This window comes from Rutidosis leptorrhynchoides, chromosome 8 (assembly GCF_046630445.1).
Source record: "Rutidosis leptorrhynchoides isolate AG116_Rl617_1_P2 chromosome 8, CSIRO_AGI_Rlap_v1, whole genome shotgun sequence".
In the NCBI taxonomy this organism is placed as follows: domain Eukaryota; kingdom Viridiplantae; phylum Streptophyta; class Magnoliopsida; order Asterales; family Asteraceae; genus Rutidosis; species Rutidosis leptorrhynchoides.
The window spans coordinates 32,303,107-32,375,195 of NC_092340.1; the positions used below are offsets into that span (position 1 = coordinate 32,303,107).

At 34.9% G+C, this 72,089-nt stretch overlaps 3 protein-coding genes across 3 annotated transcripts; 1 reads left to right on the forward strand and 2 right to left on the reverse strand.

The window, feature by feature from the left end:
* The first annotated feature begins 22,240 nt into the window (after positions 1–22,240).
* LOC139862883 (CASP-like protein 5B1) lies at positions 22,241–23,981 on the forward strand. Its single transcript, XM_071851516.1, has 3 exons — positions 22,241–22,554; positions 23,234–23,366; positions 23,528–23,981. The coding sequence occupies exons 1-3, from the start codon at positions 22,424–22,426 to the stop codon at positions 23,726–23,728; spliced, it is 465 nt and encodes a 154-aa protein (XP_071707617.1). The 5' UTR covers positions 22,241–22,423; the 3' UTR covers positions 23,729–23,981.
* A 911-nt stretch (positions 23,982–24,892) lies between these two features.
* Positions 24,893–28,990, reverse strand: LOC139861441 (mannose-1-phosphate guanylyltransferase 1). Its single transcript, XM_071849832.1, has 5 exons — positions 28,722–28,990; positions 26,835–26,960; positions 26,615–26,677; positions 26,283–26,522; positions 24,893–25,772 (listed from the first exon to the last, which is right to left on the reverse strand). Exons 2-5 carry the CDS (start codon positions 26,943–26,945, stop codon positions 25,101–25,103), a joined length of 1,086 nt encoding a protein of 361 aa, XP_071705933.1. The 5' UTR covers positions 26,946–26,960; positions 28,722–28,990; the 3' UTR covers positions 24,893–25,100.
* A 20,225-nt stretch (positions 28,991–49,215) lies between these two features.
* Positions 49,216–50,370, reverse strand: LOC139863284 (leucine-rich repeat extensin-like protein 6). Its single transcript, XM_071851919.1, has one exon. The coding sequence runs from the start codon at positions 50,368–50,370 to the stop codon at positions 49,216–49,218; it is 1,155 nt and encodes a 384-aa protein (XP_071708020.1).
* Positions 50,371–72,089: the final 21,719 nt, after the last annotated feature.

Consider the following 72,089-nt stretch of genomic DNA (forward strand, 5'->3'; position numbering starts at 1 on the left):
GGACACCCTTCGGATATGATATAAATTTCGAAGTACTAAAGCATCCGGTACTTTGGATGGGGTTTGTTAGGCCCAATAGATCTATCTTTAGGATTCGCGTCAATTAGGGTGTTTGTTCCCTAATTCTTAGATTACCAGACTTAATAAAAAGGGGCATATTCGATTTCGATAATTCAACCATAGAATGTAGTTTCACGTACTTGTGTCTATTTTGTAAATCATTTATAAAACCTGCATGTATTCTCATCCTAAAAATATTAGATTTTAAAAGTGGGACTATAACTCACATTCACAGATTTTTACTTCGTCGGGAAGTAAGACTTGGCCACTGTTGATTCACGAACCTATAATAATATATACATATATATTAAAGTATGTTCAAAATATATTTACAACACTTTTAATATATTTTGATGTTTTAAGTTTATTAAGTCAGCTGTCCTCGTTAGTAACCTACAACTAGTTGTCCACAGTTAGATGTACATAAATAAATTGATAAATATTATCTTGAATCAATCCACGACCCAGTGTATACGTATCTCAGTATTGATCACAACTCAAACTATATATATTTTGGAATCAACCTCAACCCTGTATAGCTAACTCCAACATTCACATATAGAGTGTCTATGGTTGTTCCGAAATATATATAGATGTGTCGACATGATAGGTCGAAATATTGTATACGTGTCTATGGTATCTCAAGATTACATAATATACAATACAAGTTGATTAAGTTATGGTTGGAATAGATTTGTTACCAATTTTCACGTAGTTAAAATGAGAAAAATTATCCAATCTTGTTTTACCCATAACTTCTTCATTTTAAATCCGTTTTGAGTGAATCAAATTGCTATGGTTTCATATTGAACTCTATTTTATGAATCTAAACATAAAAAGTATAGGTTTATAGTCGGAAAAATAAGTTACAAGTCATTTTTGTAAAGGTAGTCATTTCAGTCGAAAGAACGACGTCTAGATGACCATTTTAGAAAACATACTTCCACTTTGAGTTTAACCATAATTTTTGGATATAGTTTCATGTTCATAATAAAAATCATTTTCTCAGAATAACAACTTTTAAATCAAAATTTATCATAGTTTTTAATTAACTAACCCAAAACAGCCCGCGGTGTTACTATGACGGCGTAAATCCGGTTTTACGGTGTTTTTCGTGTTTTCAGGTTTTAAATCATTAAGTTAGCATATCATATAGATATAGAACATGTGTTTAGTTGATTTTAAAAGTCAAGTTAGAAGGATTAACTTTTGTTTGCGAACAAGTTTAGAATTAACTAAACTATGTTCTAGTGATTACAAGTTTAAACCTTCGAATAAGATAGCTTTATATGTATGAATCGAATGATGTTATGAACATCATTACTACCTTAAGTTCCTTGGATAAACCTACTGGAAAAGAAAAAAATGGATCTAGCTTCAACGGATCCTTGGATGGCTCGAAGTTCTTGAAGCAGAATCATGACACGAAAACAAGTTCAAGTAAGATCATCACTTGAAATAAGATTGTTAAAGTTATAGAAATTGAACCAAAGTTTGAATATGATTATTACCTTGTATTAGAATGATAACCTACTGTAAGAAACAAAGATTTCTTGAGGTTGGATGATCACCTTACAAGATTGGAAGTGAGCTAGCAAACTTGAAAGTATTCTTGATTTTATGTAACTAGAACTTGTAGAATATATGAAGAACACTTAGAACTTGAAGATAGAACTTGAGAGAGATCAATTAGATGAAGAAAATTGAAGAATAAAAGTGTTTGTAGGTGTTTTTGGTCGTTGGTGTATGGATTAGATATAAAGGATATGTAATTTTGTTTTTATGTAAATAAGTCATGAATGATTACTCATATTTTTGTAATTTTATGAGATATTTCATGCTAGTTGCAAAATGATGGTTCCCACATGTGTTAGGTGACTCACATGGGCTGCTAAGAGCTGATCATTGGAGTGTATATACCAATAGTACATACATCTAAAAGCTATGTATTGTACGAGTACGAATACGGGTGCATACGAGTAGAATTGTTGATGAAACTGAACGAGGATGTAATTGTAAGCATTTTTGTTAAGTAGAAGTATTTTGATAAGTGTATTGAAGTCTTTCAAAAGTGTATAAATACATATTAAAACACTACATGTATATACATTTTAACTGAGTCGTTAAGTCATCGTTAGTCGTTACATGTAAGTGTTGTTTTGAAACCTTCAGGTTAACGATCTTGTTAAATGTTGTTAACCCAATGTTTATAATATCAAATGAGATTTTAAATTATTATATTATCATGATATTATCATGTATGAATATCTCTTAATATGATATGTATACATTAAATGTCTTTACAACGATAATCGTTACATATATGTCTCGTTTAAAAATCATTAAGTTAGTAGTCTTGTTTTTACATATGTAGTTCATTGTTAATATACTTAATGATATGTTTACTTATCATAGTATCATGTTAACTATATATATATCCATATATATGTCATCATATAGTTTTTACAAGTTTTAACGTTCGTGAATCACCGGTCAACTTGGGTGGTCAATTGTCTATATGAAACATATTTCAATTAATCAAGTCTTAACAAGTTTGATTGCTTAACATGTTGGAAACATTTAATCATGTAAATATCAATCTCAATTAATATATATAAACATGGAAAAGTTCGGGTCACTACATTTTGGGCATATGTGGGCCCCGCAATGTAAAACTCGTTTTATCATTGATTCATGCTTATTTTACTTATACTATTATGTTGTGAAGAGCATTTCGTCTAAAAATGATGGGAAGTGTTAGATCTTTTTACGAAAACGGAACAATTTGGACAGCGGGCTGCCAGGCCCTGTGCGCACCGCGCACAGGTAGGGGTGCGCGCCGAGCACCCAGCCTGGGCAGGTCTGCTTCGAATTTTTTTTATTTCACAGTTTTGGTTGGTTAACGGGTTGGGTCGTTACAAGTGGTATCAGAGCATGGTCTAAGGGATTTAGGTGACTTGAGATAGGCGCCTAGACTTAGACTTTTGTGTTGTTGAATTATACGCGGGACTTGTAGGACTACGGGTCGGTGCTGGTTTTGATTAGTTCTTTGGTGCATAGGTGGACTAACTATGCTTATGTTATGACATACTAATCATGTGTTATTGTTTTGAACATCGAGCTAGATGGTTGTGATACGTTTGAGCATGGCACGGCATGTGAGCGTAATAGTGAGTCGCGACCATTATTACGGTTGCAAGTCAAGTCAAGCAAGGATGTGCGACAAGTATCGAGCTAGATGTGGTGTGTGTACGGTCATATGCATAGGTATATATGTGTATTAAATTGTTGGTGATGTCTAATCCATTTTTTAATCTTTAGAATGAAGACGAGAAACGGAATGGATACAAATGGCAATGGTGGTCCCTCTCATGTGGAGGAAGATGAGATGACTACCAAGATTTAGACCGCTTTAGAAAACTATGTTTCGATTTTCTCACGAAGGGTTAAACAAATATTCGAAGAGTCGGTTTCGGAACAAATTGTCGATATGATTCAAGAACGAATGGCCAATGCCGCCAAAGAAGAAGTTGAAAGGAGGTTTCCTAGACCTCAAAATGGGGGCGAGTTGGAGTTTAGCTATAAGAACTTCTTGGCGACTAAGCCTCCTCACTTTCACGGGGATCCCGACCCCATGAAAAGTGCGGCTTGGATCTCCGATGTTGAAGGTTGTTTTCGCACGACCGAGTGCCCACCCGAGAAAAAGACTAGGCTTGCTACTAGTTTGTTGAGGGGCCATGCTAAAGATTGGCTCGATGGTAAAATTGATATGGTGGGTGACGCGGCATTTGTGGGGTTGTCTTAGGCGGAGTTCAAGAAGGAGTTTTTCCTCGAATATCGTACGCAAGCGGATCTTTCCAAATTGCGCAACGAGTTAAGGAACATGTGTCAAGGGTCTTGGGAACTAAACACTCTCAAAACCAACTTTCTCGCCAAAGCGCGTTTTTGCCCCGAGTATGTGGGTAACGATCAATTGTTAATGGAAGACTTTCATGCGACCCTTAGAGATGATTTGAAGGGTAAAATTAGTATTGGTCATGTTGAGACTTTTGCAAAGCTTTTGGCGGTGGCGAAGGGGTTTGAAGCGCAAGCTTCGAGTCCGGTTAGTTATGCGCCAAGTAAAAGAAAGTTTGAAGCTTCTAGTTTTTCGAACAAAAAGAGTAAGGGAGCAACCAAAAGTGTCGGTAGCGTGAAGAGGGGTGCTTCTAGTGGTCACATGGTCACATGTTTCAATTGTGGGCAAAAGGGTCACTACTCTCGTGATTGTCCAAAACCGTCTACTAATACAATCACGTGCTTTAATTGTCAAAAAGAAGGGCACCGGAAGTCGGAGTGCCCCGATATCCTAAATGATCAAGTTAAGAGAATAGAGAAGGCGGCAGGGTCGGCAAGGGGGCGTAATTATTTGATGACCAATGATGAAGCTAAGCGATCCAATGAAGTCGTCTCAGGTACTTTCATGATTAACTCTAATCCGGCGAGGATTCTATTTGATAGAGGTACAAATTTGTCGTTTGTGTCTCCAAAATTTGTGCCTAAACTTAATAAACCATTAGCTAAGTTAAGCCGTCCGGTAGAAGTCGAAATAGCGGATGGCAAGACAGTGCTAGTGGTTGATGTGTGTAAAAATTGTAATGTCGTGTTTGGTGCCGAAAACTTTAAAATTGATCTCATCCCGATGACCTTGGGTGATTTTGATATCATGGTTGGTATGGATTGTCTCGATTATAATAGAGCCGATATTGCATGCCATGAGAAGTCTATTCGTGTGAAGACCCCAAGTGGGGGAGAGTTAATTATTCATGGCGATAAGCGTAGAAGACTTGCGGCGATATGCACTTTTGCACGGGCACGTCGTTTCCTTTTTAGTGGTGGCATGGCTTTTCTTGCCCATGTTGTTGATACTCGTGATGAGCCACCACCCATTCGCGAGATTCCGGTGGTTAATGAATTCGAAGACGTTTTTCCGGATGAGTTACCGGGTGTTCCGGCGAAAAGACAAGTTGAATTTCGCATTGAGTTGGTTCCGGGAGCTACTCCCATTGCTAAAACTCCTTATCGTTTAGCGCCGACAGAAATGCAAGAATTGTTAAATCAAACCCAAGATCTACTTGAGAAGGGTTTTATTCGACCGAGTGCTTCGCCATGGGGTGCTCCAGTTTTATTTGTAAAGAAGAAAGATGGTAGTATGCGTATGTGCATTGATTATCGGGAGTTGAATAAAGTGACTATCAAGAATCGTTATCCATTGCCTAGGATTGACGATTTGTTTGATCAACTCCAAGGTGCGACATATTTCTCTAAAATTGACCTACGGTCCGGCTATCATCAAATGCGGGTCCGTGAGGAAGATATTGAGAAAACAGCCTTTCGAACGAGTTACGGGCATTTTGAGTTTGTGGTGATGCCTTTTGGTCTTACGAATACGCCGGCGGCATTCATGGATCTTATGAACCGAGTGTGCCAACCTATGTTGGACAAGTCGGTAATTGTGTTCATCGACGACATACTTGTCTATTCGAGGAGTATGAAGGAACATGAACATCATTTGCGTAGTGTGTTGAAGACGTTGCGGAAGGAGAAGTTGTTTGCTAAGTTCTCAAAATGTGAATTTTGGCTAAGGGAGGTTCAATTCCTTGGCCATATTGTGAACGAGAATGGTATTCAAGTAGATCCGGGGAAGATATAGACGGTGAAGAGTTGGGGACAACCGACTACGCCTACAGAAATTCGAAGTTTTCTCGGATTGGCCGGTTATTATCGTCGGTTTATCCAAGACTTTTCAAAGATTGCTTCTCCATTAACTAAGTTGACAAGGAAGAATACGAGATTCAATTGGTAGAACTAACAAGAAATCACTTTTCAATTGTTGAAAGAGAAATTGTGTCAAGCTCCGGTCTTAGTGTTGCCGGAAGGTGTAGATGATATGACGGTTTATTGTGATGCTTCTTTGAATGGGCTCGGGTGTGTTCTAATGCAACGAGGTAAAGTCATCGCTTACGCCTCTCGTCAATTAAAGGAACATGAAAAGAGATACCCGACTCATGATCTTGAATTAGCGGCGGTAGTCCATGCTTTGAAAATTTGGCGCCATTACTTGTATGGTGTCAAGTGTACGATTTATTCGGATCACAAGAGTTTGAAACATCTTTTTGATCAACGGGATTTGAATTATCGTCAACGTAGATGGATGGATGTGGTGAAGGATTATGATTGTGAGATACTTTATCATCCGGGCAAGGGGAATGTGGTCGCGGATGCGTTAAGCCGAAAGAATCACCACCCGGCATTACGATTGGGATTGTTACGTATGATTATTACTAACGATTTTCTTGAAAAGCTTGGTGCGATTCAAATAGAGGCTTACGTTCACAACAAGCATGCGGAACGAATTGTGGGGCAATCGGAATTCATTACTATGGGTTCGCGTGGTTTGTTGTCTTTCCAAGGAAGAGTGTGGGTGCCTAAGATGGGTGATTACCGGCGGGTGCTACTTGATAAAGCACATAAGTCAAAGTATTCCATTCATCCGGGCGCGACAAAAATGTATCTTGATTTGAAGAAAGATTATTGGTGGCCGGGCATGAAACGCGACGTTGTTAAGTATGTTGAGCAATGTGTCACGTGTTTGTAAGTTAAAGCTGAACAACAAAAGCTGTATGGTAAGTTGCAACCGCTAGAAATCCCGATGTGGAAGTGGAAACATATCACCATGGATTTTATTACCAAGTTGCCAAAAACGGCAAGAACCCAATTTGATACTATTTGGGTGATTGTTGATAGATTGACGAAAAGTGCATTGTTTCTTCCTATTAAAGAAGCAATTACGTCGGAGGCACTTGCGAAAATGTTCATTAAAGAAGTGATATCGAGACAAGACGTTCCCGCGTCTATTGTTTCGGATCGGGACACGAGTTTTACTTCTCGATTCTGGAAGAAGTTTCATGAGGACATGGGAACGAGGGTGAATATGAGCACGGCGTACCATCCTCAAACGGACGGTCAAACCGAACGTACGAATAAAATATTGGAGGATATGTTACGAGCGTGTATTATTGATTTCGGTGGAAGTTGGGATGAACATTTGCCTTTGGTGGAATTCTTGTACAATAATAGTTTTCACTCTAGTATTGGAATACCACCATATGAGATGTTGTATGGTAGAAGGTGTCGAATCCCGATTTGTTGGGGCGAAGTGGGTCAAAAGGAAGTCGGGAGCACCGACTTGGTATTGGAGACGAATAATAAAATCGAAATGATTCGGGCTCGTTTGAAAGCAGCGCAAGATAGACAAAAATCTTATGTCGATAAACGTAGGTGACCGATCGAGTTTCAAGAAGGTGACATGGTGATGCTCAAGGTTTTGCCGTGGAAGGGTATTATTCGATTTCGAAAACGGGGAAAGTTAGCTCCTCGGTTTATTGGACCATTTAAGATCTTAGCTCGTGTTGATGAAGTTGCGTATCATTTGGAATTGCCCGAAGAGCTTACGGGGATCCATTATACATTCCATGTTTCCCATCTCCGTAAGTGTCTTGCGGATGATTCGTCATGGATGCCATTAGATGAGATTGAGCTAAACAACAAGCTAGAGTATGTTGAAGAGCCGATTGCTATACTTGATGAAAAGGTGAAAATGTTGCGTAATAAAGAGGTGAGGACCTTTAAGGTCCAATGGCATCGTAGTAAAGGTTCCGAGTTTACATGGGAACCCGAAGAATTTGTGTTGGTGTACCTTCCTGCTTGTCATGCGGCTTGGATCGCGAGGACGCGCTCCGATTCAAGTGGGGGAGAGTTGTAACACCCTAATATCTATTGTATATAAGTGTAAATATAGTACATAAAGCGTGGGAATAATTCTGGAATAAAACAAAAGTCAGATATTGATCAGGCCTAAGTGCGCTCAGCGCACACTTAGGGGTGCGCGCGGCGCACTCCTACTGTAGCCGGGTTCTGCCTTTTAAATTAGATATTTTGGAAGGGCATTGTGGTAATTTCACTTGGGGACGAGTTAAGATCACAGATCAGTGGGTTGGGAGTCATAACTCCACTTTCAACCACCATTTTCTTTCTACTTTAATTCTAGTGAGAGAAACCCAAATTTGAGTGAGAGAAAGCTCAAGTAAAGGAAGAAGGAGCTAGTTTCGGGTCTTAGCTCGAGTTATAAAGTTTTTCATCTCCTCAATAGCTACGTTTTGGTTGTGGTGGTAAGTTCTAATTTTGATTTCCTTAATTTAATTTGTGTAAGGGTTAGAACTTGGGTTAGTGTTGAACATAAAACCTATTGTTGGTGATTTTGGGGGTTTTGGGTAAGATTGAGTCAAGAGGACTCAATAATGACTAACCTAGGGTTTCAAAGTAATAATTGGTGTTATTGAGTCTAAAATGGTTAGTTATTCACTAGCTCACTTGTGTTGTTAGTAAAAATGGGTTCTAGGGTTTATGGTTGGCTTGAAATGGGTCAAATGGGTGGGTTTGACCTAGCGGGTTAAATTGGGTATGAAAACACCCTAGTTATGTGTTGATGGAAGTCTTAGAACCTTAATCACTAGCTTTTAGTGATTAGTTAGGAGACTTGACCTTTAATGTGTGAATCTAGTGAAAATGGGTCATAAAATGCACTAGTGAGGTTAGTTGGTAGGTAGTCCAACTTATTATGTGAATTAATTGAGAATTAATTATGTTAGGTGACTCGCTTTGAAGGTTACAAGTTATTGTTGGAAATCTCGCCAAGTCGACAATTTGAGTGGAATGATTATACATGTGTGTATATAATGTATTTACTTGTACGAGATTCGATGTGGGTTTTAAGTTCGGGCGATCGATACCACATCGGGTTAATATATGATATGGGTTTTAAGTTCGGGCGATCGATACCATATCATTAAGTGTGGGCGTAAAGTGTGGGTTTTAAGTTCGGGCGATCGATACCACATTTTACGTGACGGGTGGGTTTAAAGTTCGGGCGATCGATACCACTCCGGGGTTAGTGTTATAATTCGTTGTACGCTAACGGTTGTTGGGAACACCGATGAGAAATTCGAAGTACCATTCCTTTGTACTATTGGTTAACCATGGTTATGTGTTTGTAGTATGGCACTTTATATTATTCGAGTTATATATGCTATTGTTTGTGCTAGCTTGTGGTCTTGGAGATTTAGCGTTATACCATTGGTATGTCATTTAAGTTGCTAGCATGTATGAGGTAATTGTGTATGTGATTGCAAGTAAGTAGGTTATATATGTATGTGTATAATTATTGCATTCACTAAGCGTTAGCTTACCCTCTCGTTGTTTACCTTTTTAGGATCCGGCTTGGACAAGGGCAAAGGTATTCGCTTGGATTAGTGGCTCTCAGGGGTTTTAGCTTTTTGGAAGTTCGACCAATATTTGGGTAGTTTAACCCCAAACACCATGCTCTAGTGACGTTTGGCAATTAAACTTTTTGTGGTCGAAACTCGTATTTCGTACTTAATGGTATTTTGGGCATATGTGGGCCCCGTAAGGTAAAACTCGTTTTATCATTGATTCATGATTATTTTACTTATACTATTATGTTGTGAAAAGCATTTCATCTAAAAATGATGGGAAGTGTTAGATCTTTTTACGAAAACGGAACAATTTGGACAGCGGGCTGCCAGGCCCTGTGCGCGCCGCGCATAGATAGGGGTGCGCGCCGCGCACCCAGCCTGGGCTGGCCTGCTTCGAAATTTTTTTTTATTTCGCAGTTTTGGTTGGTTAACGGGTTGGGTCGTTACAACAGCAGCATCTGATTGTTCTTAAATTCTGTACCATTATCAGTACGAATCTTTCTAACCTTCAACTTATACAAACTTTCGAGCTTCAGAATCAAAACTTTAATATGATCGAAAGTATATGACTTGTGTTTCAACATCACAACCCACGAAAACCGTGAATACTCATCTGTAACTACCAAGCAATACGATTCTCCAGTGAGAGTTTTACAATTAACTGGACCAAAGAGATCCATGTGTAACAGTTCCAAAGGAATATTAACAGAATGATGCTTTTTGGTAGTATGTGACTTTCTAGTCTGCTTCCCCTGTTTACACGGAATACATACTTCAGGAATATGAAAAATCTTAACATTCACACCATCAACTAATCCATTGTGGACTAGATTATTCATCTTCCTTAGACTCAGATGACTCATACGCTTGTGCCAAATAATCGACTCCTGTTCAGTAGCTTTAGAAACGAAGGCCTGATGGCCTGTGGCTACCTTAACATAAGCCTTACGCATATCAAGGATATAGAGATCCTTGCACCTCGGAGCAGTCATCAGAATCATGTCTTTTCGAATTACAAACTCCTTTTTCAAAATATAACAAAACTTATCTTCAATAGCAACAGTATACTTCTTGTCAGCAACTTGCGAAACTGAAAGCAGATTGTTTGACATCTGCTCTACATAATTAACTTTATCAAAGCTGACGTTCTCATTAGTAATAACACCCTGAGCACTAATAAATCCTCCTTCACTACCTGCAAAAGAAACTGGTCCTCCATCCACTGTTTTCACATTAGACAGCAAAGACAAGTTCCCTGTCATGTGCCTGGACGCCCCACTATCAACAATCCAAGTACTGCAGCATGGATTGTAGGCGACCTGCACATTAAAGTAAGAGGATTAGTTAGAAAGGGTCACCCATGCCCTAATGGCAGTGGGTTTCCCATCAACACCAACAACTGGCAACTCCACCCATTGTCCTTTAGATCCAGAAGGACCTTCAGGATTTTGAACACTCTTAACTTCTGATTTAGGTTTCCAAACTGTGTTATTCGGTAATGGTTTTCTATAATAATCATTAGTTTGAAAAACCTTTTTATCATTTGTTTGCACAGAAAAAGAATTAAACACTGGTGAAGGTGATCTCCTATTAAAGGAACGATTTGGACTAAGATCAACCTTCCTTCTTGGTGTCTGTCGAATGGGTCTACAATTCATAGCCCTGTGTCCCAACCTCCCACAATTGAAGCAGTTAACATTATCAAAATCATGAGAATTAAACAATTTGCATCTAATTGGTGAAAACTGTCTCCTAGGTGGTTCAGTATGTTGTCTAGTCGTAGGGGATAACGAGACTTGTTGCTTAACAGTCTGTCGACGACCAGGCGGAACATACTTGGACACACTCCCAGATTTGGAACTTGCCCCTGTTGGTGATTGTTCTACCTTAGGACCTTATTCATCTATCCTTCCCTTACTGACAAACTTAGGTGACACTTCCTGGGTGTTCTTCTTCTTATTCTGTTTGAGAGTCACAGTTTTCTTAGACTGAGCCTTTTGACTCTCAGTCATCTTACCAGCATTAACAGGATTTTTTAGAATGGTAACTGGTTTAGTGACAAGCCCAAAAGGTTTGCTGTCTTTCTCAGTGTCGATATCAGTATCTGACTCTGTTTCATAGACAACATCTAAAGGCTTCTTCGACTCAACTATCTTAACAGAACTCTCAACAGGTGTTTCTTTAGGCTTACCATATTCTAGTTCTACAACAGGACCCTTACTTTTCTCAACTGGTTTGTTAATATACTCACCTAAAAGTGGTGGGGCAACCTGGTTGTAACCTAAACCCTGCTGTTTAGGAGGATTCAAAGTCTGTTTCACATAAGACATCCTCTACCAATTGTCGATCCTAGCTTTTTCAGACTCGTATTTCAATTTAAATGAATCCCTTTCTGCCTTAAGAGTCTCTATCTGTCCTAAATACATAGTAATCACTTTTCCATCATCTATAACCGTTGATTTTAAGTGACCCACCTGATTTTCTAAAGACTTAATCACATCAACATAGTCTTTTTGTTTATTAAGGTAGAAAAGCGCATCATCATAGTTCTTTTTATTAGTCTGATTCTCCAAACTTAAATTCTTAAGGTCAATTCTAAGCTTAGGACAAGTCTCACATGTAACAGATATCTCATTAAGCTTTGTGATAATACATTCAAGCCTCTCAATTTTCTGTTCATAACCAATGCATTTAGAACAATTAGAAACTGAGTCAATACATACCTTATCATTTCCGGGCGTGTTAGCCATGAATGCATAGTCATTTCTTCCAACCTGAGAATCTGCATCTGATTCTGACTCTGACACTGAGCTCGTACTATCCGAGTAATCAGCCTCATAACCGCCTTTACTCTCACCTTGATCTCCACAAACTGGACTCTGAACAGTAACAATCTTCTCATCATCACTCTTAAGATCACAGTTGAGCAAATGTTCCAGCTCCTTTCTGAACCAAGTACTTACATGACAACTCATCCATTCTTATTCATCAGACGAGTCAGTAGTAAACTCAAGATCTAATAAGTCCTGAGCTTTGCGAAACTTATCATACAACCTATCCTTAATCCTCTTCCTGAAGCAAAATTTCATCAGCTCTTCTGCTCTCTCCAACCTATCATCACATTTGCACACATAGCATGTGCAATTCGGATTATCCTTACCCGTACAACCTGCATTTTTCCTAACAATTCTTTCCTCTTCAATTTCTACTTCGCTTTTACCTACAAACACAACATTAGCCTTTTGCTTATCTACCGAGATGGACCAGTCACATACTTCATCCGCATAGTCAAAGCCTTGGATTGAACATAACCCGAAGATTCTTTCTCTACAATTACATGTTGTGGTGTAACTGAGATGGTTGTCTGGTGAAAAGGATCATGAAAACCAGGCTTGGGTGGTCTCGTGCAAGTCTTCTTAAAATGACCATATTCATCACAATTGTAGCACCTAACCTTTGACATATCAAAACCAAATTTCGAATCTCGATTCAAACTCAACGATCTTTGTCCTATTCTCTTCAAGTACTTTCTAGCACATCTCACAATGCTACCCATACAGTAGAGTATATCCATTCTCTCAAGCTCGTCCTCATCAATCTGATCATAGTCTTCATTTTCAAGATGACTATTAAGCACTTGTCCACCAATCATATCGTTGTATGAGTTAACAACAATAGCTGCCAATGCCATATCTTCCTGAATAGATTCGCGAGATCTCTTCTTGATATTCTCAATTTGAAACACAGGAGTTTGAGTCTGAGTCTGAGTCTGTTGAATCGGAAAATCCTCAATCATCTTAATTGTAGAATTTTGAGCTTGTAATTTAGCATTAAAGTAGCCCGACTGAGACGATGGTGCAGACATTTATGAAGCATTGGCTGATATGTATGCTGTCTGTAGTGGAGCATGAGTACCAGAAGACGTAGATAAAGATGATGCAACAGCTGCTACAGAACCAAGTCTCTTTCTCTTTGCTTCATCTTGAATGTCCTTCTCCATCAACTTCGACGTAAAAGCTGTTAGTGTCAACGGACGACCTGATGAGCTGTACCTGTTCTGAATCTTTTCAATCTCATGATCCCACTTTTCTGGAAGACCATCTTTCAACACCCTTACTGCCTTTTCATCAGGCACCTCAATCCCATAATCTGCCATCTCTGCAACCAATAATCGATATCTTTCCAAAGTCTGTCCTAGAGATTCTGATGGAAGAGCTGCAAACACCCTCCATTCATCCTTCAAAACCTTACCCTTAGTCGCACGATAAGTAGCTATACCCTCTGTTGCTGATTGAAGAGCCAACCAGATAGTATATGATGTTTTGTTTCGGTTCTTAAATTGCTGAAAAATCTCCTTAGACAACGCTTGGGTTAGCTGAGCATAACATCTACACTCAAAATTGTACTCTTCACGCTCTGTGGGACTAAACTGTGAAGTTTTTTTGGGTTCACCATCTGCTCCGCATGGCCATACATACGAATTCTCAATACATTTCCAAAGCCTAGAGTCGACACCGTTTAAGTAAATAACAAACCTAACTTTCCAGTCCAAGAAATTCTTAAGGTTGTCAAGTCTAGGTACTTTATTCGTTGATCCAGATTCACTTTCATTAAGTAGCAGTTTTTGTAGTCCAGATGCAATTACTAACGCGCTGTATTCATTTGTCACTTGTTCATTAGTATCTGACATTTTAACTGATTAAGATTGATTAGGCTTAAGTAAGTGTAATGATAAGATTCTGTCTCAAAAGAGGATCGGCCGATGGACGAGACGATCGGTCGGAGGACGGTGACAATCGATCGGAGGTCTAAGACTGACGGCCGATGGTGAAAACTCAGCACCTCAATCTTAGCGTAAGGACCTTCGGTCGATGGAAGAGTCAATCGGCCGATGATAACAGACGATCGGTCGATGGTTAAAAGACGAACGGCCGATGGTTAAGACAAACGGTTCTAAGTTATGAAAGACTGTCCTCCGGTTCACTGCTAGACGATCGGTCGATTGTGTCTGACGTACGGTCGAGGGTCGTGATGAACGGTCGATGGTCTAGGATGATCGGCCGAGGGTAGTTCTTACGAATTCTGGGCAGAAAAAGCTAGGGTTTTTCGACAAAAACTTCAATTTTGATCAAATCTGACGTTCTAGACTTAAACAAAACCGATAGAAACCTCAGAAAAACACCCTTGAACAAAAATAGACTCGAAAACACAAGATTTAAACGTAAAAATTTCAACTTTTGATTGAAAACCCGTTTTGACTAAAACCCTAAAACAAAAACTATAAAATCGACTCAAAAACGTTTGGATCAGCAACTAGAAGCTCTGATACCACTTTGTAGACGTACTATGGACCTTAGATCAAACGTATTAACCTAGATTAATGGCGGAAACGATAACTAGGGCGAGTTGAATACTTGATTAACTATCGGGATCAATCTAACCAACAAATAGTTGATATAATCGATGCCTAGAGCCTTGTATTCGGTTGGGGATTGGTCTGGGACGGTAAACACAGAGTAATACGACAGCAATAGAGTTTGTGGTGTATAACCCAACAATGAACCACAAAACCCGTATATATATATATTTCCAGTGACCATCGGCCGGTGGTCTGGGACCTACGGCCGATGGTGAGAGTCCCTCGACCGATGGTCCCTACCATCGGTCGATGGTCTGAGCAGCCAACCAACTGCTCTTAACCATTTCACGACATTATACCAAGCAATTCAAATACAAAGTATTAATGACGATGTTCATACATGACTGAAATACGAAATACAAAACTAATAGAACTTATTACATAATAGAACTCGGGATTATGCACCAACAAACTATCAAAGCTAATTGTACAACTAATAAAAACATATACTATCTCCATCTTAGCCGTGGTGCTGCAACATGCTTGAGAATCACAAAACAAAGGGCGAAAAATCAGGGCGGATCGAGGGCGACTAGCACGGCTGAGTGGTGCCATCGGAGTGCTGTAGGGCGGAGGGGAGGGGCGGCGAGGATAGCAAGATCATTAGGACCGCTCTTATTTGTATACAAAAACATAATTTGAGCTCAAGCAAAATAAGAAACTTGTTAAAAGAGAAATTAATAATTATCTCTTATATACTTGTATATCATTATTTTTTTATTATTTTTTTTTGTCTTTAAATGTTATTTTACATTTTCAAGTCGCACTTCTAACATCAGCCAAGTTTTCCTAAACACATCTATCTATACCTAAAAGTTAATATGCGATCTTAAATTATGTGGTCAAAATCAATAATTTTTGTAAATATGTTGGTTTTGACTTTTGATAATGAAAATCGATCGACATAAATTTATATTTTTGTAAGTTATGTATTTATAGTGACACCCACAGAAAACGACACGAGTTTGTGAAATAAGTCAAAATATACCGAAACCACAAACCAATCATCTTTCATTCCTTAATTATAAAAGTTGTGACATGATTCAACAAACCCAAAAATAAAAAAACTGTTATATTTCAGTAGGCTTATAACTACTTTTAGTGGCCTGGTTCAATATATTCAAATTGAAAGAACCAATAAAAGAGATACGTGTTGTAGAAGATATAGGAGAGAAAGAGGTTGAAGAGGTGTGATTTATTTAATGTATATGTGTGTTTTTGTAACTTACATTATGCACATATATATAGTACAAATTTTACTATCCATATTTGACTAATTACCATCCATATTTAACTACTAAATTTACAACACTCCCCCTTGGATGGTAATTTTTTTAAAGAGCAATTAATACTGCCTCGTTAAAAACCTTGCTAAAGAAAATCCAATGGGATAAAACTTTAGCTAAGGGGAAAAGAGTGCAGCATAGAGTTGACTCCCCCTCAAGTAGACAACGCTGAGTCGTCACATCTTTTGAACTTGCCTCATGCCAATATTGTGAACGTATGTTTTGAAAACAGCGATTGACAGTGCTTTGGTATAAAGATCAGCAGAGTTGTTGATTGAACGTATCTCATTTTAATCTGGTTGTCTTTTACGAGATCTTGAGTATATGAGAAGAATCTGAGGTTTTCATCTGAAACTGTATCATCTAAATCTTTTATGTACAAGTTTGACCCATGTGATTTGTCTACAGTCTCCTTCATGGTTTGCTCAAATTGTTGTTTCAATTCCTATTCCCTTTCAGTCTTTTTCTGAGCCTTACCAATATACCATTCTTTTCCATCGAACTTATGACCGTTAAGACCGTTTATAGCTTTAGCGCCTCGTCAGCATTTATGTTTTGTTCTGTCATTTTTGATACTCTTCTTTCATTTGTACTATGTAAGCTGTATTATCTTCATAGATAGTTGTTGGGCTTTTATAGCGTTCTAGTCCACAAGAATCAATAATGATTTGTATCATTGATCTTAACTAAAATCATTCCCGAGTAGCTTCATGTAACGCAATCACTTCGGCATGATTTGATGATGTTGCAACAAGTGTTTGTTTTGAGAACGTCATGATATTGCGGTGCCTCCATTTAGGAATACATATCCAGTTTGAGATTTAGCTTTATGTAGATCAGATAAATAATATGCATCTGTATAACCAAACAAATCTTGTTTCGAGTTGTTAGAATAAAATAATTATAAATCAGTAGTTCCCCGTAGGTATCAAACTATTTGTTTGATCCCATTCCAATATCTTTTGGTAGGGGCTGAGCTGAACCTTGTCAACAAATTAACTGCAAAAGAAATGTCAGATCTTGTATAATTTGTAAGATACATAAGAGCCCCAATTGCACTAAAATATGGAACTTCTGAACCAAGAAGATCTTCATGATCTTCTAGAGGATGAAATGGATTAGTATCAATATTAAAATCTAACAACCATATGAGTACTTAATGGTTTTTGTCTTGTCCATATTAAAATATTTTAAAATCTTTTCGGTATAAGTTGTTTGATGTATAAGTAAGTCATTAGTTATATGCTCAATATGTAAATCAACGTAATACTTAATTTTTTTTTTTATTTTAAAATCTTTCTTTAGAAGTTGAATGGCTTCATACATTTCTTTATTTAAGATAATTGATATAAACAGCTATGATCACATATTCGAACATTGTTTTTATAAAACACACGTGCAAATAAGTTTATATGTATACCCTTTTCTTATCAAGTAGTAATTTAATCGATTATACTACATACGTCCCGATTGTATAAACCCATTTAGAAATCTTTGTGATTTAATGGAATATATTCCATTGGGTTTTGCATTAGATGCTTATGATACCTTAACCCTTCAGGTATATTCATATATATATCATTATTAAGTGATCCATACATATAAGTAGTAACAACATCCATGAGATGCATTTAAATAACTACCAGGTTGATTAAGTATCTAATAAGTAATTGTATTCATTATAGGAGGATAAGTTTTTCTCCTAATTCATTGTTGGTCTTTGTGGAAAATCTTGAGTTACAAGTCAAGTTTTGCCTTGTAACTTCATTTGCACATTTCTTTTCGGATAAAAATTCATTTGTATCCCATTGTTTCACATCTTTAAAAGTGATAACGATTGATCCAAAAACTTTTCTTTTATTGAGCAATTCTAATTCAGCTCGTATTGCTTCTTTCCGTTGAGTTCAATCACGTCTATTTTGATATTCAATGACAAATTTTGGTTCCAGATCATCATCTTTATTCATGATGTCATTGTAACATTATATGAAAATATCTCATCAAGATTTTTCATTTCATTTCAGTTTCATAATATTGCATAATTTATTGCAATTTATGTATTTACATTTATCAATATCCTCTGCAGAAGGAGTATTGATTTGTGGTTCTTCTTGAACACTTTCTTTTACCTCATTATCAGCTGATTTTCTTTTTCGAGCATTTTTATCTTTGGAACCAATTGGTCTCCCACGTTTCTGCCGTAGCAAAGACTCATAAGTGACATTATTGCCAGCTTTTGTAATTTCAATTCTAGCTGAAGCATTTACTGCTGGTATATATGATTTAGTCACTTATTTTTTGTATCTTTAAATGCATAAAGTAATTAATTTGCAAGTTCTTGCATATGCATTATATTTGAACTTTCTTTTCGCATTCTTTTGTGCGATGATCAATATTCCTTAATTGATGTTCACACCATGAAACATCATTTTATTTATATTTCATTTCTCCCCCTAATATAGGGAACAATGTTTCATTAAAGTGACAATCGACAAAACTTGCTGTAAAAACATCACCCGTCATGGGTTCAATATATCTTATGATTGAAGATGTTTCATATCTAACATATATTTCAATCCTTCTTTGAGAAACCATTTGTTGTGATTGTTCAATTAAAAATACACTGCACAACCAAATGTTCTAAGATGGAAAATATTCGGTCTCCACCAAAATTAAGTTGGTAATGGAGAATATTTATAACTTGCACTTGATTTAATGCGAATTAATGTCACATCATGTAAATTTACATGTCCCCATATAAATATTGAGAGTTTTGTACTCATTTCTAATTGTCTAGTTATTAGTTGTAAGCGTTTATCTATTGATTCAGCTAAACCAATTTTGTGTATGCACATGAGCAACTGGATGTTCAACAACAATCCTTGTAGACATATAATAATCATTAAAAGCTTGAGATGTTAACTCACCAGCATTATCAAGTCTCATCCTTTTAATGGTGTAATCAGAATAATGTGTTCTTAATTTTATAATTTGTGCAAGAAACTTTGCAAATGCCATATTACGGCTTGATAACACACAAACATGAGACCATGCGTTAGATGCGTCTATTAGAAAAATGGTCCACATGATGGATGAATTGGTCCATATATATACCCTTGAATTCTTTCAAGAAACATTGGTGATTATTTCTCAATGTGCTTTTCATTAATCGCCATATGTGCTTTTCATTAATCACCATATGTGTTTTTCGTTAATCACTATATGTGCTTTTCATTAATCACTATATGTGCTTTTCATTAATCACCATATGTGATTTTCATTAATCACCATATGTGCTTTTCATCATATATCATTTTCACCATATGCCCTTTTAATCATATGTGCTGCGCTTTTCGTCATATGCACTTTTCATTATATGCGCATTTAATTATATGCGCTGCCCTTTTCATCATATGCGTTTTTTATCATACGCGCTTTTAATCATATGCGCTGCGCTTTTCATCATATGCGCTTTTTATCATATGCGCTTTTAATCCTATGCGCTGCACTTTTCATCATATGCGCTTTTTATCATATGCGCTTTTCGGTGCTACATAGATATTTCTCATTTTCGATTATCATTGACTGATAATCATATCCATTATGATATATATCAGAGAAACTTAACAAATTTCTCTTTGATTTGGGACAAAACAAGACATTGTTTACCAAAAAATTCGTACCATTTGGTAATATGAAATTTTGCCTTTTTCGTTCATTATATCAAGTTTGCAAGAGCTGATATAGTATTTATAATTCCTTCATTTGATTTAAATCAATGAAATATTTCTTAGATTTGATCATAGTGTGTATGTTACTACTATCTGCAATACATAGGTCTTTACCATTTAATTGATGTTGTATTTCAGCAGGATTCATACTAAAACTTCAAATAAGATAAGCAAATAATGAGTTATATTTCAGCAAGATAATCAAATTATATTACCTGCAAACAAGTTATAATCTGAAGTACATAAAAGATGACACTTAATAAAACATATGCGTTATGGTCTAAAACCATTTATTTATGAGTGATACATAAAAAAAAACTAGGCATCTTAGAAAATTCAAACCATTCAAGTCTCAAGGTAGCTCAGGGTTAATTTAATCAAGATTTGTTAACAGATTCACTCTCGTTTTCTTTTCTTTTGGGACTTATTTGTAGAGCTAAACAAGATGTTCATGTATTCAAGAAATACTAGACTGATGATCCACGTTACCAGATCATTAATAAGAATCTCCGGAATTCTTATAAGAGCGTCTACTAATATCTTTAATTTTATTCTTTCATGGATCACCGTTATTATTTTATTTTATTTTTTATTTTTTTTGATAATTAATATCGTATCTATCTTTGAGTATTTTCCATAATACACTTGGATTTTCGATCATATAATATGTAGATTCTAAGGACTCGTCAATATGTTTGCTAAGAAAAATACTTACTATTGCTTTCTCTTGTTCGGAATAATTGTTATTTTCATTCAGAGTTTCTAAAATACCGTTTGATTCGAGATGTTTTTCTACATTCATAACCCATGTTAAGTAGTTGTTCCCACTTGTTCTAAATGAGCAAATTTAAGCCTTTTCAAATTCGACATTTTCTATTATCAAAAAGATGAATAACATAAATCATAATCATAATCAACTTCTATTCATAGACAAATAATAAAATGAAATTAGAATCATTTTAAATTCATAAGTAGCAAACAACAGAATAATGGTATGATTACAAATAATAAAACCACAAGGGCAGGATAGAATATAGGTTCACCCGGTGGTATATTAGCAACAATGATGATAGTTAATATGACCAATACAATAGGAAAAATCATCCTTGTGTGAATCATTTTTATAAAAACTTTTTGAGAGTAGTAATCTGAAAAATGAAGATTGATTTGTGAAAATGTGAAAACGGAGATGTTTATTTTATATTTGAAAAATATAGTTGTTGTAACGTCGTCAGTTGACGTTAACAACCGTTATGTATATATGACCGTTGTAACGTCGTTAGTTGACGTTAAGGAATAAAGTCACTATATCAAAACGCGTATGAGTAATATAAAGGACAAGATTTTTTTTCTTATTTTAACTTTTAAGATTTACTTTTAATAAAAATACAAACTACTTTTCTTATTTTAACTTTTAAGATTTACTTTTAATAAAAATACAAACTATTTTTTCTTATTTTAACTTTTAAAATTTACTTTTAATAAAAATACAAACTACTTTTTCTTATTTTAACTTATAAGATTTACTTTTAATAAAAATACAAACTACTTTTTCTTATTTTAACTTTTAAGATTTACTTTTTATAAAAGTACAAACTACTTTTCTTATTTTAACTTTTAAGATTTACTTTTAATAAAAATACAAACTAATTTTTCTTATTTAAACTTTTACGATTTACTTTTAAGAATAAACATTAGTATGCATGAAATAAATAATGATTATTTGCATAAGTAATCATAAATGTTAGATAACATATAAAGACCCCATCGTATTCGTATTGATCGGAATTAATCTCGACCCATGGTACCGTATTGTCAAATAACGTGTTGCGTACATAAAGTACCGTGTTGTCAAATGACGTGTTGCGTACAATCATGAGGTCTTATTAACATAAATATAAATGTTAGTGAAGTTAATAAGAGTTAGATTACAGAAAATATAATTCAGGCGGTATAACCGACCATATATAACTTAAATAACATAAATATAAATGTTAGTGAAGTTAATAAAAGTTAGATTACAGAAATATAATTCAGGCGGTATAACCGACCATATATAACTTAAATAACATAAATATAAATGTTAGTGAAGTTAATAAAAGTTAGATAATTTTTTACATTGATTAGTGACGTGTGCTTGTTTAGATAAACCTTGATTATACGGAGCACTTCGTGCTGATAACGTGTTATATTTCAGTAGGCTTATAACTACCTTTAGTGGCCTGGTTCAATATATTCAAATTGAAAGAACCAATAAAAGAGAGACGTGTTGTAGAAGATATAGGAGAGAAAGAGGTTGAAGAGGTGTGATTTATTTAATGTATATGTGTGTTTTTGTAACTTACATTATGCACATATATATAGTACAAATTTTACTATCCATATTTGACTAATTACCATCCATATTTAACTACTAAATTTACAACCAAAACTACAAAGTATATTTAAATCTTATTCAGCCTTAATTAATTAATTAACCGAGAAGTGCTATATATTATAAACTGATTTTGCAAAGATGGTGGCTAATTGGAGGTGTGAATTTATAATTAGGGGAAAATAGTAGTTGCAGTGTTACATCTATTGATCAAATATTGAAATTGAAATTGGGGGATCGAGATGAAAGCATTATTGGGGAGTCCAGGGAAGAAGAGTGGGGCCGTGTTGAGAATGGGGCAGTGTTTATTTGCAGCTTCTTCGCTTTCGGTCATGGCTACCGCTTCCGGTTTTGCTACTGTTACTTCATTCTGGTATCTCTTTACTCTTTTGTGGATAGTTTCTAATCTAATTTGGGTTTTAATATCTAATTTGTTTTTTAGTTTGGTAGATTTTGCTTTGAATATCAAAAAACGATGCATAATTGTAGGGTTTTGAAATGGAAAAAATAAAAATAAAAAATGTTGTTATCATGCTTCTGTGCCCTTTTGATTAAAGTAAACTTTTCGAGTTCTTATTGGACACATTATCTAATTGATTTTTGTAGCTTGATACTCTTTAGGTCAAAACAACATGAAATGGGCAAGATGCTAAGATAGGTTGAGTAAGGGTCAAATAATCAGATTTTTAATACAACCCGGGTCAGATTTTGACCCACTTCTTCGTCCAATTTTTTCTGTAACAAGTTACTCCGTTAAAAAAACTACTCCATAATCAATTTTGGAGGTTGTACTTATTAAACATGCACTTTAGGCAACTTTGGATTCGTACAGCCCTTCTCCAATTATGTTGGAAATAAGCTTTCAAATCGTTTGACCTATCACCTTGTTAGCTGAAAATTTTTGTTTGACCGTCGTTAGATAAACATAATCCAATTTGAGTCATTCATATGTTAATGATCGAAATATCCACCTCTACATTAGCGATTAGCGACACTGCTCCTGATCTTTGTAGGTGTAAATGGTTTAACTTGTTGTTGTCGGTTGATTTCAGTTATCTAATTGCAGCAATGGGACTTGAAGCGTTATGGAGTTTCGGACTAGCCTGCCTCGATCTTCACGCTATACGGTTGAACAAGGATCTGCACAATCATATCTTTTTGAGCCTTCTTGTAGTTGGTGACTGGGTCAGTATTTACTATCTATGCTATTTTACATAACTACTTTGGTAGTTTATCTGAATACTGCATATATGGGTTTTTTTTTTTTTTTTTTTTTTTTAAAAAAAAAGAAGCTATTGGATTATTATTGCATCATATATAGTATTAATTGATCGTGTGTGACACAGGTGACAGCGATTTTATCACTTGCGGCTGCTTGTTCTTCGGCTGGAGTGATGGTTGTGTTCATAAAAGACACGGATATCTGCAGAACGCACAAGCCATTGGCGTGTGATACCTTCGAAATCTCCATAGCTTTGGCTTTCGTAGCGTGGTTTCTTCTCGCCATTTCTTCCTATGTCATGTTTTGGTTGTTGGCCGCCATTTAAAGTCTATCTTCCATAAACAGGAAATTTACCAGATTTATGTGAAGTTAGACGACTCTGTAAATTATTGGAACATTGACTATGTCTATTTTTGTAGTTTAAATCCACGTTAAATGTAGTGTATCGTGTATGTTATGGGGTGCCATCTTTGCAACCCTTAGTAATTTGTAATATGTCGTGTCTTTTTTGAGTGATCCAGGTCATTGTATGGATCCTCATGGCTTATGTACCTCTTCGAGTTAGTTAAATAAATATCTTTGCCTTTCAAAAAAAAAAAAAAAAAAGAAAAAAAAAATCCACGTTAAATGGGTAAATGTATTCAAGTAAAATAGATATCGTGATGAAATTTATCACTTTGGTTTTGGTTATTGTATCAATTGAACCTATCTGTATATTAGACCACAGATAACGGTGATTGTGAAGTGGAGTGGGTAAGGTGTAATTTTTGGGGCAAGACGATGACTGGACTATGGCAGAGAAAGAGGGAAGCTGAAATGTGGGGCTTTTGTGGGTGATGTGGTAAAATTTGATTGTTATTTGAATGATAAAATATTAAAAAGGTGGAGAGATAAATAATATTAACCAATCAGCACTTGACACGTTATGGTCATTCTCCCTCCTCTTGGGCGCATTTGATTGACAAACGCCCCATTTCTAGCGTTTGTGGGGTGTTTGTGGTGACACCTCATGAGCATTTGGGGGAGAACCGCCCCATTATCTATGGTCTGAATAACTAAAAGGCACATGTAGTTCATAGTTCTTGATCCTTTGATTATTTTCTATATATACATACTAATAATGGTAGCCATTGTGAAATGATCATATTGCTCTCAAATGTTCATTAGCTTTTGATATCATGCTGATATCAACATATGATCATAGTGCCCTATATCAACATGACGTCATCTTGAATTTAATTTTTTCATTTGTTTAGTATAGAACATAATCATTTTTCTCAACAAACGTAACCACTTTATTCTCGTTAAACTAAAGTCTTAGATTGATAAAATCACATTTGACATTGTAGTTTTTTCTTTTTTTTAATTTATTTATTATTATTTTTTTTTGGGGGATTGCCTTGAGATTTGAAAATGGGGTATCAAAAGTTCAAATCACATATAACCTTTGACTATAAATACACAATTCTACCCACAAAATAAACCACAAAAAACCTTTTACCATTTAAATAATCTTTGCACCTTCAAGTATCTAATGAGATCCTTTAAACTTTTACACCTTACAAAAACAAAACTGAAAAATACAATTAAAGGGAAAAAAACACATACTTCAAAGGAACATAGATATAATAAGTTCAGCATTAAAACTAATCCTTTGAAAAACCATAAAATCATATATATATATATTAACACAAGTTTCACATCACTATCTCTGGCTTCAAGATGCTAGATTTGATCTCCTTATGAGGCAGAACCACACCTCCATTACTGTACACCTCATCACACACATGCACATCTTCTCCAAGTATCGTCATATTCTCAACCCGGGCCCACTGCCCAACAGTCGAATGCCACCCTATAATACTACTCGATATACAAGCATGTTTCTTGATACGAACACCCCGCATAACAGTGCACCGGGACAATCTAACACCTGACTCCACCACACAGCCCGGCCCAATAGCAACATCAGGCCCAATCAAACAACCTTCACCAATTTTCGCACTTTCATCAACCAGTACATTACCCACAATGTGGGTCCCAGTAGCCAGTTTAGATGGTGCATTTTTCCTTAAAGAATCAAGGTACAACCTTAATCCTGTAATGTAATCTTTTGGTTGACCAATGTCCATCCAAAACCCAGGTAGAACCATTGCGTACAGTAGCTTTTCGGAAGCGATTTTCGGGAACGTTTCTTTCTCGATCGAAGTCGGCTTCAGTTCAATTCGGTTAAGAACAGATGGGTCCAGCAGATAAATCCCAGCATTGATCTTGTTACCCACAAACATTTTTGGTTTTTCAACAAATCTTTCGACTTGGCCCGTTGATTCCTCCATAACCACCACACCATATTTCGAAGGTTCATCCACCTATTCATTTAATTCCATCCAAAACAATTAACATTAATGAAGTTCATATAATACAACCGAGACATAATTACGTGGATCGTCCCTAAACTTTCTTTTTTTTTTTTGCACTGGTAGTTCCTTGAATTGTACTCACTCCGTCCCAAATCTGTTGTCCTGTTTTGACTTTGGAGGTCTTTTTCTTCCAACTTTGACTTTAAATGTTTTTGTTTGTATTATATATTATTCGATGAAATTTATACCAATGTATTGGTCTTTGAATATATTTTTAACGATATAACATTCACATCAAGTATTATGTAACACTTCAAAAATAATTTAAAGTCAAAGTTGGAAAGATAAGACCTCTAAAGTCAAAACAGTCAAAACAGGACAATAGATTTGAGATGAGAGATTATTTGTTAACAGAAAAATATATTGTTTAGGGATGATCCACGCAATTTAGGGTAAACCAAAGGGACCATCCCGTAATTATGTCTAAAATCTTATACTTTTTATAGAATAAAGTGATACCTTGGTCACCATTATGGAAGCTTCACCACCATGAGACTTGTGAAACGCAATCATCTGTTTCAGCGGATATTCACTGATGACGTCACTGTTAAGAACAAAAAACGGCTCACCGGAATCATCTACGAGCTTGTCCCTGGCTAAGGCCAATGGGCCCGCAGTTCCAAGCGGCTCAGTCTCTTGTGAGCACGTGATCGTTATCCCGAGCTTAGCCTCAAAATCCTTTAAGAAATTGAGCATTACCTGCATAATAAAAAATATATTAATATTTAATATTTAATATTAATATTGTTGCAAAATTACAAATTAAATGTATAATAAGTTCAAAATTTTACCTCTGGCTGGTAATTGATAGCCAAAACTACTTCAGTAACTCCTATGGCCTTCAGAGCCTCAATCTAACACAACACATAATCATACAAGAGTATTTATTTAGCCTTCAAAAAAAATAAAAAAATAAATACTAATAAAAAATACAATATTTAATTACATAACTTCCATTGAACAATGTTTAATTAAGGAAAAAGAGGGTGTTTAATGTTTATAAGATTATACCTGGTGAAGGATCATGGGTTTGTTGCCAAAATCAACAAGTGGTTTTGGGACGCTGAGAGTTAATGGTCTCAAACGAGTTCCGAATCCTCCAACAAGAATAAGTGCCTTCATTTTCGGACGATTTTTCTGTACAACAAGAACTAATCAGAAGCTAAAACAGAGAATGTAAAAGGACTACATTCATAAAAATGCACTTCAACATCATCGATTTAAAGTGATAAACTTAGAAAGATGAATAACTGCGGAACTTTTGGTTTACGTTTTCTACATCATCAACTACGATAAAATGAGCTAAATTCAGTTAAAGCGTCAAAAATGTCGGTGCTATTTTCAAATTGACACGCATTCATCAATCATCGCAAGAAGATAATGAGTGCTAGGAAAGAAATCTTCTGACACGCGTAGTAACATGGCAAAAAATCATATTTTCTATATAAAAAATCAAAGATTCAAAGTACAAATATACTACAACCACAAAATTTAATGTGAATCACATAAACATCAAGTTTCTTTCTTATGGCATTAATGCAGACTTCACTTCGGTGGGTAAAAGCATGATTTCTTACGCTTGTATTGCATTAGTACAAATATAACTGTAACATTAAAACATTACAAATCAAGGGTTTCAAAACCCAACTAAAATATCTAAACTGTGCACTGGGTACTGATGTGTCTCACTTGTGTGCCAAATTAAAATCACTAATTAAAATAGAACTAAATGACCAAGAATTAGCATAACTAAATATTCCACCATACCCAAATATATTTTTTAGCAAACTAGGGTTGTTTACTTTTTTCTTTATTAAGTCGTATTTCCATTTGACTCTGTTTAAAAAGTGGTGTATGATTCTCTCCAGGGGCGGAGGGAGGGGGGATCAAGTGGGGTCAGCCGCCCCCGACGATCGAAATTTTTTTAGTGTATTTTTGTGTTAAGTTTGACGTTTTTTCCAATTTTTTTACATTTTGCCCCCATCGAAAAAAGTTTCTGGATCCGCCCCTGATTCTCTCTCTCCTAGAAACGGACCAATTTTCAGATTAAGTGACAAAGAAACTACAATTTTACTTACTAAATTACTAAGAGCTGTACAAAAATAGATCATTAAGTGGAAAGTAACTAGTGATCATATATATATATATATATATATATATACTTTCTGAGGCAATAATTCTACTGTTGTACTTTATAAATTGTGACCGAAGTCATAAACTATCAGCAAACCAATGTTGTAACTGTGTTTCGAGTCTTCATTTTCTTGATGAAGTCCTCGAGTTTTTATAAAGTTCAAGTATTTTAGCCAAAAAAAAAAAAAAGCAAACCAATAAATGATTCTGGGAAACATGAAATCATAAATCACAAGTGTAATCAGATAATTGAAATGAAGAATATTAGATCCAATTGAACAAAAAACACGTAAGATATGATAAAATGTAATTATACTACTAATGTACTTTATTATTGTGATCTATATCATATGCACGATCTTAATTAAGGGGATTCAAAATAACCATTTCAAATGAAAAAAAAATTACTAATAACACGATCCGGGAAGCAAGAAACAAGAAATCACAAACCTAATAAGATAATTAACCCTAAAAAAATTGGATCTTATTGAACAGATAAAATAATAGCATAACTAAATCAAAATTCACCAGATCTGCTCCTAAATTTTACAAAAAACTTATCAATTTCACATAAATGAAACAAAAAGCATCCAACTTTGTAATTAAATTCAAGGATCTATAACTTAGTAAAAACATGATTTGCATTAATTAAACCTACATTGCTCAATCTCCATAAACAAACAACCGACACATATTACAATGCAAATTACACAATTTCAATTTTAATTCATCATTGAAATCAATAATTGAAAATAGATCAATTACCTTAGGCGAAAAAGATCTGAACTTTGATAATTACTCTGTTTCGGACCCAAATTGAACCCTAATTTCCCTCGCTTTTTTATGTTATATATAAAGATATAGATATAGATAGATAGATGAATGATAGTTATAGATTATACACGCACATATTTAATTTTTGATTTATCAACAAGAAGAAGAAGCTTCTGCGATGATTGATGTGTACAGAGAAAAGGCTTGTTGCATCTTTATCTTTATATACACACATATATATACACTACCCTGTATATGCGTACGGTATATTCGCAATGTAATAAGATTTGGCCAAAATCCATAATATATAGCTGGATATTGAATTTTTAATTTAATGGAAAATTTATGTGCAATGAGCCAATCACATATTGTTTCATATATATCAAACAAATATTTAATATTTAATGCTACAACTGATATTTTTCTACACATAAATACAATATTACTCCAATATATAAATTTATATATATATTCGTGAAAAAAGCATAAATTAAATGAAAATAAACTAAATCGATTGAATTGATGTTATTATTTTTGTAAAGTGGTCTAATTGCGGGTTTTATGACCTACTTGTGATAGATCGAGAAGCATTATTAGAGTCGAAGAACATGCTCGAGTTGAAACTCGAGATTGAACAACCTAAAACAAGACGCCTACAGTTTATATAATAGTTGTATGTTTAGGTTTTTTGTACTGGAAAATGTTTTAGAGTAGTCAGGTCCAATTTCAGGTCTTTTTTTAAAAGACGATGCGAATGTAATGTTCCATTAGTTTGGTCCATCAATTAAATGTTTTAGTTTGTTACTTGCAATATGCTAAATATGTGTGTGCAGCTTGTTATTGTTGTATTAGTTTGTTTTAGTTTGAATGTACTGTTTGTGATCATTGTGCAGGAAAATTAGTCAAAATCCAACTGATCATTATGTGGTCCATCAACTTGTTACTTTCCATTTTGTAAATTAATTTTGGACGATCGAAGGCGAGTTGTAATTTGGGAATTAGGGTTTACGAATGAAACTTGAATGTATTTTAATTTATAATGCTAGAAACGAATGGTATTTGTGTTATAATAGACAACAACACAAATTGACTATTACAGCCTCGTATGTAATACACACGATTCAAACTGACGGAGATAAGTTAACATCAATTAGTTCCTGTTAGTTCTAAGGAACATCATGAAACCAAATGTAAACATTAGTGGTTACCATGTAAAATTAAAATCTTAAAGTTCAAGGTGAAATTAATAATTAACTTTAGAGATAAATGCGTAAAAATAAAAAAATCATAACTCAGCTCATTTATTTGCAATGATCTAATATTAAGTATTACCTGCAAATCAAGCAATGCGAATTTTTAACTTCCATTGAGTGGTGGTACAATAGCTAATAGCTAGAGTAAAACAATAAACTCATTATTCATTCATTCTTGACATAACTTTTTTTCTTTCAAACGTTGATACCGACATCACCCAGTAGAACTTAACTACCTTCAATAAATACATTTTTAATAATAAATATGTAAGCATATATTTATATTTATGAATTCGTATATGTATTTCGGGTGTTAATAGATATATCAATAGATGAAACTTTTCATCCATTTCCATTTAAGTTCATCCATATCCGTATCCATATTCAATTAGGTTCATTCATATCCATCACGAAACGGATGAATCGGGTGGATATTCACTTAATCGGGTGGCCATCGCCATCCCTATATACGGAATATAATATTAGACATACTAGATTACATCAAGTTCAATATACGAGTTTGGGTCCATTAGTGTATTTTACAGTTTTATGTTCATTTGTAACATGGACGGTCCATCAAAATTTAAGTATCCAGAACGAGCAGAAAATAAAAACCCTTCGACCCTAACGAATAATATAAGCTATTTAAAAAAAACTCTTAGATCCTAACGGATAATATAAACTACTTAAATGCCATGTGGCCTTAATAGAATTCCAGTTCTTTGTTTCTTTTTTTTTTTAGGCATTTTATTGTTGTTTTTAGGCCTATTATGTTTCACCTTAGCCGTTTTAGATGTGTTTTCATAGTTCTCATATTTTTCAAATCTCCGATATATATATATATATATATATATATATATATATATATATATATATATATATATATATATATATATATATATATATATATATATATATATATATATAACTAGTTTTATGAGTCCGTGCGTTGCACGGTATTTATATAAATTAATAGTCGATAATGTTAATATTGATACTTACCAAATTATAATACAATTACAATATAATAAAAAAAAAACTCTTTGTTATTGTTAACATTTGTATAAAAAACATTAATATTGAATACTAATAAATAGATTATGAGTCTGATTGTTATTTTTAGGCATATTGAATACTAAGAATAATAATTTATGTACAATTTTTAATTGTATATGTTTTTTTTTTTTTTTTGGTAAAAACTAATTTCATTATGTCAAAATTTCAAACGAAGGCATACATATAAATATTTATAAGGAATGTCAAATAATATTTTTAACTTCAATTAAAAAATATGAGCGTGTGCGTTTATATAATATTCTACAAAATTATATTAACGTAATTTTTAAAATTTATGCGCAAACTATAATTAATATTATACTATATACGTTACCGAGTCATTCTGTCGGTTTTAAGGGCCTTCGACAACCGGCTAAAGAAAGACCGTTCTGAGTAGCGCGTCGAGCTATAATTGGGCAATTCCATCGTACTTAAATATCATTCATAAATAATATTACAATGTTAATAAAGAAATACTTATTATATAATATTTATTACTATAAAAAACATTGTAATTGATTTTATAACATTGTAAATATATTATTAATGTATTATAAAATCTATTAATATAATTATAATATTATATAATATAATATTTTAAATAATGAAATATGTATATTAAATTAAATTAAAAAATTTAATAATTTAATTAATATATTAAAATAACTAATAAACTGACACATGATATGAATAAAGGAGGAGCTGACACATGGTAGAAATTAATGAGGAGTTGACACATAAGATTATTATCACGCGCTTTATATAATGTATAGATATAGAAGATAGATAGATTGGGCACCTGAAAACACTATTTCCCGGGCGATCGATCAGGTTGTTATCCCTCCGCGCCTCCCATGATCATTTGTATACTATAAATAATTTTATATAATTATACCAACGAGGTTTATATTATTTAATATGTGTTTAGTTTTTCATGACGAGCTCGAGCATTCATCATGAAGTTCGTTGAACTTGAACTTATATAAAATGAGTCTAACCGAATCCAAACTACGTAGAAGTCGAGTTTGGCTGGGCTTATTCTCTTCCTAGACGGGCACATAGATTAGTTTGACGTTTATCGAATCGAAACTATGTAGAAATCGAGTTATGCTAGGCTTAATTATTTTATGTCCTAGCCGGGCACATAGATTGGTTAGGGGTTGTGTCATTGCTACGAATTGTAAAGTGACTTCATAGTTTTGTTTGACATTTATCGAAGACTTGAGGGACCCGCAAGTTCTGGCTTTTAAAACCATATGTTGTAATAACCTTTTAGTTGTGTTAAATAGATGAAAGTTGTGTGAAAAGATTGTCGGTTGTAACGTGTATAACATGGACGCGAACATTTTCAGCATCATGAAAGCAAGCACATGTTCCACATATGACAACTAGCAATCTTAATTAATTTCCACATTTTCTATCAATATCGTATTCAATTTAATTAGTTGTCAATCTATCTATTCTTTCTATCTATGACTTATAATTAAATAATTATAAAAAGAATATTAACCAAAACGTTGCACTATAACAAGTTACTCCGATAAAAAAGTTTAGAAAACTGTACTTGGAGTTCACATAAAAAAAAAAATTGCATCTTACAAATAGCCCTTACGATTTGCGAAAGGCCCAAATTTCTCGATCACAGCTTGTAAAATTTCGTTTAAGACTTGAATTTCAGGCCATCCACACATTGCAAGGGACATTCTCAAGACACTATTTTTTTGCATCTTGGGAATGACCCAACTGATTTGCGAATGACGTGGACATCCCGATTACGACCTAAAAATTTTCGGTCATAACTTTAACTTCAAGCCGTTCGCCACTCGCAAAGGTCATTTTCCAAAACGCACTTTTTGCGTCATGCGAATGACCTAGATTTATTGCCAGACCAAAAAAAAAAGAATTATAAGTCGCGACCTGAATCATGATCATGAGCGATAAATCCAAGCTATTCACAAATATCAAAGACCATTCGCGAATCTCAAATGACATTCGCAAGACACAATTTTTTATTTTGGCGAATTGCAAGAGCATTTATAAACAATGGGTGTTTAATATTCGTTTAAAATATTTAATCCGAAAATTGAACCGAATAAAAGTCGAAGTTAAACCGAATATGAGTTCAACTTTCAGTTAGATTTCGGTTAGATTACAAATCTGAATTTAGTTTTCGATTTGGTTTTGAATTTTACATTTATAATTCGGTTAAATAAGAACATTGTTCAACTAACAATATAATATATTATAATATTCATATCAACCGTAAACGAATTTCAAATTAACCAAATTCACAATTGATTTTTTACAATTATTTTGGTTAAATGACATATATTTATTTTATTCTCCGATTTTATAAATCAAAATCAAATCGGATTTGAATACGGTTTCACGTTGAGTTTTTCTACGGTTTGGATTTTGTTTCATAAAATTTCAAAAGAACAAACATAACCGAATAAACTAGAACCGGACCAATAAACACCGCTAATATTCATATATTTTCAAATGACTAATCAGCTAAAGATGGGTTTTAGATTGCAGCAAGGGCGAAGATACGCTTGAGTGTCAAAGAGGGGTTTCAGAGATCTGCGACATTAACACTCCGGTCCGGTAACTGTCGTGAACATTAGTCGAGATGATGATCTCGATAGGATAGTTAATGGATGATGGCCAGAGAGTGATTATCGTTGAGAAAAAACCCTATGTGAGAGTGACAAAGGTAAATGATGTCATAGTGAATAAAAGATGTCCCGTTAATAGGGTTTAACTCTATGGCCACTCCCAACGATAATCTAGTCATGTACACTCTCATCGAGGACTGCGAGGGCCTTGATGGCATTCTCTAGTCCTCACCTTAGCCCTCATAGCCCTCAAGCCTTCTGCTCATCCCTTCGTATCTTTTTGAGATAATTGAGGACGAAAGTTTGGAATATTTAATTGTACTATTACGTTTATTACTCGTACAATTATTAATTAAATAATATAGAGAGTGTTTCATCCGTATTTGTCATGGTGAGAAAATGCTAAGATGCTGAGAGTATGCCATGATTTAGAGTCTCAGAGTAGTGGTATTAATATTTATGAGAATATATAGTGGGCCTCCCAATGGCCGATGGCTACACAGAATGGCTCTACACATACTGATACAACTGATAAAGACAATTTTGTACCAGTGCAACAAAATTATACTAAAGATAATTCTGTACCAGTGCAACAAAATCACACTCACATTCCCCCTAACCCGGCCACTAAACCACGTCTGCTTGAATTGGAAGAAGAAGAACTGAACCAGCAGGTATTATCTAATGCAATAATAGGCGAAATTTTGAACATAGATTTAATTGAGGATTTTCCTGTTCTATGCACAGCAGAAGGCCTTTCAAAATTTAATATAAAATATCTAGGTGGGCTTGATGTTTGTCTAACTTTTGAAGATAAATGCACCATTGATAATATTCTTAGCAACGAAGACCATATTCTAAAACAATGGCTAAAGAATATTCGTTGTGTGCAATTGAAACCATTTCAATCGGCTAGGTTGTCTTGGCTTACTATTAAAGGTGTTCCTATCAGTTGTTGGTCAGAAAAGAACTTCAGGAAGATAGCGAATTGGTACGGTCCCGTTCTCGACACTTATAATTGTTCGTTTAATGGTAATCAAAATTTGGTTTGTGGTAAGGTTTTAGTTAAACTTTGGGGTCAAGAGGGTCTTATAAATACCTTAGTAAGTGTTAAAATCAAAGAAGAAGGTATATTTTATGTGCAAGTCATTGAGGATGTTAAAGGTATTGTGGAAATTGAGATGGAAGAATCGGATTCAAGTATTGATCTCACAGATTCAAATAGTAACCATGATATCAACAAAGACTCTTCGCCGGAAAACTCTGATGATGAAATTGACGATGGCTGGCCGCTGGAAGGTAATAATCATAATTCCAACGAAAAAGATCAAGGGTCTAAAGTTTTTGCCACGTCAGATAATTTTTTTGATATAAACGATTAAAGGAATAAGCATAAACCTACCACTCCAGTTAATGTTAGTGACGACACCGGCTCCTCAATTCCCCAGAATAATGAAGCTGATATTGAAAATGGGAAAACGAATGGTACTGTAATTGAAGAATCTTCTAACGAGGCTTCCACCAATGATTCGACTCCCTCTCCCACAGATCATAACTCAAATCAAGATAGAACCCATGATCCAAGCCCAAATGAACCTACTTTTCCTGTCAAAGTCACGGCCCAGAATAGCAAGGCTGACCCAAATGAAAAATTGGGCTTGGCAAACTCATGTTTTGAAAAAGATTTTACCACGTTCATATTTAACTCTGGAATTAGCAAACCGTCTGTTGAAAAATCACCTGATCAGTGTTATGCTCCTAAAGATCACCCATGTAAAAAGCGTAAAACCTCAAGTAAATCTTCAATTGAATCTTGGACTAACATTAGAAATTGGAATGCTTCATCCAAATTCTTAAACGTCAAATCCCTTGCAAGAAGACCAAGAAAGAAACATTCGGTTCGTAGGGCTGTTTCAAATTCCAGATTGAGTCAGAAAAGCGATAAGGGTCATCAATCACTCTCTGAAAAGTCTTTAAATTGCGAGGAGGTCGGTGATATCTTGGGCTTGACGAGGAAAAAAGCTTCTAACAGGAACTAAGGTACACTCTTTAGGTACTTTCATAACTTTCGTGTTCTTTTTTAATTTTATATAATGAAGATACTATCTCTCAACATTAGAGGCTTGGGGTATGATGATAAAAAGAAATTCAATTGGTTTAAAAAAATTTGTTTTCAAAATAAACCTAACATAATTGCTTTGCAAGAAACTAAAGTAGATAAAATTTCTGAACAATGGATTGAAAAAATTTGGGGAAGCTGTGATTATCTCTATGCCTTTAAAAAATCAAAAGGGAATTCGGGTGGGATTCTAACGGTTTGGGATCCGAATATTTTTAAGGCTAACCAAGTTGTCGAACGAGAGTCCTATATTGCGATAAAAGGACATTGGCAGGATATAGGTACCGAGCTCATATTGATTAACACTTATGGTCCTCAAGCTGAAAAGGATAAAAAAGTCATGTGGAATGATCTTTCGGAGGCAATGAAATATGATAATGCTATGTGGGTTGTTTTTGGGGATTTCAATGAGGTCAGGTTTGCAACTGAAAGAAAAAATACCGAGTTTTGTGAAAGGAGAGCCAGAATGTTTAATGACTTCATCAAAGATAATTCTCTCCTCGATTTACCTCTTGGAGGTAGAACTTATACTCGCATTAGTGATAATGGTACAAAATTCAGCAAACTCGACAGATTTTTGGTTTCGGAGCAATTCATCCAACAATGGCCGAATGCGAACGTATTGGTTCTTGACAAGAAACACACTGATCACTGCCCTCTGCTACTAAAAGATGGTGACATAGATTTTGGACCAAAACCGGTTAAAGTTTTTGATGAGTGGCTGAAACAAAAAGAATCTTATGATGTGATAAAAGCCGCATGGAATTCAAGCATCAACTCTAATAGACCCGACATTGTTTTTCGAGAAAAACTAAAGATTGTCAAGAAAGATCTTCGAAAATGGTTTTCTACATCTTACGGTAAACTAAATGTCGAAATAGAGGAATTATCGAATGCCATAAATGATTGGGAAAAGAAAGCAGAAACGTCCGATCTTAGTGAGGAAGATCTAGGTAATTGGATGAAAGATCGAGATCTTCTCGCGCAAAAAGAGAATACGCAAATTGAGATGCTCAAACAAAAAGCAAGATTTAAATGGGCATTAGAAGGAGACGAAAACAGCAAATTCTTCCATTCCTACATCCGGCGGCGGCACCACAAAAATAACATCCATGGAATCAACAAAGCTGGGGTATGGACTTCTAACCCGACTGATATTAAAAATGAAGCTTTTAATTTTTTTCAGGGTCTTTTCGAGAAATCCAATTCCGAGGGATGGATGCTTCATAATTGGGACGGTTCTAAACTTGAAGAAAGCATGGCCGAATCTCTTGAGTCTAGATTTTCAGAATCAGAAGTGCTAGAAGCTATCAAGGGGTGTGGAAAAAATAAAGCCCCCGGGCCAGACGGATTCAATATTCTTTTCTACACTCTATTCTGGGATATTATTAAGGGAGACCTTTTAAAGGCCATTCATTGGTTTTGGGAATCGGAGCAAATTTCTAACGGGTGTAATGCGTCCTTCATCACTCTTATCCCAAAGGTTAAAGATCCTCTCAACTTTTCTCATTATCGTCCTATTAGCCTCATCGGTAGTTATTACAAAATCCTTTCAAAACTGCTTGCAAACAGAATTAGAAAATTCATTCCGAGGCTAATAGGTGATGAGCAAACCGCCTTTATTTCCAATAGATATATTTTAGATGGCGTTCTAATTGCTCTTGAGTCAATTGATGATCTCAAATCTAGAAATCAAAAGAGTTTTATATTTAAAGTTGATTTTGAAAAAGCTTTTGATTGTCTAGATTGGGACTTCCTTTGCGCCATTATGAATTTGATGGGTTTCGGGTCTAAATGGGTAAATTGGATAAAATCATGCCTTACCTCCACCTCAATCTCGGTCTTAGTAAACGGAGCACCAACCGACCAATTCTTCCCCAAGAGAGGAGTAAGACAAGAAGATCCTCTTTCTCCCTTCCTATTCATTCTTGCGGGTGAAGGTTTAAACCATCTCCTTAAGATTGCTACAAATAAAAAATTAATTAGTGGTGTCGAGGTCGGAAATGATAAGGTCGTCGTATCACACCTTCAATATGCGGATGACACTATCATTTTCGGCAAATGGAATAAAAGTGAAGTTAGAAATATTTTGAAAATACTTAAATGCTTTGAAGATTTATCGGGTCTTAAAATCAATCTTAATAAAAGTTGTGTATATGGAATCGGTACGTCAAGTGTAGAACTATCTTGTATTGCCAATTGGTTTGGGTGTAAGGAAGGCTCGTTCCCGTTTAATTATCTTGGTCTTCCAATCGGTGCTAATTTAAAGTGTTATAAAAATTGGTCTCCCATTTTTGATAAATTTAAAAAACGGCTTTCCAATTGGAAAGCTAAATCGATCTCTTATGGCGGTCGGTTAACCCTCATCAAAGCTGTCCTAACTAGCCTTCCACAATACTATTTTTCACTCTTCAAAGCCCCGGTACGTGTTCTAAATGAATTAGAAAAAATGAGGCGCGATTTTTTCTGGGGGGGATCCTATGATGAGAAAAAAATGGCTTGGGTCAAATGGGACCAAATTCTTTTACCATACGAATTTGGTGGTTTAAATGTCAACTCTTTAAAATTAAAAAATCTTACCTTATTAACAAAATGGTGGTGGCGTTTTCTGAACAACGATAACTCTTTTTGGGTCCGAATTATAAAAAGCATCTATGGTGATAATGGTGGGTTGGGTTGTTTCTCTCCCTCGGTCATTTGTAATTTGAAAAAATTTGCGGGTCGAACATGGTTCAATATTATCAATATCGAACACACCCTAAATAAGTTAGGGTGTAATATTGCTAATGCTTTTGTCAAAGATGTAGGGAACGGAGCTGACACGCGTTTTTGAAAGGATAAGTGGATAAGTGACAGAGCGCTATGTGATTTGTATCCTAGGCTTTTTAGACTAGAAGTGGACAAAGACGTCTCTATTCGGGATCGCGTTACCAAATCAGATTCTGGCATTATTTTCTCCTGGGTTTGGAGTTCTTTACCTAAATGGAGGGCTGCTGATGAATTGCTTTCCATCACCGATTCTATCGAACACTACACTTTTTCTAGTAACCAATCCCCAAGTTGGGTCTGGAAACACAGTCCGAATGGCAAGTTCTCCACGGATAATCTCATGCAATTATTGAATTCGTTGTCTGCTGTTTCTATCGGTTCGAGAAATCCTACTGTTCTTAACCCCTTAGTGCCGCAAAAAATTGGAATCTTTATCTGGAGGATGAATCAAAATAAACTCCCCGTCCGATCAGAACTTGATAAAAAAGGTATCGATCTTCACTCTGTCCGGTGTCCGGTATGCGACGATGACATTGAAACTCTTCTTCATTGCATTCTAAAGTGCTCCAATTCCATCGACATTTGGAATAAAATACAAAAATGGTGGAATCTAGACCTCCTTAACATCTCATGCTTATCTGATATCGCAAATGCTTCGAACCCCCAGCTTAACTCAAATCTTGGCATCTCTCTTTGGCGATCGGTTGTTTGGATCACTAGTTATTACATATGGCTACATCGAAACGATCGTGTTTTTGGAAAAAAGCATTTAAGCAACCCAAAAATAATATCCGAGATTCAATCTAAGAGCTTCGAGTGGATAAATAGCCGTTGGAAGAAAGGCAATCTAGTTTGGCAAAAATGGTTAACCAATCCGAGATGGTTTGACGCTAACCCTACTAAAGTTGGCATTGGTTAATATTCAGGTTTTTTATGCCGGAGTCTTTCGTTTTTCGTCTTGGCCAGGGCTAAGAGGTGTAGAGTCATTTGCTTTGTCGCTGTAGTGTTACGGTACTGCAATTTGGCTTCTACTCCTGCTTGTCTTTTCAAGTTGTCCCTTCCTTGGCGAATCTCGTTAGATGAAGGCTTTTTCCTGAAATATATATATCCAATCGAGTCTTACCATTTTTTCTTTACATAGCATTTTTTTTTTCTGTATAGCGCATGTCTGTATTGTTTTCGAGTTTGTTTCTTTATTTTAGTCGAGTGCTTTTGCTCGTGATTGTTAGTGTAGGTTTGTTGAGATTCTGTATATGGTCTTCGGACCTCCTTATTTCTTTTTAATAATAATTGTTGGCTTTTCAAAAAAAAAAAAAAAAAAAAAAAAAAAAATGGCCGATGGCTACGTACATCGTCACTAATCTATGGTGCAAGTCAAATATATGAGATACTCCGTATAATATTATTAGCTAATTATTAATTAAATATGCTAGGCATGTTAATTAAAAAGCATTATGTGGAGTGAAAATAAAATATTCATTTCATTTTATCATTAATTAATTGTGTATAAACTGCTAGACCAAAACCATAGACGGTAGACCAAAAACCACAGATCAAAAACCCTTTAATAAGAAAGCTGCACATTTTTGGGTATACGAGTAACAAAATGTGTACTCAAAGTGTTTATCGGTTATTTCTTGTATTGCAAATAAAAGATCAACTTATTCAAATTCAACCAAATAATAATAGAAACTAGCTATATAAAGTTAGAAGTGAAAGTAAAGTTTTCCTATATCAGACAAATAATAAAGGAAGCGTAGTATAAACTCGTGACTCTTTCTGCTCAGCAATTTGCCTAAAAAAACATGTTAAAATAACAAATACGCTTAAGGTTTACATCATATATGCATGCATTTAATTACGATGCGTGAACTTCTCAACAAAAGATGATTTTTTTATATCGAACAAACACTACTAGAAAATCTTTAATTAGCGACGGAAAAATCTGTCCCTAATCCGTCTCTAAAAGTGTTTAGCGACGGATTTCCGACAGATTGAATCCGACCCTAAAATCGCCCTCGGGAAAAATTAGGGACGGATTTAGCGACGGCATCGAAATTAGCGACGGATTAGCGACAGCATCGAAATTAGCGACGGATTAGCGACGGACCCTTTGGGGCGGATTAGCGACGGACCTTTTAGGAATATATATATATATATATATATATATATATATATATATATATATATATATATATATATATATATATATATATATATATATATATATATATATATATATATATATATATATATATATATGTATGTATATATATTCTCACAAATCTGGTTTTTTTTTTCTAGTTTTTTAACCCTGTTTTATCATCTGTAACCCAAATTTACCAGGACAATTTTAAATCTAGTTTACCCTACGTAATTTAATTTGTAGATAATGTCCTCGTGATTGTGTGTCCTATATAGTTTTCGAGTGTGTGTGTCCTAATTTTGTGGTTGCGTGTTGTTTCGTGTTTTGTCTAGCTCCTTGCTAGTTTTTATCTCGTGTATTTGGTTCTTTTTAATAATAAAAAATTTACTTGCCTTTCAAAAAAAAAAAAAAAAAAATTTTGTAGATAAAAAATAGAAGCAGTTATAGCATGATAATAATCAACAAAACCATCCAAACTATCATTAAAATCAATCCGAGATAATAAAAAAAATACAATTAACAATACAGGTATTTTGAGCTTGAAAATATTTGTAAAAGTTTTTGCATTCGTTAAACTCACCTTTACAATACTACAATAAATTCATCATACTTTGTTTGCAATTCTTACTTAAATCTTCATTAAACTTTTTCAATACGGCACTAAATACTTGTAATTAACCACAGATCTAATCTTTTTCACCGCGGATCCACGAGCAGTTTCGCTCACATGCCTTTAAAAGGGAAGCTTCCTTCACCGTAATTCGGTTCTCTTCTGGTACTTTCAGATTTCTTTTAGAGCGTCAACTCCGACCGGAATCTATTTGCTTTGGTGGCCAATTACTCCTTGAGCTTTTCCTCCTGTGTTGTGTTGGAAGTTTTGAGAGTGATTGGGTTGGGGGATTAATAATCCGTATATCTTTGTGGTTGTTGGAGGAAAGTGGAATAATATATCTTTGTGGTGTATAAACTTTTTGGATGAATGAGATCAACCGTTTGATTATTTTAGATCGGACGGCTAATAAAAAAAAGAGATGGATCCGTGTGTGATGTGCTTTTACAAAGCACTAAAGTTCTTATCCTATCAAATCAATGTTTGAAAGGTGCAAGTTGATTTTTAATGGGTGCACTATGCAAGCAATAAACATGATAAAATTAATTATAATTATTATGATTAAATTCGATCAGTATGGACAAATATGAATGTGAAATATATAATATATAATATATATATATATATATATATATATATATATATATATATATATATATATATATATATATATATATATATATATATATATATATATATATATATATATCTTATCTTATAGTATCTGTAAAATGGTTAAGATTCTTTTCATTATGCAAATGTGAGCAAAATGTGACTATGTGAGATTAAAATGGCCCATTATTCATTTTATTTATTTTTAACTATATCAAATTAATGTTCAATCTCATAAATACATATTAATAAAGGATACATCGTAACTAGAAAAAAGATCGGCCCACGCGATGCGACGGAGTCTTTTGGGTTGCGCATATTTAACTTGACGTCAGGTAAAAGTGTATTCTAAGACATTTTGGTACTTATACGTGTTCATTCGTGCTTGTAAACTCGATAAAATCTCAATTGTAAAAAACATCCATCCCAAATCCGTCCCTAATTACCGGCGGATTAGGGACGGATTATGGACGAATTTATGGACGTAGCTAATCTGTCGGTAATCTGTCGCAAAACTTATATTTAGGGACAGCTTACCGACGGAAGAGTTTCCGTAGTTAATCCGTCGCTAAACCATCGCAAATGTGTTTTTTATGAGTTCGTTGGAAAGTCGTCGGAAATTCGTCAGTAATTAGGGACGGAATTATAGGCCGTCGCAAATCCAAAGCTAATTCAAGATTTTCTAGTAGTGAAAACAATATTACATTATATTACGAGTATATAATAATAAGTTGAATAAAGAAAATGTGGCTGACAATTTATGTTGCAATTGTAGTGACCCGAACTTTTCCATGTTTATATATATTAATTGGGATTGATATTTACATGATTAAATGTTTCCAACATGTTAAGCAATCAAACTTGTTAAGACAATGGACCACCCAAGTTGACCGGTGATTCACGAACGTTAAAACTTGTAAAAACTATATGATGACATATATATGGATATATGTGATGACCCGGAAATTTCTGACCAAATTTAAACTTAATCTTTGTATGATTAACATTTTTGACACGATAAGCAAAGTCTGTAAAACTGAATCTCAAAATTTTTGAACTACTTTTATATATTTAAATACCCTTCGGTTGTTTTCAATGATTCGCGAACAATTATATGTAGATATATACATATATATAATTTCAAGTTATTTAGTAAACGATAATAACATTCGATTATTAATTCAATTGATATTTAGATAAGTTAACTAAAACGTTTAAGATGAACCAGTAAAACATTAATTTGCTAATGTATTTTCAAATTGCTACAGTACCCAAAATGCTACAGTGTTTTCGAAAATCACTATTTACTACAGTAAAATTGACTTTGCTACAGTTAATTGCTACAGTAAAACACTATTTTAAAAATGTATTTTAGCAAATAGTGAAACGATGATTTATAGAAGTAAATGACCAAAACACTCAAACGTATAAGATACACTTTGAGTGACATAGTTTATGGATAGTTTAAGTCTATATTTTGACAAAGGTACGTGTCACGAAACGTAAAATGCAAGTTTTCTAAACGTACGAAAATACGTTCGAAAAACCAGAACCAGGACATAAGTCGAGTGATGACGTACGACTTATCGGAACTAAAATTACAAATCAACTATGCATGTGAATTTAATATAATATATAATTAATTATTTAAATTATATATATTATATATTTATTTATTATGTCGACAAACAAAAATACAAAAGTTTTGTGAGCTGGAAAAGGAGCCCATGCGATCGCATGGGAATCCTTCTACAAAATCATGCGATCGCATGAAGGGGAATTCCAGGCCAGGTACTATAAATTCAGGTGTTTTGCTCGAATGAAAAATCAAACACACATACACAAATATATATTACTCCGTATAATATTTATTATTATTAATATTATTATTATTATTATTATTATTATTATTATTATTATTATTATTATTATTATTATTATTAAGATTATTATTAATCTTATTATTAGTATTATTATTTTTGCGATACAAAAATAATAATGTACATAAAATATTACGACGGAGTGTTGTCCAAGTAATTTTCAAAACGAGTTTCCGAGCGAGCTAGAGCTAAGGAAAATATGGGTTATTGCCAAGGAGGTTATGGGTAATGTTCGGGGGTATTTTTGTGAATCAAACCTCGTGTTTATTATCTCCGATGCTTTCCTACAATATTGTATATCAATATTAAACAGTGAGTTATAGTCTCCCTTTTTAAATACTTTAAATATTTTTGGGCTGAGAATACATGCAATTTATTTTAAACGCGATAAGACACAAGTACATACTAAATTCTACACTGAGTTAAACCGGAAATCCCTTAGCTTTGGTAACTAGTAGCTGCCAGTACATAGGATATGGACTGGTGGGCGCGAATAATTGTATATGGATCCATAGGGCTTGATATCCCCGTCCGAGCTAGAGCACTAGCCTTTTAACGGACGTATGCTATTTGAGAAGCGTACACGTTGGTTTACGTGTATTATTAAGATGATTATACAAAGGGTACAAATTATATATACGTTAAGTTTAGTTACCAGGGTGCTCAATTTCGTAGAATATTTTGATAAACGTTTCTGGATGAAACAACTGAAATCTTGTTATCCACTTTTATATGCAAATTATGCGAAACACTAAAACTATGAACTCACCAACCTTTGTGTTGACACTTGTTAGCATGTTTATTCTCAGGTTCCCTAGAAGTCTTCCGCTATTTGCTTAGATGTTAAACAAGCTATGTGCATGGAGTCTTACATGACATATTTTTCAAGGAGACGTTGCATTTACCAAATCATCACCATGTATCTTATTTTGACTGCATTGTCAACAGAAATGATGTTGTAAACTATTACTTATGGTAATTGTCTATATGTAGACATCATCAGATGTCGAAAACCTTTGATTTAAATATTCATTTATGGTGTGCCTTTTCAAAAGAATGCAATGTTTACAAAACGTATCATATAGAGGTCAAATACCTCGCAATGAAATCAATGAATGACGTGTTCGTCCATATGGATTTGGAGCGATCGTCACAATATATATATAGTTAACATGATACTATGATAAGTAAACATATCATTGAGTATATTAACAATGAACTACATATGTAAAAACAAGACTACTAACTTAATGATTTTTAAACGAGACATATATGTAACGATTATCGTTGTAAAGACATTTAATGTATATATATCATATTAAGAGATATTCATACATGATAATATCATGATAATATAATAATTTAAAATCTCATTTGATATTATAAACATTGGGTTAACAACATTTAACAAGATCGTTAACCTAAAGGTTTCAAAACAACACTTACATGTAACGACTAACGATGAATTAACGACTCAGTTAAAATGTATATACATGTAGTGTTTTAATATGTATTTATACACTTTTGAAAGACTTCAATACACTTATCAAAATACTTCTACTTAACAAAAATGCTTACAATTACATCCTCGTTCAGTTTCATCAACAATTCTACTCGTATGCACCCGTATTCGTACTCGTACAATACACAGCTTTTAGATGTATGTACTATTGGTATATATACTCCAATGATCAGCTCTTAGCAGCCCATGTGAGTCACCTAACACATGTGGGAACCATCATTTGGCAACTAGCATGAAATATCTCATAAAATTACAAAAATATGAGTAATCATTCATGACTTATTTACATGAAAACAAAATTACATATCCTTTATATATAATCCATACACCAACGACCAAAAACACCTACAAACACTTTCATTCTTCAATTTTCTTCATCTAATTAATCTCTCTCAAGTTCTATCTTCAAGTTCTAAGTGTTCTTCATAAATTCTACAAGTTCTAGTTACATAAAATCAAGAATACTTTCAAGTTTGCTAGCTCACTTCCAATCTTGTAAGGTGATCATCCAACCTCAAGAAATCTTTGTTTCTTACAGTAGGTTATCATTCTAATACAAGGTAATAATCATATTCAAACTTTGGTTCAATTTCTATAACTATAACAATCTTATTTCAAGTGATGATCTTACTTGAACTTGTTTTCGTGTCATGATTCTGCTTCAAGAACTTCGAGCCATCCAAGGATCCGTTGAAGCTAGATCCATTTTTCTCTTTTCCAGTAGGTTTATCTAAGGAACTTAAGGTAGTAATGATGTTCATAACATCATTCGATTCATACATATAAAGCTATCTTATTCGAAGGTTTAAACTTGTAATCACTAGAACATAGTTTAGTTAATTCTAAACTTGTTCGCAAACAAAAGTTAATCCTTCTAACTTAACTTTTAAAATCAACTAAACACATGTTCTATATCTATATGATATGCTAACTTAATGATTTAAAACCTGGAAACACGAAAAACACCGTAAAACCGGATTTACGCCGTCGTAGTAACACCGCGGGCTGTTTTGGGTTAGTTAATTAAAAACTATGATAAACTTTGATTTAAAAGTTGTTATTCTGAGAAAATGATTTTTATTATGAACATGAAACTATATCCAAAAATTATGGTTAAACTCAAAGTGGAAGTATGTTTTCTAAAATGGTCATCTAGACGTCGTTCTTTCGACTGAAATGACTACCTTTACAAAAACGACTTGTAACTTATTTTTCCGACTATAAACCTATACTTTTTCCGTTTAGATTCATAAAATAGAGTTCAATATGAAACCATAGCAATTTGATTAACTCAAAACGGATTTAAAATGAAGAAGTTATGGGTAAAACAAGATTGGATAATTTTTCTCATTTTAGCTACGTGAAAATTGGTAACAAATCTATTCCAACCATAACTTAATCAACTTGTATTGTATATTATGTAATCTTGAGATACCATAGACACGTATACAATGTTTCGACCTATCATGTAGACACATCTATATATATTTCGGAACAACCATAGACACTCTATATATGAATGTTGGAGTTAGCTATACAGGGTTGAGGTAGATTCCAAAATATATATAGTTTGAGTTGTGATCAATACTGAGATACGTATACACTGGGTCGTGGGTTGATTCAAGATAATATTTATCGATTTATTTATGTACATCTAACTGTGGACAACAAGTTGTAGGTTACTAACGAGGACAGCTGACTTAATAAACTTAAAACATCAAAATATATTAAAAGTGTTGTAAATATATTTTGAACATACTTTGATATATATGTATATATTGTTATAGGTTCGTGAATCAACCAGTGGCCAAGTCTTACTTCCCGACGAAGTAAAAATATGTGAAAGTGAGTTATAGTCCCATTTTTAAAACCTAATATTTTTGGGATGAGAATACATGCAGGTTTTATAAATGATTTACAAAATAGACACAAGTACATGAAACTACATTCTATGGTTGAATTATCGAAATCGAATATGCCCCTTTTTATTAAGTCTGGTAATCTAAGAATTAGGGAACAGACACCCTAATTGACGCGAATCCTAAAGATAGATCTATTGGGCCTAACAAACCCCATCCAAAGTACCGGATGCTTTAGTACTTCGAAATTTATATCATATCCGAAGGGTGTCCCGGAATGATGGGGATATTCTTATATATGCATCTTGTTAATGTCGGTTACCAGGTGTTCACCATATGAATGATTTTTATCTCTATGTATGGGATGTGTATTGAAATATGAAATCTTGTGGTCTATTATTATGATTTGATATATATAGGTTAAACCTATAACTCACCAACATTTTTGTTGACGTTTTAAGGATGTTTATTCTCAGGTGATTATTAAGAGCTTCCGCTGTCGCATACTTAAATAAGGACGAGATTTGGAGTCCATGCTTGTATGATATTGTGTAAAAACTGCATTCAAGAAACTTATTTTGTTGTAACATATTTGTATTGTAAACCATTATGTAATGGTCGTGTGTAAACATGATATTTTAGATTATCATTATTTGATAATCTACATAAAGCTTTTTAAACCTTTATTGATGAAATAAAGGTTATGGTTTGTTTTAAAATGAATGCAGTTTTTGAAAAACGTCTCATATAGAGGTCAAAACCTTGCAACGAAATCAATTAATATGGAATGTTTTTAATCAATAAGAACGGGACATTTCAGCAATCACATGTATAGGATGGTACAATGGTACTAATTTCAACATGGAAGGTATCAAAGACGTGTAGGACGTACAACTCGGTTATTGAAGCATGTAAATTGACTCACAAGAACTCGGATTATTGGGATGAGATTGTTACGTTTAGCCATTCAAGTAACTTGTTACAAAAATTTAATTTAATAATTTAGGTTCATATATCGATATTTGTAAGCTCAAAGTAACAAAATAATCATGATTTGATAGAATTTCTTTGAAACTTTTGTATTGTACAATTATTATTTATTTAGCTTTCCATGCTTGTTCTTTGTAGTTTGTAAGATTTAATATTGTGAAGCAAATGAGTAAACTATTCATGTGGTTGTTTGTGAGGTCGCAAGACGCGTTTGTAGCTGGTGTTCTTATTTGTATTTTTTGTTCTTTTTATAAATAATATTTTATCCTTTAAAACTTAAAAAAAAAAAAAAAACAAAGGATTCATGTATATGTAAACAAGAAATTACAATTTAGATTCATTTTTAGATCCATTTATCTAGCTCGTTTCTATAAGTTAAGATAATGGGCCTTCATATATAAAGCCCAGCTTTCACATATATATGGAACCCACTTGTTAATTTCCCTAAACATGAAAACCGTTTTCAATGAACAAAGCCTCAAAAACTGACCCAACAAACCATTACAGATTTTTTGACCCGAAACTTTCATTTTATGGTGACCATTGACCAGTTTTGTATTTGTGTAAAGGCAATTGACCATTTTGTATTAGGTCATATAAGATACAAATGATTAAGATTAATATTAGTCAACGCCAAACAATCAATTATTCGCCCTTTTTTCTCATCTTCCAACACATACAAATGATCTTGTAATTTTGGATGGATGATTTCAAGTTCCATTCGTGTGTGTTAAAGACTCAACATATTAGTATAAGTTATTTGATTTGCTTTGATGTTGCATCATATATTTATTATACACATGATGATTACTTTGTATCTAATGTTTATTAATTTTTATAAACCGAAAATGAACCCGTACATGCAACTTCAAAACTTCAAAATATATTTTTTTTTAAAGAAAGATACAAAAGCTAATTAATTCTTAAAACAAATAAAAGAAGTAACATATCCACATCTACATATCTCACGAGACAATAATTCCAACTTTCTTATTCATCCATCTATATGTTAAAAATAAACAATTCAAAATTTTAAATATTTTTTTTGTTTTCAATATTTCACTGGTGGCGTGTATGGCTGATGACCATGCGGAGGCAGCCATTGCTTTGAAGGTGGCGGTGGTGAGGGTGGTGGTGGTGGCGGCATGGCCCCACAACCGCCACAATCCACCGGACGAGAATAAAATGCTTTGCACTCAGGCACTTTTCGTTGTGCCGGCCTATCAGGAATACAATTTTTTCGATCATCTTTGTCCTCTAACTTCAAACAAATCTTGGGCTCACCACAAAAGTAATTATCCGAGTACGTAAAGTTCTCCAACTTTGGTAACGAACAAATACTAGACGGAATCTCGCCTGAAAACTTGTTATGGGCTACATTTAATTGCTCCAAGCTCTTCATTTCTCCTATACTATCCGGCAACATTCCAACGAGTGAGTTATAACTCACGTCGAAAACGGTTAACTTCTTTAACGATCCTATATCAGGCGTTAAGCAACCACTTAAGCCCGTATTCGATAGAATAATCTCGTTCAACGTGTTTCCCATTTTCTTTATGCTTGAAGGTAAACATCCTTTAATGTCGTTATTAGCAAACACCAAGACCGAAACAGGAGAGTTCCCTAGGTTGTTTGGAATACTAGAATTGAAAAGGTTGTTATTGATGAAAATGGCGTCGAGCTTAAGATCATATAGTCTTGAAGGTACATTGCCTTTAAACTGGTTAAAGCGAATATCTAGAAATTTGAGAGAAGGAAGTGAAAGTACAACAAAAGGGAAACTACCCGAAAAATCATTGTTACTTATATCAAGTTCGTACATAAGACTTAGTTTATCAAAAGACCTCGGAACTGTTCCACAAAACTTGTTAGAGTTGATGTGGAACAACGCAAGGTCATTGAGTAACCCTAAGTCTTCTGGTAGAGACCCTGATATGTTTCCATGATTAAGGTCAATACCAGCGACTGTCGTAATAGTTTTATCGTCTAAAGAAGGTGCACAAAACACCCCGGTATAGTTACAAACATTATAGCCATACCAATTAGAAGTAAAGCCTCGAGGGTCCGAGGTTATCGAATGTTTCCATGCTTGGAGGGCGAAATAGGCTTTTTGGAGTCTAGGGTTTGGTGGAGATGGTGCTTGATGAGAAAGGGCCGTGAAGAATGAGAGTAGAATAACAATGATGGTGAATTTGTGTATGGTCATTTTTGAAAACTTAATTGATGTTTAATGAAGAGGAATGCAAGAAAGTGTTGTATTTAAATGGGATTTAGGATTGTTTTGGTGAAACCCAAACGAAGGTGGTTGAGACATTGGTTGATTGTGACATTGATATACAAAACTACACTCGATGAGTTTTAGCTATTATAAACTACTGTATGATTTTATTGGATAAATCTTTTGGAATGTGTGTATTGACACAAAAAATTTAATGATTATGGGACAATATATAAGTTCGTATCCAATCCAAACTTATACTATACGTTTTGAGCAATTCATGAATATCTGAGAGAACCAATTAAGATTGATATAAGCTAGAGATGAAATATAATATACAAAATTGTGAATGTTTCTGACTTCCACTCGAGTTAAAATAAAGTGTATTATTTTGTAATTGTTATAGGGTAGGAAAGCATCTTTGGCCGAGTCTTAACAACAAATAAAGTCAATTGGGAAACGAGAAAAATGAAGATATGACTAGATGGAGTGGTTAAGTTACAAGAACCAAGTGGGTATTAGTTAAATACTGGTCAATGTTTTAGAATATATGCATTATGCCTTCTTATATATAACAAGTTACGGTTCCTTATTAGGAATAGGAATAGAAATGACGCCTTTTGATTTTTGACAATATATTGGGCGTCTTTAATATGGTATTTCAACTCAAGAATAAATACTCGTAATAAATTAGGAATTGACCTTCTCATATTCAGAAAGGGAAATGGCCCGAAAAGGTAACATAAATTACTCAATTTGACAATCAAGCTAACCTCCAATTTACACAAGCCTGAAAAGGACTTCAATTTTATTTTTGCGCAAAAAAAGATTGCGTGTTCAAAAAATTTTAAAACTGAGGTAATATTCGTCAAATTCATTAACGATCGTTAGTTAAAAATACACTATTAGTCCCTGAAATTTGCTAAAAAAATTGCACCAAAAGTCGTCGTTATCATCTTCATTAATATATTCATTCCCACCACCACCATCATCATTAACATCTTCACTCCCACCGACATCATTATCATAAATAGCTATCTGGGTTTCATCATCATCTCCATATAATTCATTTAAATAAACCCATCTTTTTTTCCAAATTAAATCCACTAAAAATCTAACTCATAATTGATTTGATTCCACTCTTTCACAATAAATTTAACAATTTCAGTCCTTATAAATCTTGAACCAGATTCACATCTGCGATAAACAATTTGCAAGTTTACATTCATGTTTTCTTAACCCATTTATGACACCACAAAACAAATGATAAAATGGAGGCGGTGGAAGCAATAACACACTTGTAGCCTTTCAGATCCGGTGAGGTTTGGATTCCATTGAAGGGAGTTTCATCGATCTCGATTTTTTGGAACCACCGCATCTAAGTCATCATAAATCTCGATTTTTTCCGTCGCAAATCTCGATTTTTTCGAGATCTTAACGAGATCTCATGTAAGTTAGTCACTTTTTCATAGCCATTTAGATTTAGATCTAAAATTGTGGGCATTTTTGGTTACTTGTGTGAATAACTATTAAAGTAGATGTATGATTGAATTTATGAAATATGTTTTAACATTTACAGTTTTCTTTTTGGCAAATTTTTTTATTTTTATTTTTATTTTTATTTTTTTGCAAAAAAACGAATACTCATAGAAACGAGGTTATTAGTTCACAGTAATACGACTATGAACACCAGACTCTCACTTTATACAATGAATAAGAATTAAAGTGTAGAAAATGAGAGAACACGATAATAGAATGAAAGACTGATAATATTGATCGTGCAAACTACATTCTTATAAAAATGGAAAAGATAAACTAAAACAAGCCAAATCAACTATTAATTAGGAAGTCAACTCTGAAAATAAAATCAAATCTTCAAAACAAATCTTCTTAAATAACAAGCATATCTTCAGAATATTCTTTGACTTTGGCTTCAAGAAATCATCATACGTTTACTTCAATAATTTCAGAGTCTGCAACTTCAGACTCTAAATCTCCAGACTTTAAAATCTGCAAAATACTTTTGACTCATCAGATTATTATTTCTATTTTTTCCATCAGAGGTCGTTTTCCGAAAGAAAACGCCCTCAACAAGAAAACAAAAGGAAAAGAGGAGAACGGGGAAGCTCGAACCTAGAAAGCAACAATCTAAACAAAAATTATCTAAAAGCGAGCCTTCCTAACATATCGAAAGAAACCTTACAAACATATAAACCGAACAAAAATCGATAAAAACACGAAAATACAGGGAACGAAAACAACCGAAGAACACAAAATGGCCTAACAACAATCAACCTCGAGGACTCGCCTTTTTCAATTTACCATTGATCGTCTCTTTCAAAGAATTTTTCCCAGACCGATTTTCAATCTTGTTGTAGCTACGTGAAATTTGTAACAAATCTATACAAATCATATCCTAGCTAACTTATATTGTATTATACATGTATTCTAATATATTATGTAATCTTGGGATACCATAGACACGTATGCAAATGTTTTGACATATCATATCGACCCATGTATATATATTATTTGGAACAACCATAGACACTCTATATGCAGTAATGTTGGAGTTAGCTATACAGGGTTGAGGTTGATTCCAAAAATATATATACTTTGAGTTGTGATCTAGCTTGAGACGTGTATACACTGGGTCGTGGATTGATTCAAGATAATATATATATCGATTTATTTCTATACATCTAACTGTGGACAACTAGTTGTAGGTTACTAACGAGGACAACTGACTTAATAAACTTAAAACAGTAAAACGTATTAAAAATGTTGTAAATATATTTTGAACATACTTAGATATATATGTACATATTTGTTATAGGTTCTTGAATCGACCAGTGGCCAAGTCTTACTTCCCGACGAAGTAAAAATCTGTAAAAGTGAGTTATAGTTCCATTTTTAAAATATAATATTTTTGGGATGAGAATACATGCAGCTTTCTAAATGTTTTACAAAATAGACACAAGTACGCGAAACTACATTATATGGTTGGATTATTAAACCGAATATTGTCCCTTCAAGTCTGGTAGCCTAAGAATTAGGGAAATGACCCCTAATTGACGCGAATCCTAAAGATAGATCTATGGGCCTAACAAACCCCATTCTGGAATTTGGAATGCTTTAATACTTCGATTTATATGGTGATTGCGATTGCCAATTTATGACGTACTTGCGAGTATGCGGGGAATATTTTATATGCATTATGTTAATGTCGGTTACCAGGTATTCATCGTAGAATGATTTTTATACACTTGCGAGTGTAGGATTATTGAATAAATGAAATCATGTGGTCTATTATATTAATTTGATAATATATAGGTTAAATCTATAACTCACCAACATTTTTGGTGACGTTTAAAACATGTTTATTCTCAGGTGATTATTAAGAGATTCCGCTGTTGCATGCTAATATATGGACAAGACTTGGTGTCAGCATGCTTGTATAATATTGTTTAAAACTGCATTCGAGATTTACTTTGTTATAACATATTAATATTGTAAACCAATATGTATTGGTAGTGTGTAAGTGTGATATTTTTAGATTATCATTTCTGATAATCTAGGTGGTGTCCTTTTAACCTTGTCGATAAAATAAAGGTTATGGTTTGTTTTAAAAGCGAATGCAATTTTTGAAAAAACGTCTCATATAGAGGTCAAAAACCTCGCAACGAAATCAATTAATATGGAACGTTTATAATCAATATGAACGAGACATTTCAGTTGGTATCCGAGCGTTGGTCTTAGAGAACCAGAAATTTGCATTAGTGTGTCTTATCGAGTTTGTTAGGATACATTAGTGAGTCTGGACGTCGACCGTGTTTTCTTTAAAAACGATTGCTTAACACTTTTGTTGGAAACTATATATTATTAACATGTAAATATTATGTGATATATTAACTTCTTAATGTGTTTGATATTGTGTGATAGATGTCTACCACTAGTACAAATCCCATCGACTCACCTAATAATAATGAAGAGTCGAATATAATTTGGGAAGATTCACAAATTCCCGAAGAAGAACCGGAAGAGGAGGAACCGGAAGAAGAGGAACCGGAAGAGGAGGAACCGGAGGAGGAGGAACCAGAAGAAGAAGAGGTTCCGGAGGAAGAAATATTGATACCTACAGTAAATCGGTTAAATAAAAGAAAATCCTCAACCAACGGACCAAAGTCAATAATGGTCAATGGTGTTTTCGCCAAGGAAGCAAAATATTGGGAAGATTACCAATTTTCCGATGAATCGGATCTCGATGAGGATTCCGATGATGTTATAGAAATTACCTCGACCCAATTTAATAAAGCAAAAGAAAATAATAGGGGAAAAGGCATAAAAATAGAGAAACCTGATTCCAACCCCGATGAACTTTATATGTATCGGCAACATCCGTATTTCCTAAAATGTAACAATAACCCGGGAACCTCTAAACCACCAGGTTTTTCTAAACCATTGTGGAAAACGAAGGCTCGTATTAGAGGAACACCATATATCTCTAGAAAATTAGGAAAACGAACCAAGTCCGAAGAAGAAGAAACCAGTGATTCAGATTAGAGGGTTGTAATCATGTTGTGTATTATATGTATTGTAGTGTGCTTGTACTTTTATGTTCTATGTAAAAAAATTGTTTGTATTGTTTGTTAATTATCTTTTACGAATTTAATCCTTGTCTATTTTACAATATAAAAACAAAATGGACGTTAAGGGTAGACAACCGAATATTTTAGAAGACCTACCAGAGGATATGATTGAGGAAATCTTATCTAGAGTCGGTCAGAATTCATCAGCACATTTAGTAATTGCGAAATTAACTTGTCAAACATTTGAAAGACTTTCCAGAAATGCCTTAGTTTATAAAAGGCTTTCCTTTAATAGGTGAGGTATATCACATTTGGGAGACCGTAAGTTACGCCGTGTTTTCTTTAAAGCGTTAAATGCGGGGAACCAAAATGCAATTTTACGCTATGGGTTAAGAACCTATTTTGACTCAACATATCCCAACATAGGGTTTCGTGAGTTAGAAAGAGCTTCTAACATGCAACATAAAGAAGCATGTTATACTTACGGGTTAGTGATGTTCGCTTCTTACCAAAGTGAGAAAAAGAACATCGGGTTACAACTTTTAAATAAAACCTTCCCACAAGTGACGGACTCAGTAGTTGGGGTGAGAAACAAGGTTTTTAGATTATTACGGGGCTGTTGGACATTACGAAACCCTCGTCCTTTTGACGACATTACAACATGCTACCTAGCCAAATGTCATAACGGTTACTTTCCACAAGACCAGGGATGGGAAGTCGTCTTAGTGAAACCAGAATGCATGACTTGTTTCTGGACTTATGAATTACGTGTCTTTATTTCTTTTGCTGAACAACTTGCGTATTAACTAGAATTGCCTTTATAGCTGCCGAGTAGCAAAGTTATTATGTGCTATATTTCATCCTATATGTATAATAGCGATATTATAAGTTGTAAAATATTGTATAAAGTTTGAACGAGAAATATTATTATAATCAGTTTTTCATATAGAATTGTAGTAGTCAAATTGTATATTAGCTACTAAGTATGAACTTAACGGGTAGGTACTACCCGAATTAAAACTATAAAACGCTAATATGAAGAAAAAGCTTTTATAAATGAGTTCATATTATGCTACGAAATACTATTGACTACTCTTAATATTCTATATGATTAACTTAATTCTTTTGGGCTATTTTTGAAGGAAATGGCACCGACGACTCGTCAGAATTTGAACATGAGCGAGGAAGACTTCCGTGTTTTCCTTGCAGCAAATATAGCCGCAGTACCGGCTGCGATGCAAAATAACAATAACTCTGGATCTAGCAGTGGAACTAATTCCACAAAAAATCGTGTAGGATGCTCCTATAAAGAATTCACTGCCTGCAAACCTTTGAAATTTGATGGAACCGAAGAACCAATTGGATTGAAACGGTGGACCGAGAAAATCGAATCGGTGTTTGCCATAAGTAAGTGTACTGAAGAGGACAAAGTTAAGTACGCTACGCATACCTTCACAGGTACTGCGTTAACGTGGTGGAACACCTATCTTGAACAGGTAGGACAAAATGCTGCTTACGCACTACCGTGATCGGCATTCAAGCAATTGATGAACGAGCAGTACCGTCCTAGAAACGAAGTCAATAAGCTCAAGGTAGAACTTAGAGAGTTACGAACACAAGGGTTCGACATTACCACATATGAACGACGATTCACAGAGTTGTGCCTATTGTGTCCGGGAACGTTCGAAGATGAAGAAGAGAAGATCGACGCGTTTGTAAAAGGGTTACCAGTAAGGATTCAAGAAGATGTGAGTTCACACGAGCCCGCTTCCATACAGAAGGCAAGTCGAATGGCTCATAAACTCATAAATCAGATTGAGGGGAGAATTAAAGAGCAAGCGACCGAAGAAGCCAACATGAAACAAGTCAAGAGGAAGTGGGAAGAAAACAGTGACAAGAGTCACCAATACAACAACAACAACAATAATCGCAATTACAAACGCAATAACTACCACCACAACCGCAACTTTAACCGCAACAACAATAACAATCCCAACAACAACTACAACAACCACAATAACTGTTCCAACAATAACAACAACCGCAACAACAACAATCCCAACAATAACAACCAGAGGCAGGAACCATGCCAGAGGTGTGAAGGATACCATACGACTGGGCTTTGTACGACATTGTGTACTAAGTGTAATAGAAAGGGTCATGGTACGACGAAGTGTGAAGTTTATGGACCAATGGCTAACAAGAATAAAGGAACAAATAATGTCGGAACAAATAATACCGCCATTATTTGTTATGGATGTGGGAAGCCGGGTCATATCAGAAACGAATGCCCAAATCAAGGGAATACTAATGGACAGGGCCGCGGAAGAGTTTTCAATATTAATACGGCAGAAGCGCAAGAAGGCCCGGAGCTTGTTACTGGTACGTTTCTTATTGATGAAAAACCTGCTTATGTTTTATTTGATTCGGGTGCGGATAGAAGCTATATGAGTAGAGATTTTTGTGCTAAATTAAGTGGTCCATTGACGCCTATGAATAATAAATTTTTACTCGAATTAGCAAACGGTAAATTAATTTCGGCAGATAAAATATGTCGGAATCGAGAAATTAAACTGGTTAGCGAAACGTTTAAGATTGATTTGATACCAGTAGAGTTAGGGAGTTTTGATGTGATAATTGGCATGGACTGGTTGAAAAAGGAGAGAGCAGAGATCGTATGTTACAAAAATGCAATTCGCATTGTACGAAAAGAAGGAAAACCCTTAATGGTGTACGGAGAAAAGAGCAACGCGAAGTTAAATCTTATTAGTAACTTGAAGGCGCAAAAACTAATAAGAAAAGATTGTTACATCATTCTAGCACACATCGAGGAAGTTAAACTTGAAGAAAAGAACATCAGTGATGTTCCTGTCGCAAAAGAATTTCCCGATGTATTTCCGAAAGAATTACCGGGATTACCCCCACATCGATCCGTTGAATTTCAAATAGACCTTGTACCAGGAGCTGCACCAATAGCTCGTGCTCCATACAGACTCGCACCCAGTGAAATGAAGGAACTCCAAAACCAACTACAAGAAATTTTAGAGCGTGGTTTTATACGACCAAGTACATCACCATGGGGAGCTCCTGTTTTGTTTGTCAAAAAGAAGGATGGTACATTCAGGTTGTGTATCGACTACCGAGAGTTGAACAAACTTACCATCAAGAACCGTTATCCACTACCGAGAATCGACGACTTATTTGATTAATTACAAGGCTCGTCAGTTTATTCGAAGATTGATTTACGTTCTGGGTATCATCAAATGCGGGTGAAGGAGGATTGTAACAGACTGGAACCTGGGCTAGTTGTAAGTGGACTATTTTGCCCTTTATTATGTGTTTTATATGCTTTTATTTTAATTATGTGAATAGTGTTATTTTATTATTTAGTTAAGACCAGTTTGTGACAAGGGTCACAGAACAGGTTTGTTTATTTAATTTGGACTCCGTTAGGGCCGCCTAACGAGGTACGAAAGATTTAAGATAACTGATAAATACCCGTGTGTTGAGGAGTATGGGTTTTAACCCAATTAAGTGACTAGAGAGCTGTGGTTCAGCTCATTTTTCTCCTCTCTAAAATTCTCAAATTACATCCCGTACCTAACTTCATCTCCCTCTTGATCCCTAATTCTCCAAATCTCGATTTGAAGTCTAATTTGTGTTAGAAATCGATTCTTTGTGTTTTACTAATTCAGACAAGGTAAGAATCATGAGTTTTCATGCTTGAATTTGTGTAAAAATGAAGTTTTTGTGCTAGGTTTTACAAAAGTGTGATTTTGGGTCAAAATTGCTTAATTTGTTGTTGTTTTGATGTAATGTTTGTGGGTTTATGTCCCAAAAGGTTTTATAAACAAGATGTGATGAGTTTTGAGGTTTCAAATGAGTATATGGTCGAGATTTGGTGATTTTTGGCTCAAACCCGTCACTTTTCCAATTTTCTGCAACTCAAGAACACACTCGGTCGAGTGTCTTTTGGAAGTGGGCCGTGTGTGTACACACTCGGTCGAGTGTCTTTTGAAGTGGGTCTTGTGTCTACACACTCGGTAGTGTGTCTTTTGAAAAGACAGTCGGTCGAGTGTCTCTACTCATTCGGCCGTGTGTCCACACACTCGGTCGAGTGTCTATGACACACACTACCGAGTTGGGTAGTGTGTCTTTTCAGCAATTTGAGAAATTTGTTTTGGTCATAACTTTCAAATCGTAATTCCATTTTTGATGAATAAAATATCGTTGGAATCGTATTGAAGAGTACATTTCAATGATGAACTTTTAAGAAGATGGATCAAACTATTTTTGGGGCGGGAAAATAGGTTTTGGCGTGTGTGTCCTGTTTTTCACGTACTTGTTTGACAATAGTGAATGGAGTTACGTTGTGGACTTGTGATATGATGTTATGACCTAGTTTATAGTATGATTTGGTTATAATATTGATTTAGATATGTATATTGACTTCGTTTGTGTTGTTCTCAGGTGATAAGAACAAGGAAGAAGCTCAGAAGTAAGATAACTGAGCTGTAGCTGGTAATCGGTGAGTGGGTCTATCTCCGGATAGAGTTTAAGTAGCATGTCATGCTACTGTGATTTATTCTATTACCATGCTTTGCTATAATGTTATTGCCATGTTTAGATATTGGTTGCCATGCTAGTGAGTTTATTACATGTTTATTGTGATTATGTGATATTATGTGCGCACTGTGTTTGGCACCAGCCGGGCCTGAGGAGGTTGGGGACTCGTAACCGGGCCTGAGGAGGTTAGAGTTCGTGTGAGGTCAACGGGGCCTGAGGAGGTTGGGTCCAAGGACTACCGATTGTGGAGTATAGTATTGAATGACGCATCCCCTGCGTCCGGATAACTATGCTGTGAATCGTGTAGTAAGGACTATCGGTAGACTCTAGCTCGATCAACTAGGAGTCGTGTGCTCGTACAAGCCGCCGATCCTCATATTGTCTTTATGTTGTATGCTAGTTGGTTGTTAGCATGTTAGTGATATTGTTCGCATGTGTGGTGCTTATGCGATATCTGTTAGATAGATTCCATTCACTTAGCGTTATGCTAATCCCCCACATTTCCACCCTTGCAGGTTTAGGTACTGCTAGTTTGGACGGGTGCTAGTGTTGAAGACATGTTTGATGTGTGAACTCTGATGTGGACTTTTGTAACATGTATTTTATAATAAGTAACACCGTCTTGTAAACTTAAACTTAATTATGTAGATTTCTGCTGTGATGTAATTAATGTTGTGATTTTAATATAAAAGTCTTCCGCTGTGTTTTTAAAAAAAATGGTCAGTGTTACAAGTTGGTATCAGAGTATATGTTTGGCAGCAAGTACATGCGTGTATATTGTTCCCAAACCTTGTGACTAGTCAAACATGTCAATGGGATGGGGGTTAAGTGAATGTAGGATTTGTGTGTGTGTTAGTTGTGATTGGACTAACTGATATCCACTAAGCTTTTGTGTGAGCTGTTTTGTAGCACATGTATGGCTGATAGAAACGCAACTGACCCATCCAACCCTGGAATATTTAGAGCACTAGAAGAGGGTGTTGAGTCGGATGATGATCAGAATAGTTACATCCTTCAGTTAGAAAGCAAGCTAAAAGAGGCTGAAGACAAAATTAAAGAGCTTGAATTGGCGAGGCATTCTGGAAATGATGATACACCACCTGGATTCCCAACCGCACAATCCCAAACAATACCTAATGTGCACCAGAATAAGTTTCAGAACCAAATACCTAACCAATAATATATGCCACCGCAAAACGCTTTTACTTACCAAAATCCCATGATGATGAACTCATATCAAATGCAAATGTTTCAACAACCATACATGCAACCACCTAAAAGGTGTACTTATAAGAACTTCCGTGATTGCAAACCCTCCTAGTTTTCTGGAAGTACTGATCTGACTGTAACTCTCAATTGGTTGCGAGAAATTGAAAGGGTATTTGAAGCGGGTCAGTGTGAACATGAGCTGAAAGTAACATATGCCAGTCGATTGCTGAAAGGTAGGGCTATGATTTGGTGGGATTCTTTGATTTCCAGTATACCGAAGGAGCAAGTGAGTATGATCACGTGGGAGCAGTTTCATGGGAAGGTGTGTGAACAGTATTGTAATCCATTTGATATGAACTGAATCAAGACCGAGTTTCTTGAAATGAAGATGACACCTCAAATGACGATCGATGAGGTAGTAGAGAAGTATATGGATAAACTGAGGTTTGTACAACAGTTGGTGCCATACGAAGCGTCTCGTATCCAGCATTTTGTAAATATCATTCTGCCAGAGTACCGAACTTTTGTTAGAATAGCTACATCGTTGTCTCAAGCTATTGTGCTAGCCAAGATGGTGGAAAGTGATGTTAAGGCAGCTAGAAGTAGGATGTTTAGAAATGTGGTTAATCAGGGTGGACAGGCATCTAGTCAATCAGGATCTAAGTCCAAGAAGTCAGGCGGGTTTAGATCAAAGGGTAAAAGTGTTCAGAGTAGTTCTGGGTCTGGATCTGGTAGAGAGGATTGGTGCCGCAATTGTAAATCTTCACATAATGGTCAGTGTTCAGATGAGACTAGGCGGTGTATAAGATGTTGTGTAATTGGGCACGATTCACAAGCTTGCTCATTCCCAAGTAGTGTGGGCTGGAATTGTCATCAATCTGGGCATCGTACAGCAAGTTGTCCATCCAAGAGTGTTAGTTCCGGAGCGGGGTCAGGTGTGCGTTCGGCATCAGCTGGAGGGTCTACTGCCTCTAGTGGGCAGAAGAGGAAGAACCCTCCATCAGCAGAGGTCAGGGCTTTTCAGATGTCAGTTGAGACAGCTACTGCAACTGACGAAGTGATCACCGGTATGTTTCTAATCAACTCAATACCTGCTCGCGTATTGTTTGATTGTGGTGCCAATAGCTGTTTTATGTCCCTAGATTTCTGTGCTAAGTTGAATTTACCAGCTACTGTATTACCCAAGCCGGTTAGTGTAGAAGTAGCCGATGGTAAGACCACACCCGTCACAACATATGTGACTGGGGTTTGTATAGAGATCGAAGGGAAGTCTTTCCCGGTGACTTGTTTAGTGTTACTGTCATAACCCGTCCTTAACCGTAAGAACGTGTTAGATAACGTATGATTTCATTGCGAGGTATTGACCTCTATATGCGACATTTTTAAAAGAAAAACTGCATATATTATACATTACAAACCATGATTCTTATTTTTGATACAAGCTTTGGACAAAATAAAGATGATTATCGTTTAGCGATAATCTTCGACTTACAAACTTTACAAATGATGATAACAACACGATTTCTTGCATATTTTACAACACAAGTTCTTGGATATGCAGTCTTATTTTTGACACAAATATGCGTACGCAAGATCCTGCTCAAATTCAACATAATGCAGCGGAAACTTCTAATTATCACCTGAGAATAAACATGTTTAAAACGTCAACATAAAGTTGGTGAGATATAGGTTTAGTGCCGGCAGCAATATATATATAGACCACAAGATTTCATATATAAACAGTTTAATAAAAATATTCTAAGTGGTTGAGCACTTGGTAACCATACTTAACATTCAATCACGTCGCATATTCCCTTTAATATGAAATCTTACTACACCGTACCAAGTGTAGTCACAAAACGAAGTACTGTGCAACCGTTGAATACTGGTCGTCCAGTCCGGTTGGGGTTGTCAGGCCCGATAGATCTATCAACAGGATTCGCGTTTACAATACCGCTGTAAATATTAGTTACCAAGCTACAGGGAAGTATGCCAGTGGTACAACTCAACGTAGAATATATTTTTCAGTTACTTGTGTCCATAACGTAAAACATAAAATACATGTATTCTCATCCCGAAATATTTAGAGTTTAAAAGTGGGACTATATACTCACTTTCGTCTTGAAGATATGTAATTTCGACTTGGTCTCCGATTGATATCACGAACCTATCCATATATAGTTTATCAATATATTTCTATTTTAAACAATCGTCACATATATATACTTTTTATACTTTTAATAGTTTTAATAATTTCTTAGTCCGTAGTTAGCAGTCCGATGTTAGTAATTCAATTTTAATGGTTCATTTTTAGGTGTTTAATAAACCCCCAATGAAATAAATAAAAACCCCCATCGTATATGTATTGGTCGAGATTAATCTTGACCCATGGTACCGGTGTTGTCAAATGACGTGTTGCGTACATAAAGTACCGGTGTTGTCAAATGACGTGTTGCGTACAATCATGGGATCTTATGATTAATCTTCTCGTATTGTTTACGGGTGATCCTGAACCATATAAAATTAAATTATGAGTACATATATATAAAATATCATGTTATTTTAAAAAGATGTGATTTATTTAATTTTCTCCAATTATTTTCGTAGCCAAACTAGTCTTAGATATCCGATCTCGTTTTGGTCATAGTTTCTTCGTTACAACTCCGTTTTCATTGATTCAACTTGCCACTTCCTTGGATCGAGTCCCTCTTTAAGACTATGAACTGTAAATACCTTAGTTTGTATTCAAAATCACAGGTCATAGGTCAAACTTTAGTGAAACTTATGAAGTTAATCATTTTCCATCATGTAAACAACCTTAAATGATTATTTTTCTAAAAATACTTATACTTTGAGTTAAATCATGAAATTTTTATGTGTTATCATATTCATAGTAAAAATCATTTTTCCAGAAAATAAACCTCCAATTCAAAGTTTAAGATGGTTTTTAATTATCCAACCCAAAACAGCCCCCGGTTACACTCCGACACCGTAGATTCAGTTTTTAAGGTGTTCTTTGAAAAACCAAGTTATACCTTGTTAAGTTAGCATATAATTAAGATATGTTACAGGTCTTGAAGTATTTTAAAAGTTAAGTTAGAAGGATCTATTTAGTTTGCGAACAAGTTTGAAATCATTCAAACTATGTTCTAGTTTATAAACTCTTATATATATAGCTATAAATATATGAATTGAAAAAGAGTTGAAGTAGAGTTTTTACCTCAAGTTTAAAATGTAAAGTTTCTGGAAAGAAGTAGTAAAATAAAAGTTGAGAGAGTTCTTGCAAGTGTGTGTGAAAATTGGAAGTAAAATTTGGAAAATGAATGTGTAAAAATGAGTTAAAATGGTGCTTATTTATAGGCTTGAAAATTTGGTTTTTTAGTGAAAATATCTAAGATAAGTTAAAATTTATTATGTCATGAATGACATATTATTCCAATAATTGAAGATTTCTATTGGTATATACCAATAGTAAATACTTCTAGAAGCTGTGTATAGTACCCTAGATATACGTATAGGATTATTGAGGAAACGGAACGAGAATTCAAATATAACTATCTTTTGTAAATATACTTATATTGTTTTATGTATAAAAGCCCTTTAAAAATGATTAAATACATTACTTATACGATATATGTATAAACATTATAAATCATCAGTATTTATGTCAAATAACGTTACGTATGGTTATTGTTTTGAAAACTTAAGTTAGTAGTTTCAAAATATACTTATGACTTTTTGTTATTAATACAAAATGAGATATTAAAACATCCTTAGATCATGTTAAATATGTATGTATAATTATCATATATTGTATAGTTCGTGATATCATCGGTCAAACTAGACGGTCAAACGTTGTGTAAAACTCTTTTCAAAAACATAAGTCTCAACAATTTGGATTGCTTATCATGTTGGTAAGGTTTAATTTATGTAAATATTAATCTTACAAGTATAGAATGATCGAAAAAGTGCGGGTCATTACAGTACCTACCCGTTAAATAAATTTCGTCCCGAAATTTTAAAATTGTACCTATTTTGCGTCATCGGGAAACAAGTGTGGATACTTTTGTTTCATTTGATCCTCTCGTTCCCAAGTAAACTCGGGACCCCTTCGAGCATTCCAACGAACCTTAACGATCGGTATGTTGCTCTGCTTGAGCCGTTTAACTTCACGATCCATGATTTCGATTGGTTCTTCGATGAATTGTAGTTTCTCGTCGACATGGATTTCTTCAAGAGGAATGGTGAGGTCTTCCTTTGCAAGACACTTCTTAAGGTTTGAGACGTGAAAGGTATTATGTACTCCGACGAGTTGTTGCGGTAACTCGAGTCGATAAGCTACCGGTCCAATGCGTTCGATGATCTTGAACGGGCCTACATACCTTGGGTTTAGTTTACCTCTTTTTCCAAAAAGTATTACACCTTTCCAAGGTGACACCTTTAACATAACCATGTCACCGATCTGAAACTCTAATGGTTTCCTTCGAACATCGGCGTAGCTCTTTTGGCGACTATGGGCTGTTTTCAATCTCTCCTTGATTTGTACTATCTTCTCAGTCGTTTCGTGTATGATCTCGGGACCAGTTAATTGTCGATCTCCTACTTCATTCCAACAAATAGGAGATCTACACTTCCTTCCGTACAATGCTTCGAATGGCGCAGCTTTAATGCTCGCATGATAACTATTATTATACGAGAATTCTGCTAATGGTAGATATTTATCCCATCCGTTTCCAAAATCGATCACACATGCCCTGAGCATGTCTTCAAGAGTCTGAATCGTTCTTTCACTCTGCCCGTCGGTTTGCGGATGATACGCGGTACTCATATCCAAACGAGTTCCTAGGGCCTCCTGTAGTGATTGCCAGAACTTTGATGTAAATCTACTATCACGATCGGATATAATGGAAATAGGTATTCCATGCCTTGAAACAACTTCCTTTATATACAATCGTAATAGTTTCTCCATTCTATCTGTTTCCTTTATAGGCAAGAAGTGTGCAGACTTGGTGAGATGATCAACAATCACCCAAATGGTGTCGTATCCCCAGGCAGTCTTTGGTAACTTCGTGATGAAATCCATGGTAATACCATCCCATTTCCATTCTGGGATTTCTGGTTGTTGAAGTAACCCTGACGGCTTCTGGTGTTCAGCTTTGACTTTGGAACAAGTTAAACATTCCCCAACATATGTTGCAACGTCTGTCTTTAAATTAGGCCACCAATAATGTGTCTTAAGATCTTGGTACATCTTTCCAACTCCAGGATGTATCGAGTATCTTGTCTTATGTGCCTCATTTAATATCAACTTCCTTAATCCACCCAACTTCGGTACCCAAATACGATTTGCAAAATATCGAATTCCATCTTCCCGCATAACGAGTTGCTTCTCATACTTCTTCATTATTTCATTTCCTATATTTTCTTTAGTAAGTGCTTCTCGTTGAACTTCTTTGATTTGTGAGTTGAGATTCATGCGAATTTTTATGTTCATCGCTCGTACTCGAATTGGTTCTCGTTCCTTTCTGCTTAAAGCATCGGCCACCACGTTCGCCTTCCCGGGATGATAACGAATTTCACAATCATAGTCGTTTATTAACTCGACCCACCTACGTTGTCTCATGTTCAGCTGTTTCTGATCAAAAATATGTTGAAGGCTTTTATGATCAGTAAACACAGTGAATTTAACCCCATACAAGTAGTGTCTCCATATCTTCAATGCAAACACGACTGCTCCCAGTTCTAGATCATGCGTCGTATAATTCCGCTCGTGAATCTTCAATTGTCGGGATGCGTATGCAATAACTTTCTTTCGTTGCATAAGAACGCAACCAAAACCTTGTCGCGAAGCGTCACAATATATTTCAAAATCATCGTTCCCTTCAGGTAACGATAAAATAGGCGCCGTAGTTAACTTTTTCTTCAGTAATTGAAATGCATTCTCCTGCTCTGAGGTCCATTCGTATTTCTTCCCTTTTTGCGTTAATGCTGTCAACGGCTTAGCTATTCGGGAAAAATCTTGAATAAACCTTCTATAATAACTGGCTAAACCCAAAAATTGGCGTATCTGCATTGGTGTTTTAGGAGTCTCCCATTTTTCAATGGCTTCAATTTTTGCTGGATCAACCTGAATTCCTTTGCTACTAACAACGTGGCCAAGAAATTGCACTTCTTTCAACCAGAAAGCACACTTAGAAAATTTAGCGTATAGCTGTTCTTTTCTCAACAACTCTAATATCAACCTTAAATGCTGCTCATGCTCTTGCTCACTCTTGGAATAGATAAGAATGTCATCAATGAAAACGATAACAAACTTATCTAAATACGGACTACAAACTCGATTCATGAGGTCCATGAATACAGCTGGCGCATTCGTCAATCCAAACGGCATGACCAAAAATTCGTAATGACCATAACGTGTCCGAAAAGCAGTTTTCGGAATGTCCTCTTCTTTGACACGTAGTTGATGATAGCCCGATCTTAGGTCGATTTTCGAATAAACACATGATCCTTGGAGTTGATCAAATAAGTCGTCAATTCTCGGTAGTGGATACCGATTTTTGATAGTTAACTTATTTAATTCACGATAATCTATACACATCCTAAAGGATCCATCTTTCTTTTTAACAAATAGAATCGGAGCTCCCCACGGTGAAGTACTTGGTCGTATGAATCCACGGTCCAGTAATTCTTTTAACTGACTTTGAAGTTCTTTTAACTCGGACGGTGCAAGTCTATATGGCGCACGAGCCACTGGTGCAGCTCCTGGTACTAAATCTATTTGAAATTCTACAGATCTAAATGGAGGTAATCCCGGCAACTCTTCCGGAAAAACTTCAGGAAAATCTCTTGCCACAGGCACGTCATTGATACACTTCTCTTTCTTTTCGACTTTATTAACATGTGCTAAGATAGCATAGCACCCTTTCTTCAAGCACTTTTGAGCTTTCAAATAACTAATGAGTTTTAGCTTTGAGTTACCCTTCTCTCCATAAATCATTACTGGCGTTTTATCCTTACGAGGAATGCGAATTGCCTTCTTGGCACACACAACTTCAGCTCCTATTTTGGACATCCAGTCCATGCCGACTATTACATCAAAACTTCCTAATTCTACGGGTATCAAGTCAATTTTAAACGTTTCTCCGGCTAAATTTATTTTACAATCACGGCAAATTTTATCGGCTTTAATTAGTTTACCATTAGCTAACTCAATCATGTACTTAGCATCGAGAGGCAATGATGAACAATTCAATTTAGCGTGAAAGTCTCTACACACGTAACTTCTATCAGCACCAGTATCAAATATAATAGATGCGGATAAGTTATTAATGGTAAACGTACCCGTAACAAGCTCCGGGTCTTCACATGCCTCTTTAGCATTAATAACAAATGCTCTTCCACGTGCAGGTCCGATATTCTTCTCTGGATTCGGGCACTGGCTCTTATAGTGGCCTTGTTTTCCACACCCAAAACAAGTAATGGTAGCCAAAGCAGTTCTATTTGCGTTGGTGGCAGGAGTCTTGGCACCATTTGTATTCGTAACGAGAGCCCTACAATCTTCAGCAAGATGACCCTGTCGATTACATTTGTTGCATACCACACTACAGTAACCAAAGTGATGTTTGTGACATCGGTTGCATAAAGGACTTTGTCCTTTGTAACCAAAACCTGAACCACTACCCGCACCTTTCAGGGTTTCTTGTTTCTTAAAAGTTTGTTGTTGATTACCTCGATCATAGCTTCCATTCCACTTTCTCTTGTTACCTGATACCTTCACATCAGTATTGAATGCTTTCTTATCCAAAATGACCTGATCCATTAGCTCGTTTGCCATGGTTATAGCTTCATGAATTGTCTTAGGTTTCGATGCTGTAACATTTGCCTTGACCTTTTTGGGCAAACCATCTTTGTACATTTCAATCTTCCGTTCTTCGGTTGGAACCAATTCTGGACATAGCAAAACTAATTCCATGAATCGCTGATTGTAGTTGGTGATTTCAGTACCAATAACCTTCAGACTTCGTAACTCATCTTCCAACTTCCTAACCTCGTTCCTTGGACAATATTCATTGATTAACATTGTTTTGAATTCTTCCCACGGAGTATCATAAGCTACATCTCCTCCTACAGCCTTCACATAATTTTTCCACCACGTGAGTGCACTATCTTGTAAAGTGCACGATGCGTATTTGGTCATGTCCTTTTCAACACAACCACTGATTTTGAACACAGTTTCCATCTTTTCTATCCACCGGGTTAAACCGATCGGTCCTTCTGTTCCACTGAATGATGAGGGCTTGCAAGCTTGAAAAGTTTTGTAAGTGCACCCCACACGAGGATTTGGGTTAACTGCAGCACCTCTTGCAGCCTCGACCCATAACATTCTGTCGTTCACTCTCTGATTGATGAGTTCCTGGATTTCTTGTTCCGTCATTCGGTTCAATCGCGCCATATTCTTCTATAAGAATGAAAAGAAAATAATTATTCACATGGAATATTATAGATGTAGTGTATATTTACAGTACATTATAGCTTATTAATAATATGAACCAGGTATTATTATAAAAGCTTTTTCTTCTTATTAGCGTTTTATAATTATATCTAGGGTAGTACCTACCCGTTAATGTTCATACTTAATAGCTTAGTACCGAACCAATTACTACAATCTAAATAATACTTAACCATGGAAAATTATTGCATTTCACACTTCACTATTTTACATATGCTTATCTTACATCGAACATTAAGCAAACCACACTAATAATATTATACAAAACATTATATGATCCCATGGTTTAATACGGCAGCGCATCGTTTGGTCTATTTTCTAGGACGTTTAGTTCCAATGAATGGCCTAACGCTTATCCTAGCTGTCTGCCTATATTTTGGCGGTGGGGCTGAAGAACTAGATGCCGGGACAGCACGAATAGGAATAGCGGGAATAGGGGTGGTAGTGTTTAGTGGAGTTGGTGCCACATCATCCTCCCTAAACTCGGGATTTGAATTTTCTAATTCATTAGCTTTTCGTTTCTTTCCTTGTTCGAACTTGTCTTTCGTAATTTCCTCGGGTTCACTTTCCTCCTCGGGTTCACTTTCCAGATTTTCTATAGTTGGTTCATCCGGAATTTGTGAGTCTTCCCCAAAGATATTATTTTCGTCATCGGATAGGTTAATGACTGGAACACCATCTGAAGATTCTGATTCGGAGTCGCTGAATGTGATAATAAGTTTTGAGCCCGACATCTATCACACCACAACTAACTCATTAGTACTACATAATATTTACATATAAATTTTAACCAACAGTGATAAGCAATGGTTTTTGAAATCAGACCCGGTCAAAGTCCAGACTTACTAATGTATCCTAACGACTTATCAGTTAGACACACTAATGCAAACCTGGTTCGCTAAGACCACCGCTCTGATACCACATGTCATAACCCGTCCTTAACCGTAAGAACGTGTTAGATAACGTATGATTTCATTGCGAGGTATTGACCTCTATATGCGACATTTTTAAAAGAAAAACTGCATATATTATACATTACAAACCATGATTCTTATTTTTGATACAAGCTTTGGACAAAATAAAGATGATTATCGTTTAGCGATAATCTTCGACTTACAAACTTTACAAATGATGATAACAACACGATTTCTTGCATATTTTACAACACAAGTTCTTGGATATGCAGTCTTATTTTTGACACAAATATGCGTACGCAAGATCCTGCTCAAATTCAACATAATGCAGCGGAAACTTCTAATTATCACCTGAGAATAAACATGTTTAAAACGTCAACATAAAGTTGGTGAGATATAGGTTTAGTGCCGGCAGCAATATATATATAGACCACAAGATTTCATATATAAACAGTTTAATAAAAATATTCTAAGTGGTTGAGCACTTGGTAACCATACTTAACATTCAATCACGTCGCATATTCCCTTTAATATGAAATCTTACTACACCGTACCAAGTGTAGTCACAAAACGAAGTACTGTGCAACCGTTGAATACTGGTCGTCCAGTCCGGTTGGGGTTGTCAGGCCCGATAGATCTATCAACAGGATTCGCGTTTACAATACCGCTGTAAATATTAGTTACCAAGCTACAGGGAAGTATGCCAGTGGTACAACTCAACGTAGAATATATTTTTCAGTTACTTGTGTCCATAACGTAAAACATAAAATACATGTATTCTCATCCCGAAATATTTAGAGTTTAAAAGTGGGACTATATACTCACTTTCGTCTTGAAGATATGTAATTTCGACTTGGTCTCCGATTGATATCACGAACCTATCCATATATAGTTTATCAATATATTTCTATTTTAAACAATCGTCACATATATATACTTTTTATACTTTTAATAGTTTTAATAATTTCTTAGTCCGTAGTTAGCAGTCCGATGTTAGTAATTCAATTTTAATGGTTCATTTTTAGGTGTTTAATAAACCCCCAATGAAATAAATAAAAACCCCCATCGTATATGTATTGGTCGAGATTAATCTTGACCCATGGTACCGGTGTTGTCAAATGACGTGTTGCGTACATAAAGTACCGGTGTTGTCAAATGACGTGTTGCGTACAATCATGGGATCTTATGATTAATCTTCTCGTATTGTTTACGGGTGATCCTGAACCATATAAAATTAAATTATGAGTACATATATATAAAATATCATGTTATTTTAAAAAGATGTGATTTATTTAATTTTCTCCAATTATTTTCGTAGCCAAACTAGTCTTAGATATCCGATCTCGTTTTGGTCATAGTTTCTTCGTTACAACTCCGTTTTTGTTGATTCAACTTGCCACTTCCTTGGATCGAGTCCCTCTTTAAGACTATGAACTGTAAATACCTTAGTTTGTATTCAAAATCACAGGTCATAGGTCAAACTTTAGTGAAACTTATGAAGTTAATCATTTTCCATCATGTAAACAACCTTAAATGATTATTTTTCTAAAAATACTTATACTTTGAGTTAAATCATGAAATTTTTATGTGTTATCATATTCATAGTAAAAATCATTTTTCCAGAAAATAAACCTCCAATTCAAAGTTTAAGATGGTTTTTAATTATCCAACCCAAAACAGCCCCCGGTTACACTCCGACACCGTAGATTCAGTTTTTAAGGTGTTCTTTGAAAAACCAAGTTATACCTTGTTAAGTTAGCATATAATTAAGATATGTTACAGGTCTTGAAGTATTTTAAAAGTTAAGTTAGAAGGATCTATTTAGTTTGCGAACAAGTTTGAAATCATTCAAACTATGTTCTAGTTTATAAACTCTTATATATATAGCTATAAATATATGAATTGAAAAAGAGTTGA

Coding starts and splice junctions, on each gene's coding strand:
- LOC139862883 (XM_071851516.1), top strand. CDS start 22,424: ATGAAAGCATTATTGGGGAGTCCAGGGAAGAAGAGTGGGGCCGTGTTG. Junction 22,555..23,233: donor GCTACTGTTACTTCATTCTG/GTATCTCTTTAC, acceptor GGTTGATTTCAG/TTATCTAATTGCAGCAATGG. Junction 23,367..23,527: donor TTCTTGTAGTTGGTGACTGG/GTCAGTATTTAC, acceptor TGTGTGACACAG/GTGACAGCGATTTTATCACT.
- LOC139861441 (XM_071849832.1), bottom strand. CDS start 26,945: ATGAAGGCACTTATTCTTGTTGGAGGATTCGGAACTCGTTTGAGACCA. Junction 26,678..26,834: donor AACCCATGATCCTTCACCAG/GTATAATCTTAT, acceptor GTGTTGTGTTAG/ATTGAGGCTCTGAAGGCCAT. Junction 26,523..26,614: donor CTATCAATTACCAGCCAGAG/GTAAAATTTTGA, acceptor TTTATTATGCAG/GTAATGCTCAATTTCTTAAA.
- LOC139863284 (XM_071851919.1), bottom strand. CDS start 50,370: ATGACCATACACAAATTCACCATCATTGTTATTCTACTCTCATTCTTC.